The 65,928-nt window shown below is 40.1% G+C and overlaps 1 protein-coding gene across 3 annotated transcripts; it reads left to right on the plus strand.

Annotated features, from left to right (window-relative positions):
- The first annotated feature begins 23,164 nt into the window (after nucleotides 1–23,164).
- Nucleotides 23,165–45,842, plus strand: RNF103 (ring finger protein 103). 3 transcript variants are annotated; one of them, XM_040224284.1, is made up of 5 exons: nucleotides 23,165–24,385; nucleotides 26,739–26,878; nucleotides 35,026–35,075; nucleotides 36,595–36,710; nucleotides 43,824–45,842. In XM_040224284.1, exons 1-3 carry the CDS (start codon nucleotides 24,160–24,162, stop codon nucleotides 35,071–35,073), a joined length of 414 nt encoding a protein of 137 aa, XP_040080218.1. In that variant the 5' UTR covers nucleotides 23,165–24,159; the 3' UTR covers nucleotides 35,074–35,075; nucleotides 36,595–36,710; nucleotides 43,824–45,842. The 3 variants fall into 3 exon arrangements, with proteins under 3 accessions (XP_040080218.1, XP_040080216.1, XP_040080217.1); XM_040224282.1 differs by lacking the exon at nucleotides 35,026–35,075; XM_040224283.1 differs by lacking the exon at nucleotides 35,026–35,075 and having other exon boundaries at nucleotides 23,954–24,385; nucleotides 26,739–26,753.
- The last annotated feature ends 20,086 nt before the right edge of the window (nucleotides 45,843–65,928 follow it).

A 65,928-nucleotide genomic window follows, 5' to 3' on the forward strand; every position in this document is an offset into this window, starting at 1 on the left:
TTATCTGGGTCGTGAAGATGTTTTTTGTATAGTTCTTCTGTGTATTCTTGCCACCTCTTCTTAATATCTTCTGCTTCTGTTAGGTCCATACCATTTCTGTCCTTTATCGAGCCCATCTTTGCATGAAATGTTCCCTTGGTATCTCTAATTTTCTTGAAGAGATCTCTAGTCTTTCCCATTCTGTTTTCCTCTATTTCTTTGCATTGGTTGCTGAGGAAGGCTTTCTTATCTCTTCTTGCTATTCTTTGGAACTCTGTATTCAGATGCTTATATCTTTTCTTTTCTCCTTTGCTTTTTGCCTTTCTCCTTTTCACAGCTATTTGTAAGGCCTCCCCAGACAGCCATTTTGCTTTTTTGCATTTCTTTTCCATGGGGATGGTCTTGATCCCTGTCTCCTGTACAATGTCACGAACTTCATTCCATAGTTCATCAGGCACTCTATCTATCAGATCTAGGCCCTTAAATCTATTTTTTCACTTTCACTGTATAATCATAAGGGATTTGATTTAGGTCATACCTGAATGGTCTAGCGGTTTTCCCTACTTTCTTCAATTTAAGTCTGAATTTGGTAATAAGGAGTTCATGGTCTGAGCCACAGTCAGCTCCTGGTCTTGTTTTTGTTGACTGTATAGAGCTTCTCCATCTTTGGCTGCAAAGAGTATAATCAAGAACGTGGTCCACAGGAGAAGGGAATGGCAAGCCACTTCAGTATTCTTGCCTTGAGAACCCCATGAACAGTATGAAAAGGCAAAATGATAGGATACCAAAAGAGGAACTCCCCAGGTCATTAGGTGCCCAATATGCCACTGGAGGTCAGTGGAGAAGTAACTCCAGAAAGAATGAAGGGATGGAGCCAAAACAAAAACAATATCCAGTTGTGCATGTGACTGGTGATAGAAGCAAGATCCGATGCTGTAAAAAGCAATATTGCATAGGAACCTGGAATGTCAGGTCCATGAATCAAGGCAAATTGGAAATGGTCAAACAAGAGATGGCAAGGGTGAACATCGACATTCTAGGAATCAGTGAACTAAAATGGACTGGAATGGGTGAATTTAACTCAGATGACCATTATATCTACTACTGCTGGCAGGAATCCCTCAGAAGAAATGGAATAGCCATCATGGTCAACAAAAGAGTCTGAAATGCAGTACTTGGATGCAATCTAAAAAATGACAGAATGATCTCTATTTGTCTCCAAGGAAAACCATTCAATATCACAGTAATCCAAGTCTATGCCCCAACCAGTAATGCTGAAGAAGCTGAAGTTGAACAGTTTTATGAAGACCTACAAGACCTTTTAAAACTAACACCCCAAAAAGATGTCCTTTTCATTATAGGGGACTGGAATGCAAAAGTAGGAAGTCAAGAAACACCTGGAGTAACAGGCAAATTTGGCCTTGGAATGCGGAATGAAGCAGGGCAAAGACTAATAGAGTTTTGCCAAAAAAACGCACTGGTCATAGCAAACACCCTCTTCCAACAACACAAGAGAAAACTCTACACATGGACATCACCAGATGGTCAACACCGAAATCAAATCCATATATGACCACTGGAAAAACCATAGCTTTGACTAGATGGACCTTTGTTGGCAAAGTAATGTCTTGCTTTTCAATATGCTCTCTAGGTTGCTCGTAACTTTTCTTCCAAGGAGCAAGAATCTTTTAATTTCATGGCTGCAGTCACCATCTGCAGTGATTATGGAGCCCCCCCTCCCCCCACAGAAAAGTCTGTCACTCTTTCCACTGTTTCCCCATCTATTTGCCATGAAGTGATGGGACTGGATGCCATGATCTTAGTTTTCTGAATGTTGAGTTTTAAGCCAATTTTTCACTCTCCTCTTTCACATTCATCAAGAGGTTCTTTAGTTCTTCTTCACTTTCTGCCATAACAGTCATGTCATTTGCATATCTGAGGTTATTGATGTTTCTCCCAGCAATCTTGATTCCAGCTTGTGCTTCATCCAGCCCAGCATTTTGCATGATTTACTCTACATATAAGTTAAATAAACAGGGGGACAATATACAGCCTTGACATACTCCTTTCCCGATTTGGAATCTGTCTGTTGTTCCATGTCCAGTTCTAATTGTTGTTTCTTGACCTGCATACCTCCTAAGGCCCACTGGACTTTGAATTCCAGGTTGTCTGGCTCTAGGTGAGTGATGATCACACCATCATGGTTATCTGGGTTATGAAGATTTTTTTGTACAGTTCTCCTGTGTATTCTTGTCGTCTCTTCTTAGTATCTTCTGCTTCTGTTAGGTCCATACCATTTCTGTCCTTTATTGAACTCATCTTTGCATGAAATGTTCCCTTGGTCTCTCTAATTTTCTTGAAGTGATCTCTAGTCTTTCCCATTCCATTATTTTCCTCTATTTCTTTGCACTGATCACTGAGGAAGGCTTTCTTATCTCTCCTTGCTATTCTTTGGAACTCTGCATTCAAATGGCTATACCTTTCCTTTTCTCCTTTTCCTTTCACTTCTCTTCTTTTCACAGCTATCCGTAAGGCCTCCTCAGACAATCATTTTGCCTTTTTGCATTTCTTTTTCTTGAGGATGGTCTTAATCACTGCCTCCTAAACAATGTCCATAGTTCTTCAGGAACTCTGTCTATCAGATTTAATCCCTTGAAACTATTTGTCACTTCCACTGTATAACCGTAAGGGATTTGATTTAGGTCATATCTGAATGGTCTAGTGGTTTTCCCTACTTTCTTCAATTTAAGTCTGAATTTGGCAATAAAGAGTTCATGACCTGAGCCACAGTCAGCTCCTGGTCTTGTTTTTGCTGACTGTATAGAGCTTCTCCATCTTTGGCTGCAAAAAATATAATGAATCTGATTTTGGTGTTGACCATCTGGTGATGTCCATGTGTAGAGCCTTCTCTTGTGTTGTTGGATGAGAGTGTTTGCTATGACCAGTGCATTCTCTTGGCAAAACTCTGTTAGCCCTTGCCTTGCTTCATTTTGTACTCCAAGGCCAATTTTGCCTGTTACTCTAGGTATTTCTTGACTTTCTACTTTTGCATTCCAGTTCCCTATAATGAAGAGGACATCTTTTTTGGGTGTTAGTTCTAGAAGGTTTTGTAGGTCTTCATTTGATTTCAGCTTCTTCAGCGTTACTGGTCAGGGCATAGACTTGGATTACTGTGATATTGAATGGTTTGCCTTGGAAACAAACAGAGATCATTCTGTCATTTTTGAGATTGCATCCATGTACTGAATTTCAGACTCTTTTGTTGACTATGATGGCTACTCCATTTCTTCTATGGGATTCTTGCCCACGTTAGTAGATATAATGGTCATCTGAGTTAAATTCACCCATTTCAGTCCATTTTAGTTCACTGATTCCTAAAATGTCAATATTCACTCTTGCCACCTCCTGTTTGACCACTTTCAATTTGCCTTGATTCATGGACCTAGCATTCCAGGTTCCTATGCGATATTGCTCTTTATAGCATCAGACTTTACTTCCATCACCAGTCACATCCACAACTGGGCATTGTTCTTGCTTTAGCTCTGTCTCTTCATTCTTTCTGGAGTTATTTCTCCACTCTTGTCCAGTAGCATATTGGGAACCTACCAATCTGGGGAGTTCATCTTTCAGTGTCCTATCTTTTTGCCTTTTCATACTGTTCATGGGATTCTAAAGGCTAGAATACTGAAGTGGTTTGCCATTCCCTTATCCAGTGGACCATGTTTTGTCAGAACTCTCTGCCATGACCTGTCATCTTGGGTGGCCCTATACGGCATGGCTCATAATTTCATTGAGCTAGACAGGCTGTGGTTTGCTTTAAATGGTTTTAATTTTAAAATAGCTTTAATTTTTGGCAGGAGCATTGGCTTTGAACTAGGCTAGATCTTGGTTTGAATCCCAGCTCCATGGTTTATTAGTTTTGTGGCTCCAGTAAGTTATTTTTCTAATCATAAAATAAAAGCAGATCTTATTCTAAAAACTGAAAACATCCCTAGGCTTTGTTGGCCGTCAAAATTCTTACAAATGCACAGATTATGCTCGATTATGCTTGGTTCATAGGACTTGGCTCTGCTAAACACCAGGAAGTTTCTGGAATAAATAATGCAGAATCTTTACTCTCTTACATTTGTTCAACAAGGGTCTGATCCAAGCATCATTCTAGGTGTTGGAGATGGAGCAATGAACACGTCAGGCAGTAATCCTGCCCTTAAGGGGTTTGCATTCTAGCTGTGAAATGTCAGAAAACACATAAGTAAATGAGTTAAAGATGATGACAAGCTTTATGACTAAGATCCCTCAAGCCATGTGACACAGCCAATAATAATAATAATAAGTAACAATCATAAATAAGCTCTAGGGGAGAAAGAAAATAGGTCACCATATTAGAAAGTGACTTTGGGAAGAGAAGAGTAGGAAGAAAGTTATTTTAGCCTGGCTAGTTATAAAAGGCTTCTCTGAGGAGGTGATACGTGAGCTAAGCTGTGATCAATAAGACTGAGCCAGCTATGTGTATTAGTTACCTGTGGCTGCATAACAAATTACCTCAAAACTCAGCAACTTAAAGTAATAAACATTTCTTACCTCATGGTTTTCTGTGGGTCAGTGATCCAGGCATGGCTTGGCTGGGTATCTGACTCAGGGTCTCCCAAAGGTTAAAATCCAGGTGTTATCTGGATCTGCAGTCAATTCAAAGTTTACTGGGGGAGGATCAGCTTACAATGTCACTCACATGGCTGTTGGAAGATCTCTTTGCTGCCTGTTGGCCTGAGACATCAGTTCCTCACCATGAGGGTTTTCCATGGGGTTTCCTAGGTGGTGCTCATGGTAAAGAACCTGCCTGCTAATTCAGGAGACATAAAAGGTCCAGGTTCAATCCCTAGGTTGGGAAGATCCCCTGGAGGAGAGCATGGCAACCCACTCCAGTATTCTTGCCCATGGAGAATCCCATGGATGCAGGAGCCTGGTGGGCTATAGTCTATGGGGTCATAAGAGTCAGATACAACTGAAGCGACTTGGCACTTACCACATAGTAGGCAGCGGACTTCCTCAGAATGAGCCAGAGAACCAGAGAGACTGTACCCCACATAAGAACCTCCTTCCTTTTATAATCCATCACCTGTATTCCATTCTGCTTGCTAAAAGCAAGTCACTAAATTTGAACCATATTCTAGGGGAGGGGATAATACAAAGTTGTGAACACCAGGAGATAGGGATGATTGGAATACCTTAGAGGCTGCCTGCTATACCATGCAAAGATCTGGGAAAGTGTTCAGGACAGAAGAAAGAAAATACAAAGGTCCTGAGTGGGAGAAACCCTAGTTATGGTTCAAGAAGTGAGAGGAAGCTGATGGAGGTAGAATGTACTGAATAAAGTTGAAAAACGATGGTAGGAGATGAGGGAGTCCAAAGGCAGCCTCTGCAAGGTCTGAAAAACTTTTATTTTTTAAAAAATAATTTTCTTTCTTTGTTTGTTTTTGGCTGTGCTGGTTCTTTGTTGCTGCAGAGGCTTCTCTCTAGTTGTGGTGAGTGGGGGCTACTCTTCATCACAGTGGGCAGACCTCTCATTCCAGTGGCTTCCCTTCATCATAGTGGGCAGGCCTCTCATTTCAGTGGCTTCTCTTGTTGCAGTGCATGGGCTTGAGGGCACACTAGCTCCAGTAGCTGTGGGACACAGGCTTAGTTGTTGTGGCTCCTGGGCTCCAGAGCACAGGCTCAATAGTTTTGGCACACAGGCTTAGTTGCTCCATGTCATGTGGGATCTTTCCAGACCAGGGACCAAAATGGTGTCTCCTGCATTGGCAGGCAGATTCTTTACCACTGAGCCACCAGGAAAACCCAGGAAGTTTTGATTTTACTCTAAGTGCAACAGGGATCCACTGAAGGGTCAGTGATGTAATCCAACCACTTGACATTTTCCAGAGCTCTGTGGTGGATGGAGTCCCACTAAGACTTTACGGAGCAAATGTCGGGGGTGAATAAAGTAACTTTGGGGCTCAAAAAATCTTGATGGCACCCAAATGCCTCTTCAGTAAGTATAAAGACCTCAGAATCCTATAGAACATTCCGCTTATCTCCCACCACTCCCCTAAACTTCAGTCAAGGGAAAGTTTCCCAAGCATGTACTGTGTTTTCCTGTTGCTGAGCTTATCCTATTTCTTCTACCTGAAGGACCGTCCCACCATCTCCACCTGTCAAACTTGAACACTTTTCCAGTCTCTTCTTAAGTCCCACCTCTAATGTGAAGCTTTTCTCAATTCTTCCCTTCCTTGAACCCCTCTTTTCTCTTGTTTATCCACCTTTTGATTTTACCATGTATTTCCTGGTATCAGTAGTTCATATCTAGATTGCAAGTTCCTTGAGATTAGGCACTCGACTTTCCTTTGGCCACTGGATATGAAGTGCTGACCCATTGGAAAAGATCCTGATGCTGGGAAAGATTAAAGGCAGGAGGAGAAGGGGGCGAGAGGATGAGATGGTTGGATGGCATCACCAACTCTGCGGACGTGAGTTTGAGCAAACTCTGGGAGATGGTGAAGGACAGGGAAGCCTGGCATACTGCAGTCCATGGGGTCACAGAGTCAGACATGACTGAGCAATTGAACAACAATGTCAACAATTTTGTGGATTAAGCATATATAATCAATATTCAACAAATATTTGTAAACTTGAAATAAACTGGGAACTAAATGATTACAGCACCTTTGGTTGACTCTGAGGGTTTCCTGAAAGACAATAATTTCCCTTTGGTTGATACTAAACTGTAGTTGTCCTACCATGATTCACAAGCTATGCTTAGTATGTTCTTTGACCATAATAGAATTAAATCAGATATTAATAACAGAATACTCTTTACAAAATCTCCAAATATTTGGAAACTAAAAAACACACTTCTGAAGAAGACATGAGTGAAAGAAGAAATTAAAAGGATAGTTAAAAATTACTTTGAACTAATAAAAATAAATTAGAATTTGTAGGATACTCCAAAGGCAATTTTGAGGGAGAAATTTATAGAATTAGACATCTAGATTAGAATAAACGAAAGACTGCAAATCGATAATCTTAAGTCATTAGAAAAATAAAAGCAAATTCAGCCCAGAAGAAGCAGAAGAAAATAAAAAAGATCAAAGTGTAAATCAATAAAATAGAAAACAGAAAAACAATAGAGAAATCAATGAAATCAAAAGCTGCCTCTTTGAGACAATTGATAAGTTGATAAAATTCTTACCAGACTTATTGGGAAAAATAGAATGCATAAATGACAAATATTAAGAATGAGAGAGGTGCTATCTCTTCAGATTCTATGCATATTAAAGGGACAGTTAGGCATTATTAAGCGACAAATTTATGCTAATAAATATGAAAAGTAGATGAAATAGACAATTTCCTTTAAAAACAAAAATTGCCAAAGCTCACTCAAGAAGCAATAAATAATCTTAATAGCCCTTTAGGAAAAGCTGTATAATTCAAAACTCGCCTCAAAGAAACTCTGGGCTGAGATGACTTCATGGGTGAATTTCAGCACACATTTAAAGAAGAAATATTACCAATTCTACACAAACTTTTCCAAAAATATCAAAGAAGAGAATAGCTCTCAGCTCATCCTAGGAAGCCAGGATTACCTTTTAAATGAAGCAAGACAAAAAGGCATTACAAGAAAAGAAGACTATAGAACAAAAACTCTATACAAAGTGTTAGCAAATTGAATTCAATAATATATTAAAAGTATAAAATATCATATGATCAAATGAAGTTTAACTTGGAACCGTGACTTAGAAGGTCTGTTTAACATTTAAAAGTCAATCAATATACCTCAACATACAAATTAAAAATAAAAACCATATGCTTATGAAGACAAAACTCACCATCCATTTCTTTTTTAAAACTACTTCTTATTTTTATTTATTTGGCTGATTCAGGTCTTAGTCGTGGCACGTGTGATCTTTCTTTGAGGTGCACGGACTCCTAGTCGTGGCATGCAGGCTCAGTTATAGCTTGCTGGCTTATTTGCTCCGCAGCAGGTGGGATCTCAGTTCCCTGACCAGGTATTGAACCCTTCTCACTTGCATTGCAAAGTAGACTCTTAACCACTAGACCACCAGGAAAGTCCCTCAACATCCATTTCTAAGAAATACTCTTAGTAAGCTAAAATTAGAAAGGAGCTTCCTCAACCTCATAAAGGTCATCTAAAGAATACTACAGCTACCATTATTCTTAATGGTGAAAATCTGAATACTTTCCTCATAAGATCGGGAAACAGGTAAGAATGTCTGCTCTTATCACTTCAATTCAAAACTTGCGGTGGTTCAGCGCATTCAGGCAAGGAAAAATAAATAAATAGATAAAAGACATCCAGGTTGAAAAAGAAAATACAAACCATTTTTATTTGCAGATGACATAATGATCTATGAAGAAAATATGATGGAATCTTTTCTTAAAGCTATTAGAACTAATAATTGAGACCAGTAAGGTTATAGGCTACAAGATCAATGCACAAAAATCAAGTATATTTTTCTGTAGTAGCAACAAATAATTAGAAATTTGAATATAAAAATATTACCATGAACAATAACAGAAAAAATAGTGATATACTTAACAAAAGAAGTAAAAGACTGTACACTAAAACTACAAAGTATTGCTGAAAGAAATTAAAGAAGACCTAATTAAATGGAAAGACAAGATGTTCATGGACCTGAAGACTCAATGTCATGGATGTCCAAGTGTCCTCAAATTAATCTATAGACTCAATGCAATTAAAATCAAACTCCCAACAAGATTTTTTATAGAGATAGACAAGCTGATTCTACTATTTTTAAGGAAATGCAAAGAATCTAGAATAGCCCAACCATTCTGAAAAAAAGCATACAAATTTCAAGGTATAACACTGCCTGACTTCAAGGATTATTATAAAGCCACACTAATGAAGACAGTATGGTATTAACATAAAGATAGAAAAATAAATCAGTGGAATAAAATAGGAAGTTCAGAAATAAGCTCATACATATATCTGGACAACTGGTTTTTGACAAAGGCACAACTTGGTGAAGAAAGTATAGTTTTTTTTAATAAACTGTGCTGGAACAATCGTATATAGATATGAAAAAAAAGAACTTAGATTCAAAACTCAGTTTCATTCCGTTCAGTCGCTCAGTCATGTCCGACTCTTTGTGACCCCATGAACTGCAGCACGCCAGGCTTCCCTGTCCATCAACAACTTCTGGAGTCCACCCAAATCCATGTCCATTGACTTGGTGATGCCATCCAACCGTCTTATCCTCTGTCGTCCCCTTCTCCTCCTGCCCTCAATCTTTCCCAGCATCAGGGTCTTTTCAAATGAGTCAGTTCTTCGCATCAGATGGCCAAAGTATTGGAGTTTCAGCTTCAACATCAGTCCTTCCAATGAACACCCAGGACTGATCTCCTTTAGGATGGACTGGATGGATCTCCTTGCAGTCCAAGGGACTCTCAAGAGTCTTCTCCAACACCACAGTTCAAAAGCATCAATTCTTCAGCACTCAGCTTTCTTCACAGTCCAACTCTCACATCCATACATGACTACTGGAAAAACCATAGCCTTGACTAGACGGACCTTTGTTGACAAGGTAATGTCTCTGCTTTTTAATACGCTGTCTAGGTTGGTCATAATTTTCCTTCCAAGGAGTAGGAGTCTTTTAATTTCATGGCTGCAGTCACCATCTGCAGTGATTATGGAGCCCAAAAAAATAAAGTCTGACACCATTTCCACTGTTTCCCCATCTATTTCCCATGAAGTGATGGAATTGGATGCTATGATCTTCGTTTTCTGAATGTTGAGCTTTAAGCCAACTTTTTCACTCTCCACTTTCACTTTCATCAAGAGGCTCTTTAATTCTTCTTCACTTCATGCCATAAGGGTGGTGTCATCTGCATATCTGAGGTTATTGATATTTCTCCTGGCAATCTGGATTCCAGCTTATGCTTCATCCAGCCCAGCGTTTTTCATGATGTACTCTGCATATAAGTTAAATAAGCAGGGTAACAATATACAGGTTTGACATACTCCTTTTCCTATTTGGAACCAGTCTGTTGTTCTGTGTGGAGAAGGAAATGGCAACCCACTCCAGTACTCTTGCCTAGAGAATTCCGTGGACAGAGGAGCCTGGTGGGCTGCTGTCCGTGGGATCGCACAGGGTCAGGCATGACTGAAGCGACTTAGTATGCACGCATGCATGTTGTTCCATGTCCAGTTCTAACTGTTGCTTCCTCACCTGCATACAGATTTCTCAAGAGGCAAGTCAGGTGGTCTGGTATTCCCATCTCTTTCAGAATTTTCCACAGTTTATTGTGATCCACTCAGTCAAAGGCTTTGGCATAGTCAATAAACCAGAAATAGATGTTTTTCTGGAACTCTCTCACTTTTTCTATGATCCAGTGGATGTTGGCAATTTGATCTATGGTTCCTCTGCCTTTTCAAAAACCAGCTTGAACATCTGGAAGTTCACGGTTCACGTATTGCTGAAGCCTGGCTTGGAGAATTTTGAGCATTAGTTTACCAGTGTGTGAGATGAGTGCAACTGTGTGGTAGTTTCAGCATTCTTTTGGCAGTGCCTTTCTTTGGGATTGGAATGAAAACTGACCTTTTCCACTCCGTGGCCACTGATGAGTTTTCCAAATTTGCTGGCATATTGAGTGCAGCACTTTCACAGCATCACCTTTTAAGATTCGAAAGAGTTCAACCGGAATTCCATCACATCTACTAGTTTTGTTCATACTGATGCCTCCTAAGGCCCACTTGACTTCACATTCTAAGATGTCTCTAGGTGAGTGATCACACCATTGTGATTATCTGGGTTGTGAAGATCTTTTTTGTACAGTTCTTCTGTGTATTCTTGCCACCTCTTCTTAATATCTTCTGCCTCTGTTAAGTCCATACCATTTCTGTCCTTTATCAGGCCCATCTTTGCATGAAATGTTCCCTTGGTCTCTCTAATTTTCTTGAAGAGATCTCTAGTCTTTCCCATTCTATTATTTTCCTCTATTTCTTTGCATTGATCATTGAGGAAGGCTTTCTTGTCTCTCCTTGCTATTCTTTGGAACTGTGCATTCAAATGGGTATATCTTTCCTTTTCACTTCTCTTCTTTTCACAGCTATTTGTAAGGCTTCCTTGGACAGCCATTTTGCTTTTTTGCATTTCTTTTTCTTGGGGATGGTCTCAATCCCTGTCTCCTGAACAATGTCACAAACCTCAGTCCATAGTTCATCAGGCATTCTATCAGATCTAGTCCTTTAAATCTATTTCTCACTTCCACTGTACAAGTGTAAGAGATTTAAGTCATATCATAATGGTCTTGTGGTTTTCCCTACTTACTTCAATTTAAGTCTTAATTTGGCAATAAGGAGTTTATGACCTGAGCCACAGTCAGCTCCCGATCTTGTTTTTGCTGACCGTATAGAGCCTCTCCATCTTTGGCTGCAAAGAATATAATCAATCTGATTTCGGTGTTGACCATCTGATGATGTCCATGTGTAGAGTCTTCTCTTGTGTTGTTGGAAGAGGGTGTTTGCTATGACCAATGCCTTCTCCTGGCAAAACTCTATTAGCCTTTGCCCTGCTTCATTCTGTACTCTAAGGCCAATTTTGCCTGTTACTCCCAGTGTTTCTTGACTTCCTACTTTTGCATTTCAGTCCTCTATAATGAAAAGCACATCTTTTTTGGGTGTTAGTTCTAAAAGGTCCTGTAGGTCTTCATAGAACCGTTCAACTTCAGCTTCTTCAGCATTACTGGTCGGGCACAAACTTGGATTACCATGGTATTGAATGGTTTGCTTTGGCAACAAACAGAGATCATGCTGTCATTTTTGAGATTGCATCCAAATACTGAATTTCAGACTCAGGGATCAGTAGAGTTAGCAGCTCTTATTCAGAAATCCTGCAAGGTACAGTTATTCTGCTTACAGTGGTGAAGAACACACATATTAAGTTAAATTAGCCATGTGACCCAGAACTTTTCCTACTAATTTTGAAATTAGTTCTTCCTAGAATCTAGGAAAATATGAACAACCATTTGGTCTAGCTTCTGTTTCCTAGCCAGTTAAATTTAATGTAAATCATAGAAGAGAGATGGAGGGTCAAAGATTCCATAACGATAATTTCCTTCTCCTGCATTTATTTTTTTTATCCTCAAGAAATTGTTTCTCATATCCAACTAAAATTTTTGTTTATTTTCCTTTTGTCCTGTTCTTTTCAGTTACTTTGATGAATTGGTCAAAAGAATTGGTCAAATATTAAAGCAAAAACTCTATATCATAGGAAAAGGTTAGCACCTTAATGTTACAAGAAACATTTTCGAGACTTCCTGGTGGTCCAGTGATTAACCGGGTCGAGGGTTTCCCAGATGGTGCTAGTGATAAAAAATCTTCCTACCAATGCAGGAGACATAAGAGACACCAGTTTGATCCCTGAGTTGGAAAGATCCCCTGGAGTGGGGCATGGCAAACCACTCCAGCATTCTTGCCTGGAGAATCCCAAGGATGGAGGAGCCTGGTGGGCTATCGTCCATGGGGTCACAGAGTGGACACGACTGAAGCAACTTAGCACACAGGCACCAGTGGCACAAGTTCCATCCCTGGTTGGGGAACTAAGATCCCACATGCCATGCAGCAAAGCCAAAAAACATTTGCATATCAGTATGTAAAAAAGGTAAACATTTTACCTTTTTTTTTTAGCAACATGGCAGATTGTATTAATACAGATCCGACCTCAAGCCCAGCAGGATGTCTTTCTGAAAAACACAGAGACGTGCTGTGTCTGCTGTATTATTTTCTGTATTTTAAAAATGCATTTTTAAATATTTGTAATTGTTTAAAACAAAAACATCTTAGTTAAAATGGTCTAAGGACACAGGCAATTCAAAGTAAAAATATACATGAACAATAAACTCACAAGATGAGGAAAGAAGTAATTTATTATTCAAATACATAATTTAAATCAAAACAGCAATGAGATGTCATTTAAGATATAAAATTGGCAAATACTTTTAAAAATGAAAATGCTAATCAAGGAAATCAAACATGTGCTTCAGTTCAGTTCAGTCGCTCAGTTGTCCGACTCTTTGTGACCACTCAGACTCACGTCCATCGAGTCAGTGATGCCATCCAGCCATCTCATCCTCGGTCGTCCCCTTCTCCTCCTGCCCCCAATCCCTCCCAGCATCAGAGTCTTTTCCAATGAGTCAACTCTTCGCATGAGGTGGCCAAAGTACTGGAGTTTCAGCTTTAGCATCATTCCTTCCAAAGAACATCCAGGGCTGATCTCCTTCAGAATGGACTGGTTGGATCTCCTTGCAGTCCAAGGGACTCTCAAGAGTCTTCTCCAACACCACAGTTCAAAAGTATCAATTCTTCAGTGCTCAGCTTTCTTCACAGTCCAGCTCTCGCATCTATACATGACCACTGGAAAAACCATAGCCTTGACTAGACGGACCTTTGTTGGCAAAGTAATGTCTCTGCTTTTCAATATGCTTTCTAGGTTGGTCATAACTTTCCTTCCAAGGAGTAAGCGTCTTTTAATTTCATGGCTGCAATCACCATCTGCAGTGATTTTGGAGCCCCAGAATAAAGTCTGACACTGTTTCCACTGTTTCCCCATCTATTTCCCATGAAGTGATGGGACCGGATGCCATGATCTTCGTTTTCTGAATGTTGAGCTTTAAGCCAAATTTTTCACTCTCCACTTTCACTTTCATCAAGAGGCTTTTTAGTTCCTCTTTACTTTCTGCCATAAGGGTGGTGTCATCTGCATATCTGAGGTTATTGATATTTCTCCTGGCAATCTGGATTCCAGCTTATGCTTCTTCCAGCCCAGCGTTTCTCATGATGTACTCTGCATAGAAGTTAAATAAGCAGGGTGACAATATACAGGTTTGACATACTCCTTTTCCTATTTGGAAGCAGTCTGTTGTTCCATGTCCAGTTCTAACTGTTGCTTCCTGACCTGCATACAGGTTTCTCAAGAGGCATGTCAGGTGGTCTGGTATTCTCATCTCTTTCAGAATTTTCTGCAGTTTATTGTGATCCATACAGTCAAAGGCTTTGGCATAGTCAATAAAGCAGAAATAGATGTTTTTCTGGAACTCTCTTGCTTTTTCTATGATCCAGCGGATGTTGGCAATTTGATCTCTGGTTCCTCTGACTTTTCAAAAACCAGCTTGAACATCTGGAAGTTCACGGTTCACGTATTGCTGAAGCCTGGCTTGGAGAATTTTGAGCATTACTTTACTAGCATGTGAGATGAGTACAATTGTGCGGTAGTTTGAGCATTCTTTGGCATTGCCTTTCTTTGGGATTGGAATGAAAACTGACCTTTTCCAGTCCTATGGCCACTGCTGAGTTTTCCAAATTTGCTGGCATATTGAGTGTAGCACTTTCACAGCATCATCTTTCAGGATTTGAAATAGCTCAACTGGAATTCCATCACCTCCACTAGCTTTGTTCATAGTGATGCTAAGGCCCACTTGACTTCACATTCCAGGATGTCTAGCTCTAGGTGAGTGATCACACCATTGTAATTATCTTGTGCTTACAGTAGGATTATCAGTACATTCAATATCACGGTAATCCAAGTCTACACCCTGACCAGTAACGCTGAAGAAGCTGAAGTTGAACGGTTCTATGAAGACCTACAGGACCTTTTAGAACTAACACCCGAAAAAGATGGCCTTTTCATTATAAGGGACTGGAATGCAAAAGTAGGAAGTCAAGAAACACCTGGAGTAACAGGCAAATTTGGCCTTGGAATGCGGAATGAAGCAGAAAGACTAAAGACTAATAGAGTTTTGCCAAGAAAACGCACTGGTCATAGCAAACACCCTCTTCCAACAACACAAGAGAAGACTCTACACATGAACATTAACAGATGGTCAACACCGAAATCAGATTGATTATATTCTTTGCAGCCAAAGATGGAGAAGCTCTATACAGTCAACAAAAACAAGACCAGGAGCGGACTGTGGCTCAGATCATGAACTCCTTTTTACCAAATTAAGACTTACATTGAAGAAAGTAGGGAAAACCACTAGAACATTCAGGACTTCATTCATTTTCTTTATGTCCTTAATTCAGCTATGATTAGTTTTTAAATTATCCTATCAAAGCAGGTTTGAATTTTTTATAAGCACTTTTATACTTTCTTCTTTAAATAATCAAGTCATATTTGCCTTGCACTGCATTTAAAAGCATTCATTCGCCACACTGACATTTTAAAAATTTCCTAGTATCTATGTTCTTTGTCCAGAAAAACAGATTTATTAAGTACCTTCTATGTATCCCTGGTGGCTCAGATGGTCAAGAATCAGTTTGCAGTACAGGAGACCAGGTTCAATGCTTGGATCAGGAAGATCCCCTGGAGAAGGGAATGGATACCTTCTCCAGTGTTCCTACCTGGAGAATTCCGTGGACAGTGGAGCCTGGTGAGCTACAGTCCTTGAGGTCGCGAAGAGTTGAACACGAGTGAGTGACTAACGCCTTTTCACACTTTTCATGTACTCTGGTACCACCCCTGTGTGTCATGCAATGCTGTATGTGTATCACGTATGTGGGCAAATACACATATGTACGTTAATGCCCACTTGTTAAGAACACGAGCCACTAACTAAGCTTAGTGCCTTATCAGCTTCATTAAGTCCTCACAACAATCTTATAAGATCATTGTTTTATTTCTGTTTTACAGATAAGGCTTTGAGAGGATCTGTAATATGCCAGAGAATGGCTGAAAAGGGGAGGAGCTAAGCCTTGCAGACGGCATCCAGGAAGGGTTATGTGAAAAAATAAAACCATCTACAGCAGTTTATGACATACCACAAATGTGATAAAAAAATAAAGGATTTTCTGGACCTTCACTGATTTCAATAAGTCCATCCCACACACTGGCTTCATGGGTATGTGACAAAGCAGAGGCTCGAGACCCCAGGTTCAGAGGGACTCTGTGGGTGCTTGGAGTTTAATTGTTGCCGTCTTGAAATTCTAAATAATTTTTTCTTTGGATTTGTGTTTTATAAGTGAGATCTGATTAACACTGGAGCATGTGCCAAGGCCTTGGAGCCTTTTGCTCACACGAGGTTTGCCTGCTGTCAGCTCCCCATTTCCTGGCATCTGGCCCGCCATCATCTGGTATCCAGGGCCCCTGCCCAACCTCATGCTCTCTACGACTGCCCTTCCCCACTGGGGCACTTCCATATTCTGCTTCCCAGGTGGTTCAGTGGTAATGAATGTGCCTGCAGTGCAGGAGATGCAGGGTTCAATCCCTGAGTCAGGAAGATCTCCTAGAGGAGGGCATGGCCACCCACTCCAGTATTCTTGCCTGGGAAATCTCATGGACAGAGGGGCCTGGCGGGCTTCAGTCTATGGGGTCCAACAAAGAGTCAGACACAACTGAAGCAAGTTAGCATACACTCACGTCCTCTGCCAAATTTAAAAACATCTTAACAGGTCCAGAGAACAGAAGGGAAGGAAAAGCTTTATATAGTAGCACTGCAATGGCACTTTTTTCCTGCTTTTTTGAACAAGGGGCTTGCATTTTTATTTTGTCCTGGGTGGGAAAACTCTGTAGCAATGCCAGCTGTCTCATGGTCAGACTATGTGTCATTGTAGCTTCAGGCGATCAGGGGAGGGAATAGTTTACTCCAGGAGGAAAGGTCACTTATTGTTTGCTTACTTCCCTTATTTACCTTTGTCTTCAAAGTGTTTGTACAGGGTCCTCCTGCTTGCTTTTCCTGGTGTTGGAAGATGAGAGGACCGGTGACTCCTGGCCGGCTGACTGGCCAGGGGAGAAGGGCTGTGTATTAAATGCACAGCAACGTGCCAAGAGAGCTGCCTTACAGGGTGCCTACCTCTCAGCTCTGTTGAAAGCCACATTTTGCAGCTATGTCTCTCCTGAAAAAGAGGTTCCTCCTTTTGAAGATTCCAGCTTATGTGCCAAATAGGTCTTCCAATGCCACACTGCCTATTCCTGCAGATAATGGACTGTGTGTGTTCTGTCACTAAGTCCTGTCTGACTCTTTGCGACCCCAGGCTCCACTTTGTAGCCTGCCAGGCTCCTCTGTCCATGGGATTTCCCAGGCAAGAATACTGAAGTGGGTTGCCATTTCCTTCTCCAGAGAATCTTCCCGACTTAGGATCAAACCCGTGTCTCCTTCATTGGCAGGTGGATTCTTTATTGCTGAGCCACCAGATAAACCCAGATAATGGCCTAGTGCACTGGAAAGCACAGCACAATACCAATGCTGTGATCAACAAGGTCATTCTACAGCCAAAGACTGGATGGGCAGTTCTCACAATCACAGCAGGACATGTTTCTGGAGAAGGCACCCAGGAAAGCCTGATTTTCTTATGGAGAAAAACAGTAATTAGGTAGTCAAAGAAATTACAGGGAAAAAACTGAAGCTATTAAGGAAAGGTTTAAGGAAAAAAATAGTATGTGTACGCGTGCTCAGTTGTGTCTGACTCTTTGTGACCCTCTGGACTGTAGCCCACCAGGCTCCTCTGTCCACGGTATTTCCCAGGCAAGAATATTGGAGTGGGTTGCCATTTCCTCCTGTAGGGAATCTGCCCAACTCAGGGACTGAACCCACTTCTCCTGCATCTCCAGCACTAGCAGGTGGATTCTTTACCACTGAGCCACCTGGAAAGCCCTAAAAAAGCAATATGCTTTTACTCAAGATAGAGAAAAGACATGATAAAGCAACTACAGCAAAAATGTTAGCAATCGGTGAATTGGTGAAGGGTATTAAGGAGATTTTTGTCTTCCAAGTCTTTGTTTCGGGAAAAAAGAGTAAGAATAGAATAAAGGAATTTTTAGGTGTGTAAGGGCTCCACGGTGACACCACTCTTATGGCAGAAAGTGAAGAGGAACTAAAAAGCCTCTTGATGAAAGTGAAAGAGGAGAGTGAAAATGTTGGCTTAAAGCTCAACATTCAGAAAATGAAGATCATGGCATCTAGTCCCATCGCTTCATGGGAAGTAGATGGGGAAACAGTGGAAACAGTGTCAGACTTTATTTTGGGGGGCTCCAAAATCACTGCAGATGGTGACTGCAGCCATGAAATTAAAAGACGCTTACTCCTTAGAAGAAAAGTTATGACCAACCTGGATAGCATATTGAAAAGCAGAGACATTACTTTGCCAACAAAGGGTCCGTCTAGTCAAGGTTATTGTTTTTCCAGTGGTCATGTATAGATACGAGAGTTGGACTGTGAAGAAAGCTGAGTGCTGAAGAATTGATGCTTTTGAACTGTGGTGTTGGAGAAGACTCTTGAGAGTCCCTTGGACTGCAAGGAAGTCCAACCAGTCCATCCTAAAGGAGATCAGCCCTGGGTGTCCTTTGGAAGGAATGATGCTAAAGCTGAAGCTCCAGTACTTTGGCCACCTCATGCGAAGAACTGACTCATTGGAAAAGACTCTGATGCTGGGAGGGATTGGGGGCAGGAGGAGAAGGGGACGACCGAGGATGAGATGGCTGGATGGCATCACTGACTCGATGGACATGAGTCTGAGTGAACTCTGGGAGTTGGTGATGGACAGGGATTCCTGGCGTGCTGTGATTCATGGGGTCGCAAAGAGTCGGACACGACTGAGTGACTGAACTGAACTGAACTGAAGGGCTCCAAAGTTCACTTTCTTACTAAATCACTGTAGCTGTTGTGTTCCATGCAAACAAGGAAGTAAAAAAACAAAGTGTAATCATGGGATCAAAAAATAAACAGAGTCTAACATAGAAAAGAAGTGAAGGGTAGTCCTGGGATGACAGCTATACAATTGGTCTGGAGGGTAACCAGTCTACCAAGAGCAGGAAGACCAAGGACAGAAGGTTTACTTTAAATGAAACATGGTATTGATAAATTAGACATTTGAGTGGTTTGATAGTTCATACAGAGAGTTTGGGAATGAATAAGTGGACAGGGCCCTAGAAAATAGAACAAACCAAAATTTGAGTTAATTATTAACTACAGGGAAAATGAACAATTGCACCAGAAGGGAAATATAAATGATGTGGTTCAGTTATGAACAGATTTATATGAATGCATTAATATAAAAATGAATATATAATATAATCACATTGGGAATGAGGGGCAGGAAATGGTGTGTGAATGGAGGGTATAAAAGAGATCATTCTTCATCTTCCATGGTAAGAAATCAATAGATAATGTATAAAAATGGAAAAATCAAGAAAAGCAACAGAAGCTTATTATTTGGAAATAGAAAGGTAAACATGAGAAAAATGCTTATTAGAATTGAAAGCTATTACTTCTGAGGAACGGGAATCAGAGTGAGAAGGGACAAGCAGAGAATCTGGATTTGCCTAGGGTAGTCCCAGTTTGTCCTTGATTGTTTGGCATAATTTTGTTACCATTGCCCCTTTCACTCTCAAAATTGTCCCAATTTTGAAGTCTTGAAGTGTTCTTTGATATGGATAATATTTTGACTTTTTTTTTTTTTTAAGAGATTCCTTGGTAGCTCAGATGGTAAAGAATCTGCCTGCAATTCAGGAGACCTGGGTTCAGTCCCTGGGTGGGGAAGATCCCCTGGAGAAGGAAATGGCAACCCACTCCAGTATTCTAACCTGGAGAATTCTATGGACAGAGGAACCTGATGGGCTACAGTCCCTGAGTTTGTAGAGTTGGACACAAAGAACAACTAACACTTTGATAAAAATAAAATTTAAAGAGGCTCTTTGGACCCTAAATTAAATAATCTCATCTCATCGAGCTCAACCAGAGACACTGACTTTCCTTTTCTCTAAAAGTAATTCTTTATTTTAAATTAAATACAAGCGGTATGTCTGTTTCAAAGCAATTTTACATTCACTACCTTATTTAATCTTTACAGTAAATGGCTCCATGGGGTAAGCAGCCTATCCCATTTTATAGGTGAGAAAAAGGAGGTTTAGAGCCATCTTGTGACTTCTTAACAAGGTGACACAGTAGTAGATATAGTCTATCTGGGACCAAGCCCTCTAATTCTGGTTCCCATGCTTTTGCCACAATACCAAATGACAAGGCATTTCAGCTATCCCATGAGTGAACAGAATCTGAGATGTAAAATCAAGAACCCAGACTAGCAGGCTAGCTGTTAGAAAAACCAGATTAGGAAAAACAATAAATAATCCAAACATCCTTTTGTCATCTTGGTCTTTGAACAGAAATTCTACTTAATCTGCCCAGCTGGGCAGAGTGGACACTGAAATCATCCTCCTGGGATCCCACATGCCACAACTAAGTGTTTGCGTGTTGCAACTAAAGATTCCACTTGCCGCTGTGAAGACCCCACATGCTGCAACTAAGACCCTGTGCGACCACATAAAGAAATACATTTTTTGAAAGCAAGGGAGTAAAAAGCCTTTTGATGAAAGTGAAAGAGGAGAGTGAAAAAGTTGGTTTAAAACTCAACATTCAGAAAACTAAGACCATGGCATCCGGTCCCATCACTTCATGGCAAATAGATGGGGAAACAGTGGAAACAGTGACAGACTTTATTTTAGGGGGCTCCAAAATCACTGCAGATGGTGACTGCAGCCATGAAATTAGAAGACACTTGCTCCTTGGAAGGAAAGTTATAACCAACCTAGACAGCATATTAAAAAGCAGAGACATTACTTTGCCAACAAAGGTCCATCTAGTCAAAGCTATGGTTTTTCCAGTAGTCATGTATGGATGTCAAAGCTGGACTATAAAGAAATTTGAGTGCCGAAGAATTGATGCTTTTGAACTATGGTGTTGGAGAAGACTCTTGAGAGTCCCTTGGACTGCAAGGAGATCCAACCAGTCCATCCTAAAGGAAATCAGTCCTGAATGCTCATTGGAAGGACTGATGCTGAAACTCCAATACTTTGGGCACCTAGTTTGAAGAACTGACTCTTTGGAAAAGACCCTGATGCTGGGAAAGATTGAAGGTGGGAGAAGAAGGGGAAGACAGAGGATAAGATGGTTGGATGGCATCAGTGACTGGATGGATGTGAGTTTGAGTAAGCTCTGGGAGTGGGTGAGGGACAAGGATGACTGGCGTGCTACAGTCCATGGGGTTGCAAAGAGTCAGACACAACTGAGCTACTGAACTGAACGGAACTAAACCTTGAGGGAACAAGGCCACAACTGCTGGGATGGGATGCAGTTAAACACAAAATGTCAAAAGTGTTCTTTAATAACTCCTTTCCAGTCCTCAGCTCAATTTTCCCCACCTGCCCCTCTAAGAACCCACCTGCCAATACAGGAGACAGAAGAGATGCAGGTTCGATCCCTGGTGGAGAAGATTCCATGGGGGAGGAAATGGCAACCTACTCCAGTATATTTGCCTGGAGAAGCCCATGGACAGAGGAACCTGGCGGGTTACAGTCCATAGGGTTGCAAAGAGTCAGGACTGAAGCTACTTAGCACACACACACCCCTCGTTTATAACTGTATTTGAGTTTTCGGTCAGTCTTTCCCCACCAGTGAGTACAATTTGAGGTGAAGAATCTCATTTTATATGTCAGGGTTTGGACAGCAATATTATCCAGTAACAACATCACTGTAACATGCCCAAGGATTCTGAAATTTCAGAACCAAGCATTTTAGAACGTCTAATATAGTCTCCCACATTTATCTGCCAGCCCCAGAAACAAAGCCACACTGAGGCTAGTTAAGACACAGAAGCAGAGGCCAAGAGGTAATTGTACATTTCTATACTCCTCTGATTCTTTCTCCCTGCCCTGTGTCGGTCCTTACTAAATCCTCTTCCAGCAGCTGGACATTGAGATGCCCTTGCTTCCTTTATTTTAAAAGGTTACCACTCTGAGGCTACATTCTCATGGACTACTCTTTGCCTTCCATTCCTAATTGGCTCCAAGACTGAGGATCAAACCCCCATTCTTCCTACAACTTTCACCCCTAGTTCAAGACATTCAATAGCTTTGCACAATAGCTAACATTTCTCTTGTAATTTCTGGGTCTTTTTTTTCCTCATAAGGGGGCTGGTAGTAGCCAGCCTTACTGATTATATGTATGCAACCCCCTTCTCCCTCAAGACTAACACAGAGATTGACATGAAGAGTAGGTTCTATTGGGGTTAAACACAGAACCGCCTACTGTGTGCTCAACCACATTACTCATTTCATACAAGTTCCTCTTGCTAGCAGTGCCTTACTCAGGGAGGGTAAGGAAAGAAAACAGTGAGGAAACTTTGCACTGGTACATATCCACAGGCAACAACCCTTTGTCCTGGGAACTCAGTGCTTCAATACCTGGCTTTTTATCACTCCTGAGACTGAAAAGGCAAGGAGTGAGGAGGGCCTTGAAATGGACAGGGACTGGTGGGCCTAATTCTGGTTCTCTTTTTGGCCAAACTTCTTCCAACACATAAACGTACAAGCTACTACATCCTCACCTAAAGATGGCAAATCATTGTTTTCCAGGTTTCACCTTCTACCACCTCAAACCAACTGTGCCAAGATTTCCCCAGTTAACCAGGACTCGGCAAAAACGTACCTTTTGGTTTTTACCTATTTTAAGAGGTCACTCTTTGCGTGTCTGACTCTTTGCGACCCCCTGGACTGCAGCACACCAGGCTTCCCTGTCCTTCACTATCTCAGGGAGCTTGCTTAAAGTCAAGTCCATTGAATCAGTGATGACATCCAACCATCTCGTTCTGCGTCGTCCCCTTCTCCTGCCCTCAAATTTCCCAGCACCAGGGTCTTTTCTAATGAGTAGATTCTTCGCATCAAATAGCCAAAGTATTTGGAGCTTCAGCATCAGGACTTTCAACGAATATTCAGGGTTGATTTCCTTTAGGACTGACTAGTTTGAATTAACTGCCCCATTTTCACCGAAAAATACACAAAGCGACACAGTCCTAAGTCCAACCCTCAGACAAGATCAATCACTAAAACATGTGCAAGGCAAAAGAAAGGAGAGAGAAAAAGACACTGGAGAGGCAGCTTCGGGAGAGGTCTAGAGCACGCACCGTGTCTGCAGATCGGCTCTGCTTGCTTGCCCCTAGGCTGGGGCGCCCAGTTCCTTCCCCGCACCCACCCCTCCTCAACGCCGCCCGCGGGCGCTCCCCTCTTGGCCCCGCCCTCTCCCCGCCCTCCCTCTTAGCCCCGCCCTTCCCCCGCCCCGCAGCCGACGTCAGTTGTTATGTCTCGGCTCCGGCCGCGGCCGCGGCTGATCCTCTACTCTGGAGGCGACGGTCGCGGCCTCGTGAGGTGGCGGGGACGTCGGGGACGGCGGCCGGGACCCGCGCGGCTCATCCGAGCCGGGCGGGAGCTTCGTGACCGGGAGGCCGCCCGATAGCCGTCCCGGGAAGCCGTCTGGGGCCTATTTCTGCTTTTTTTTTCCCCCTCCCGGACCGTCGTCTCGCGCGCCCCCATTTCGTTCTGCAGAGACTGCGACGCCCCCTCACGGGCCGGGCCGCGTCGCGGTGCCCGCCCGCCTGAAAGGCGCAGCCTGCCTGCCTGAGCGAACCTGGAGCCGCGGCCGTCGCCGTGTCCTTCGCGCTTCTCGCGGAGCCTGGGCTGCCGGCGGGGCCTGGAGCCTGGGCGCCGGGCGCGGCGCTGCAGCGGCCGCTCCTCCCCGCGCTGGGCCCCGGGCCTGGCCCGGCCGAGCGCCGCGCCCTCCTGACCGCGGTCGCTGGAGCCCGGCCTTGGCCCGGCCGGCCCCAACCGCCTCCTGGGCCTGCCGTCGTCCGGCCCCGGCCTGCAGCCCGACCCCCGCTTCCTTTGTGGACCTGAATGATTTTTTTTTTTTTTTCTTTTGGCCTCCCCCTTCGCTAAGATCACGGTGCTGGAAGGCCGACCCCGCCACCTCGATCAGTGCCTCCCCGCCCGGGGAAACGTCCCTCCTCTTGTTTTTCCCCTCGGGCTCTTCCCGCGCTGCCCTCCTATCGGGGTTTAATTGATGGAGTTTTTTTAGTGCCCCCGCCGGGGTGGTTTCTGGCGTCTTGACGGGAAGGCCCCGCGCGAGTCCCTGCGTCTCTGCCCCTGGTCATCTGTTCCTCACCCCGACACATAACCACCCCCCACCCACCCCGGTCCACCTGCCTCCCGCCGGGGATGGCCCCGCGGTGACGGCAGCCAGGACCCCACGGCGAGCTGGTGCCCTCGCCCACGCACCCCCCGAGTCTATCCTCCTCCTCTCCGTATTCTGAGCTCTCTGAAAAGAGAGGAGACGCAGGGGAAGATGTGGCTGAAGCTTTTTTTCTTGCTCCTCTATTTTCTGGTCCTTTTCGTCCTGGCCAGGTTTTTTGAGGCCATTGTGTGGTATGAAACTGGCATCTTTGCCACCCAGCTGGTGGATCCGGTGGCTCTGAGCTTCAAGAAGCTGAAGACCATCCTGGAGTGTCGGGGGCTGGGGTATTCGGGGTTGCCCGAGAAGAAGGATGTCCGGGAACTGGTGGAAAAGTCAGGCAAGTATCTGCTCCCCCAGGGTCCCCTCTACTCGTGGGCGAGAGAGGTGGTCTCCCAGGATGAGTCGATACCTCGAAGGGTTAAGTAGATTACTTCCAGAGCCGCCTAGATTTTCTTTGTCCAGTTTTTCTACCTCCCCACCCAAAAAAAAGAAAAAAGGAGTAAACCCCAGTTTTCAGACGGGGCCTGGAATTATTTGTAGGGGTGTTGACTTGTCTTCCTAAGATGATTTTAAAATAACAGTTTCAAGTGCCGCTTCTTAGCGTTGTTTACGGAGTGGTTTTCCCAAAATTCGGAAATGTCAACCAGTCACAAACTGGAAAGCGTGATTTGTCAGTTGAAATTCATAAGGCCATAAGAAAAGAAGAACCCCCATAACGTTGTCTATGGATCGAAGCATCTGTCACCGTAGTAATAGCAAGTTACCCGGAGGGAAAAACGTTCCTGAAGTATTTAATATCAAAGAAGCATTTAGGCCTAGGATTTCAATTTTATTTTATTTTTTTCTTCCAATTTTATTGAGATATAATTGACGTGCAGCACTGTACAAGTTTAAGGTGTGTAGCATGATGATTTACATACGTCATGAAATGGTAATCACAGTAAGTTTAGTGAACATCTGATGCCAAATTAAATGGGAGAACATTTTTTTTAAGATTTAAATTTGAAATAATGAGTCTAAATTTAGAGAAAGTGTACATGATGCAGTATTAGCTTTTCATACTTTAAATTTGGTGAAAATAAGGTGATTTTTTTTTTTTTTTGTGGAATGCCTACCTTGTTTGTTTTGAAAGAGTTTATTTCTATTTCTGTAATGATTTTTTTAAATTGTACCTTGGATGAAAACTGTTTTTTCCCTTCTGTACCACAAGCACTGCTGTATCAACTTAAATGGGTTGAGAAATAGAACTGAGCCAAGAGACGTTTAACATGTTAATGCATGCAGTTGCAATAACTTAGTTTTGGGGTAGGATTTGAGTGAGAAATATGCGTAATTTTTTTTCACCCCTGGACAAACTATATCTTTGTTTAGACACACTTCCTGGAAGAGGGGTGGTACTGTAATTTGAGAAAGGCATTTTGGGTTGCTGTAGGAAGCAGTTGAAACTGATAGTTAACTTTTTTGTTGTTGTTTCAGGTATATCTGTCAGCTGTGTGTCTTTTATAAGACAGTTTTTTTCCTCATTTAGTATCATACAGCCATGCAGTGTGGTAGACAAGAATACTAACTTCAGAGGACTTTAGCACCCACATGTTTGTTGGTTACAGTTAGGATCATTACTGGGACAGAAGAGTAAACATTCTCTGTAAAAGTGATATTTTTTCTTTAAAGAAAACATAAAATTGTGTGTTATTTGCATAAAATTGTGCCTCTTGTTTACTGACTGGTTTTTGATTACTTTTATTTCTCCCATGGCTGGGGTGTAGTATAGAGGGAATAGAGTAAGGTAAAAGATCTCTAATAAATAAACTCTCTAGGTTTAGAAATAAAAAGTGCCTTAACTGCCCAAGCCAAATCATTTTTCATGATTGATTTGATAACACATCTTTTTTCTTTTGATTTTGATTTTATTTAGCATTGCCTTCCTTTGGGCCTAAAAATGCTTGTAACTTTGAGCATACAAACAGTGCACATAATATTTAAAGAATACGCACAGCCCACAAAAATATGGCTCAGATCCCATGTTTTATAGCACATCCAGCAATTTATAAAGCAGTTTAACTTTATAGTTTAAGTATTTGCTGTGAATGGTTTTGCTGCTATCATCATGATATGGCGCTTGTTTTGCCTTGTGAACAATTGACAAAAGTTAATTTGATGGTAGTATTTTCTTTATTATTTCATGATACAAACTATAAATTTGCACTGTAAGTGTGTATGAATATGAAATTTGTTCTTATAGATAATCTTTTGTATCTGACCTTCAAGTCACATAAGCCTTGTTGCTATTTCATGCAGGTGATGATGGTCAATTTTGTAAACCCTTTTCTAATTTTTGTAAGTCAGAAGTATATGAATCATACTATTTAAAAGTTTAAATAGTGTATTTAAATCCAGTATTTAAATAAAATACCTGGACACAAGCTAAATAATACTGTGATGGCTTTGGGGGCTGATATAAATTCAATAATTTCCTAATGAATTATGTGATAACCCCAAGACTGTTTTGTTCATTTTTGCCTGACACATAGAAGGTTCTTACATAATGAATGTGTGAATATTAAACAGATGTATTCATGTTCTACTCTTCTGTAGAATGCAATGCAAGAACAATGACATCATATAAAATAGAATTAATTATTGAAACATGAGATTTTTGAAATCTTATTAATGTTTTTTCTTTTCTTCAGGTGACCTGATGGAAGGTGAGCTTTATTCTGCACTCAAAGAAGAAGAAGCATCTGAATCTGTTTCTAGTACCAATTTCAGTGGTGAAATGCACTTCTATGAGCTTGTAGAAGACACAAAAGATGGCATCTGGCTGGTTCAGGTATTAGAAACAGTGATAGAAGTGAAATAATTGTTACCAAAATAGTAGTCACCAGCTGGTGACCCTTCTGTGTACTTGTGTCATCTTTCTTAGACATAATCAGTTCTCATGGGGAGGCTTCAGTGTCCGCTTAAAGAGGTTTTGCAGACCAAGGAAAACGAACATTAATTAATTAAAGAGTGGGGAAAGGGAAGTGGTGGGGAAAGAAAATTGGACTATTTAGAATCAGGAGAGGCAAATCCATTTTTGTTGTCAGAGCTTCATTAAGAAACACATGTATTCCTTTTATTTAGTGATTTGTGCTTTTTCTCCCAGTTTTTATTCAGTGATCCAAATCATTTTTGTTTTTAAAGAAAAAACCCTAAAGTAAAAGTAAAGGAGTCCTTTTGTTAGGGTAATAGCCAACTGGGTGCCTATAGAAGAAGCAGTGTTGTGGGAAATGGTAGGGGGCTTACGACTTTGCTCATGAAATTGATGAGATTATAATTTTAGACCCTGGCTCTTAGGCTGTCAAAACTGTGAGATTTAGTTAGCAATTAGAATTTTAGAGCTATGAAGGGCCTTAAAAAAAAATCATCTTTAATGCTTCTGAAAGTGTGGTTTATGTATCACTCATGGTAAATGAGTGGACATGCCTTATCATTTGGGTATTTTTATGTAAAGTAGAAAAATCAGTATTATATTGAACATGTAATTTCATAACATTGCTGAGAGAAAGCCTAAAGTTATCTAAATTTTTAAAAAGTAACTTCACTTAAAGTAACATCTTAAATAAATTAGCAACATTAATACAGCTAAAATTATAATTATTGAACCAGGATCAAGTCCCAGGTCCCCTGATTTCTTGTCCAGTGTTCTTGCCATTTCACATTAGGGTTGGCAAAGTTTTTGAGAACAATGACTGCAAAATAAGGTAGAAAAGCTGAGAGTTAGTAGCGAATCTAATCCTGTCACTGATTTGCAGTATGATTGTGGAGAGATTCTGTTGCACATGGCCTCAAATAAATACATTTACACCTGAAGAAGATAGAATAGTAGTCCCTTAGCCTAACTGTTGACGTTTGGAAATTCTTTAGGTGATTGCATTGGATATCACATGACCTTTCCTTTACTTGCAATCTTCCTATAGTATTTGGCCATTTATCCTCCAATTAATCTATTAATAATTTGACATTTTTAAAATTCAGCAAGCAGAAAAACTGGGAGGAGCATATGGGTACTATCTATACATTATCCATCAAATTCTAGTCTATTTCTGTGTTACATTACTGGTATTGAAAAAATAAACTGTAGCATCTTTAAAGCCTTAATTTATAAATAGTTATTCTGTTTCTTTTCCCACACATTTAGTTCTGATAGTCTGATTGAGGAAGATTTGTGGGTTTGGTTTTGGCAATTTCAATTGTATTACTGAGATTGAACTGATCAGCCAGTCCCGCTGTCCTGTGTGCCATGTTTGCCATTGAACAGTCCCACAGAGATGAGTGATAAAGAGGCTGAACACCTTCCAAAACTGGAAAACCCATGGCAAAAGTCTGGAAATTCTTTTGGTGTACACAGTGTTGCCTATAAACAACAAACACATTCTGCTTCCCTAATTAACAATATAGTCTTAGCTTCTAAATGATCTATTATTTTTTGATATCATATTAAAGATAAGTATGGATTAAACTCCCTTAATACATTACAAAATTCATCCAGTTTATTCATCAGTTAATTGTACACAAGGCCAGAGATACACGAGAACATACACCAGCCTAACTCCTTGCTCTCTGAGGCAACTCACATTCCAGTTGGGAGAGGGAGGCACTAACTAAATAAATATTTAATATAATACCAGTTAATGGTAAGTGCTAAGACAAATAAGCAGAGTAAGGAGACAAGAGAGTGGCAAAGAATTCTTTAATAAGGTGACATTCGCATGAAGTGAAGAACAAGTAATGAATGGTAGTGAGTGTTAATGTTATAAGTTCTTATCACTGAGTTATTTTTCCCTGCGAATGTTTTTTTAAACTTCATAAGTGTTAACAGTTAATGGTGCAGTAGTGCACTGTTTTTCCAGTGACCTTCAAGATTTGCACTGATCACCACTGTCTGGCTTGTGTTCCCCTGGGCCCAGTGGCTTGCATCTGTCAAATGGCTGCTTGGGTTGAAAGAACAGTCTCTGGCAGGACAACTGAGAAGACTGAGATAGAAACCTCAGTTACAGTGTCCTCAGCACTGGACGCACCAGCTAAGCGAATCAGCACAGACACTTTGACTCTTAAAAGAAAGCTGTGTTGTTGTTGTTTTTAATTGAAAATACCTTCTCAAAACAGAAAAATATTCTCTCAATTGCTTGTCATTCTTTCAGTTCAGGTTATATTTCTTTGATCTTTTGTGAAGGACAGCATATTCAGGGTTTCAGTTTTTAACTATTTGAATTATCAATCTTTTCTGTTTGTTTTGAAAGAAATCCACTCATTTCAGTTTGCTCTGTCATTGCTTCTGTTGCTGTTTTAATCTATGAGGGGGTATAGAACCCAACCAATTCAGTGTTCTTCATATTGCATTTATTTTAGGTAGCTTGTGTAAGAAATATTTAAGAATATCAAAATTCTTTTTATTTTTCCTCCCAGGTTTCTAATATCATTTTCTTACTCAGATGAATTATACTCCCCTTCTGTGTTTATTGAATAAAAATGTAATTAGGTAGCAAATAATTGATAATTAGCACTTTATATTTCATATATTATGTTATTGAAGGGATGTCTCGGTATACTGATTAAGGGGGGAAAGTCGCTTTAATAAGTGGATATTGTTGCTGTTTAGTTGCCACATTATGTCTAACTCTGCGACCCCATGGACTGTATGTAGTCCTCCAGGCTCCTTTGTCTGTGGGATTTCCCAGGCAAGAATACTGGTGGTTTTTGTTCGGACAACAGAATACTGTTGCTAAGTCATGTCCAACTCTTTGTGATCCCATGAATCCCTGTCCTTCACTATCTCCACTGTGATATAATAGTGGATAGAATACTGGAGTGGGTTGCCATTTGCTTCTCCAGGGGATCTTCCTGACCTAGGCATCAAACCCACATCTCCTGCGTTACAGGCAGATTCTTTACTGCTGAGCCACTGGGGAAGCCCAACATAAATGGGTGTATGACTTAGCTATTCCATTACTTAGTTCATTCTTTTTCTGGAATGGATTGATAATCTAGATTGACTGATTACCTTTTTAGGTGACACTGCATGTGAAATGACACTACAAAAGAGAAAATTAGTTTCTGTAATTTGATTAACTCATTCTATATCCATTATGAGGAAGGAAATAGCAGCCCACTCCAGTATTCTTGCCTGGAAAATCCCGTGGACAGAGGAGCCTGGTGGACTATAGTCCGTGGAGTCGAAAAGAGTCGAACACAGTTGAGTGACTAAGTACACACTACGATTTCTGTCTTCTCAGTAACTCATGAGTTTATTTTCTGAATCATACATGTTGACGATCTTCATATCTTTCTGTTAATTGTTTTAAGATGTATTAGCGCTCATGACGGAGAAGGCAATGGCACCCCACTCCAGTACTCTTGCCTGGAAAATCCCATGGACGGAGGAGCCTGGTGGACTGCAGTCCATGGGATCGCTGAGAGTCGGACATGACTGAGCGACTTCACTTTCACTTTTCCCTTTCATGCATTGGAGAAGGAAATGGCAACCCACTCCAGTGTTCTTGCCTGGAGAATCCCAGGGACGGGGGAGCCTGGTGGGCTGCCGTCTATGGGGTTGCACAGAGTCGGACACGACTAAAACGACATAGCAGCAGCAGCAGCAGCAGCGCTCATGAATTAGCCTTACATTAGAATATTAGCATGCTTCTTTTTAAAAAAATATTTATTTATTTTACAGCATGCAGGATCTTTAGTTGTGGCATGCAAACTCTTAGTTGCTGCTTGTAGGATCAAACCTTTGCCCCCTGCACTGGGAGCACAGAGTCTTAGCCACTGGACCATCAGGGAAGTCCCTATATTTCTTTTCATGTGAAGTTTTCCATAGTTCTTTTATATTCTCTGTAATATGAGGTAGAAAGATATGGGACATATTTACCAATAATAGATGATGTAATCTATGAAAGAACCAAGTCATCTTTTTTCAGTCAGCTCTTTCTAAGTTTTCCTGCTCTGTTCCTAATGTAACCTTATATCTTTAATTAGTTATTTATTTCCAGTTGTGTAGATTCTCTGATGCTACTGCCAACCAATCTTTTTAGCATCACAAATAGAAGTTTCTTTTCTTTCAAAAGATTCTTGCTCAGTGAGGCAGATGGAATAGTACATAGGCTTCTGAAATTAAGAAGTTAGCATACATTATGGGTTTTATGGATTTATCCTGTTCTTAACATTTCTATTTCTGTATTTTGACTTTTGTTCAAAGAAGTTCAGAGATGGACTGTGCTATCTGTTCTCTACTGGCTCTGTCACATCATAAGGAATTTAACATCACCATAGTTGAGGTAGCAATGAAAAGCATATTCTTTAAAGTAAAGCTTTAGGTCAATATTTATTGAAGTTATTATGTTAATACAGTTCCTGATTGGCTGAAGAGTTACTAGCTGTTTTAAAACTATTTTTTTACTCCTAGATAGTAGTTTTGTTCAAGGAAATTCTAACTTATTTATTGCTCTTGTTACACAATGTAAAGGTGAAATACTTGGTAAGTCTTCCTTTATTTTGTATTAGTGAAAAGCCTTTATTTGTGTTTACTCATAATGAAAGCTAGTGAGGCTACCAAAGAATTAAATGCTATTGAGTTTTGGTTTTATCGGTTAATCATCTTCACTTAATGATCTTATACAATTTGCATATATATATTTAGATTGTCTATGATTTTTTTAAAGTAGAAAACTCTTTGTTATAATGCAATATTGAGAGGTGCAGAAAATACCATAGTTCCACACTCCTTTTTGTAGAGAGTTATTTAATTTAGCCTCCATGTTGTATAAGGATTGACAGTAATAAAAGGTATATAACAAGTGTTCTGATTAGTAATAAAACCCACCTCTGAAAAATAGGCAAAAATGTGTAGGTTTTTTCTTATACAAATGTAATACATGTGGAAGGGACCCAGCAATAACCCAAGACCCGGTTTCTCTTGGGAAGCTTAACTGAACTATACAAGTTTAACATCAGAAAATATGGGAATTTAGTGTTTCACACTGTCCAACTGAGTTCCTTCCAGTGTGTGCTGAACCTAGTGTCATGAAAGGCAATTGTTAACATCTCTTCCCAACTCCACATTTAGAAATATCACTTTAGTAACTTGAAATCAGCTGTGTGGGAGGAAGTCCATAAATGATAGAAATCAGGACTTCCATTTTCTTCTAGAGAGCTCATAGTTAAACATTTACCAGCCAACCACTGGTTTCATCCATTCATCCAACCATCTAACAAATATTTATTGAAATATAACGTGTGCCAGCTGAACCTTGTGAGGAGGGCAAAGAAGATGAGTAACCTACAGTCTGTGCCATAAAACAGCTTACTGTTTGATTTACTAAAATGTGTGGGCCAATAAAAAATGTTGGCATAGATCATCTTTCCCAGCTAATAAATTAGGTGGTCTGTAATGGTGCTTCCATCTTGAGAGATCCTAAAGAACTATTAGACAATGAAGTGGAATCTAGGAAAATTAGTACTAGGAAAAATTTAGTAGTTTTTCTCCTGGAAAAAAAGTATATTTTTAAATACACTAAATTGGAAGTTTTCATGTGTAACTGGACTCAAGAACATTGATGTGCAATAGCATAACCAGGTACTAGTTATGCTAATGTTTGTCAGAAAACATCCCAGGTGACATGTTGCTGGGGAAGGGATTTTCATTCTAACAGAAGTCAGCTTGGAGCCTTTAGATAACCTATATAATCTGAAGTAAAATGATGAGTTCAGTCGCTCAGTCTTGTCTGACTCTTTGGGACCCCATGAACTGCAACATGCCAGGCCACCCTGTACATCACCAACTCCCGGAGTCTACCCAAACTCATGTCCATTGAGTCGGTGATGCCATCCAACTATCTCATCATCTGTTGCCCTCTTCTCTTCCTGCCCTCAATCTTTTCCAGATCATGGTCTTTTCTAATGAGTCGGCTCTTCGCATCAGGTGACCAGAGTATTGGAGCTTCAGCTTCAGCATCAGTCCCTCCATTGAATATTCAGGACTGATTCCGTTTAGGATGGAGTGGTTTGATCTCCTTGCAGTCCAAGGGACTCTCAAGAGTCTTCTCTGGCACCACAGTTCAAAAGCATCAATTCTGTGGCACTCAGTTTTCTTTATGGTCCAACTGTCACATCCATACATGACTACTGGAAAAACCGTAACTTTGACTATACCTATAGAGTCAAATAAAATTTTTTTTTTTTTGCAACACCTAAGGGATTTTTCATTTTTATGTGGTTCTGTTAGTCAGGAATTATTAAACTCTTAAAAGCAGATATTAGAATAGCTTGCATAAATAAGGCTCTGGGGTTAAACACTGCCTCGTACCTGCTTCAGGGATGTTCCCATTTCTCTTCACACTCTTTTGTTGCCTGTGCTATAACCAGGGCTGCTTATATCAGTTATAGTGACCTAAATTGATTAACCCTGTGATATAGTGTCATTGTAAATACAGACCTGAAGTGTTTGGGTTATTTGCAGCTTTGCTCAGGAAATAAGAGTGAAAGGGGAGTTACTAAAAACAACACAGGGACTATGACAATATGATTTTACAGAGTTTTTTTTAAACCTGAGTAATCCTGAAAAAGAAGTCAAGATTTCTTTGATTACTTAATGGATAAAAGAGCTACCATTTAGACTCTTCAGTGGTAGGAAAATAAGTGAAGAGAAGAGAAGAGAAAAACCTGTCTTCTTGGATCTCCCTTATTCTTCAGATAAAATTTATAAAGTACTTTTAGACAATAGAAAACTGTGGAGGCTAGGAACTTACTGGGTAGTATACCTGTGTGAACCTCCTTAGAAAGCACTTTTACCTACTAAGACCATGGTCCTCAAATTGCCCTCCTGGCTACCTCCACCATCTGAGCATTTTGATAATACATATCTCCCTCCATGAGACCTTTTATTTTCACTTAAGAGTACTGTCAGAGCCATTAGTTTCTTGCCTTAAGTTGTGTATTTGTGTATGTATTTATTAAGCATCAAAGTTACATTACAAAATGTTACATACCTATGTATGTGTGTGTAGGTATGAGAATGATAGTGTCAGTGATATATGGCAAGGGTTATTGGACAGTAACGTGTTGGCACATACTGTGGACTGTTTTATTATTTATTTACTTTTGGCCGCACTGGGTCCTGGTTTCTGTGAGTGGGCTTTCTCTAGTTGCAGGGAGCAGGGGCTAGGCCAGTTTCGTGGTGTGCAGACTTCTCTTGTTGTGAAGCATGGGCTCTAGGGCTTCAGTGGTAGTGCAGTGGGTTCAGTTGTTCCTCAGCATGTGGAATCTTCCCAGACCAGGGATCAAACCCCTGTCCCTTGCATTGGCAGGCAGATTCTTAACCACTTAGCCACCAGAGAAGTCCTAAAGTGAACTTTAAGTCACTCTTCACCATCATGCAGGTTCTCTTCTCCTGGTGCCCTTGAAATTTGTTAGAGTTCCCAGCGGAGAGCCCAGAGATGAGGCATTTGCACTGTCTCTTGCCTCACCCAGGCACTCATTGCATACACTCACTCCCCTGGGATTTCACTTCCTGGAGGCTTTGTGAACATGGAAATGGCCCGCCCTTCTAGATAGCTTAGTGGCCCCCAGAGTATTGTCCTATAATGTTGAATTAAATAGTATCAGTACTGTAACATTCATGAAAAGTAACTTGGCCTATATACCCAGGGCTTAAAATACATCAAACATATGGATTCATGAGGACATAGGACATTTTTGGCTTTCCTTTAAGTTCTCATTTAGTTATTTCTGGTTTTAATTTTTGTTTTTAATATATAATTTTTGTTTTTCTGATATCTCTATTGAAATTCTCTTAAAGTAGGAAGATAGAGAATAAAGGGAAAAGGTATTAAGAGTTAGAAAGGCTGAGAAAGAAGTCATTACATATTTTGAAGGTTAACCTATAGTTTTCTTTTTTAAAAAAATCTTTTTCTTCTTCCAGTCCTAATTGTTTGAAAGCTATTTGCAAATTTGAAATTAGAAGTTCAAGACTGTAGAATTTATTAATGGTAATTTTTTTTATATGTTAGAATCTTTGTGATTGTTAAGAAAACTCCGATAGAAGTAGTAGTATTGATTCAGTCAGTTCAGTTCAGTCACTCAGTCGTGTCCAACTCTTTGCGACCTCATGAACAGCAGCATGCCAGGCCTCCCTGTCCATCACCAACTCCCGGAGTCCATCCAAACCCATGTCCATTGAGTTGGTGATGCCGTCCAACCATTTCATCCTCTGTTGTCGCCTTCTCCTCCTGCCCTCAATCTTTCCCAGCATCAGGGTCTTTTCTATTTTTTTTTTCACTTAAAAAAATTATTTATTTTAATTGGAGGCTAATTACTTTATAATATTGTATGGTTTTGCCATACATCAACATGAATCCACCACAGGTGTACACGTGTTCCCCATCCTGAACCCCCCTCCCACCTCCCTCCCCGTACCATCCCTCTGGGTCATCCCAGTGCACCAGCCCCAAGCATCCTTTTCAAATGAGTCAGCTCTTTGCATCAGGTGGCCAAAGTATTGGAGTTTCAGCTTCAACATCAGTCCTTCCAGTGAACACCCGGGACTGATCTCCTTGAGGATGGACTGGTTTGGATCTCTTTGTAGTCCAAGGGACTCTTCAAGAGTCTTCTCCAACACCACAGTTCAAAAGCATCAATTCTTCAGTGCTCAGCCTTCTTTATAGTCCAACTCTTGCATCCATACATGACCACTGGAAAAACCATAGCTTTGACTAGACAGACCTTTGTTGACAAAGTAATGTCTCTGCTTTTTAATATGCTGTCTAGGTTGGTCATAACTTTCCTTCCAAAGAGTAGGCATCTTTTAATTTCATGGCTGCAATCACCATCTGCAGTGATTTTGGAGCCCAGAAAAATAAAGTCAGCCACTGTTTCGACTGTTTCCCCATCTATTTGCCATGAAGTGATGGGACCAGATGCCATGATCTTAGTTTTCTGAATGTTGAGCTTTAAGCCAACTTTTTCACTCTCCTCTTTCACTTTCATCAAGAGGCTCTTTAGTTCTTCTTCACTTTCTGCCATAAGGGTAGTGTTATCTGCATTCAGTCAAGCATAGTTTAATAGAAAACGTGTTTGACTCTTGGCTCCATAATTATACTTCAGAAAAAAAGTGAAATTTGAACTTGTTGAACCTACACATGGTCATTTTTAGTAAGCTCATTTGGGTTATTTAAATTTTTCAGAGCAGAGAAATGACTCCAAGGTCCATTTTCTTCACAAGTTAATTCTAGAGAATAGGCTACATGGAGGAGAATATGGCTCACTTTTTAATTTGGTTTTGACCCCCTCGTGTATAACTGCCACAGAGTATGAGAATTTCCACAATGTTTTAGATCTTTTCCAGTAGAACGGTTGCTTTTCCTTACATGAAGTGCAGTGATAATATGATTATCCACTTAACAAGACCTAGGGATAGAATATGTTTTTCAGAAAAAGTAAATAGATGTAAATGGTTGGTTTGACGCCATTTTAGGTGATTAAAGTTTCTGTTTTCCTTCTTGGGAATAGGTCATCGCAAATGACAGAAGTCCTTTGGTGGGTAAAATCCACTGGGAGAAAATGGTGAAAAAAGTGTCAAGATTTGGAATACGTACAGGCACGTTTAACTGCTCCAGTGACCCCAGGTAAGTTGATGGCAGTTCTTAGAATTTGAGTTCTGACCAGAAGTTTTTAATGTAATAAAGACAGTGGTATTAGAAGCCTGTTTAAACTGAAAATTAATTAGCATGCTTAGCACAGTGTTAGTTACACGGGTGCTTGATTAATAGTTTTTGATAACTGGGGGTTATTTGCTTTCTTTCAGATCTCTTTTTATCTGGTTCTTCTGTGCTGTTTCTAACAGGGTGACTCTTTAGAGATGTCTTTGGTCTTTTTTGTTTCAATTTTATTTCCCAAAGAGACTTCAGTACATTTATGGCTTTAGGTGACACCTTTGTGCTGATCTAAATCTTCCTTAATTCGAACTTCTAGTGTGCATTTTGACACTCGTTTCCATCTGCCCAACGAGTAACCCAGATGGAATATGTTCCCTAAGCCTAGTGTTAAAATTCATGTTCATCTTTTTCTTTAGTAAATCATGTCCTTTTTGCCTTTTTTTGTCCTTTACTGTTTCTTTTTTTCATTTTCTCAGACAGGAATCTTTGTAGGAATTTTTCTCTTTGTCATCATTGCCAGTATTTAGTCTGTCACATTATTTTGTTTTACTATCCCATTGTTCTTCACAATGCGTTTTATTTGAGTTTCTAGTGCTTCCAAGTTATAACTTGATTTTATTTAATTATCCATTCAATAAATATTTAATGAAGGATTAGCATGTACAGCATGTTCTGTTTAGTGCTGAGGACAGGGCATAGCATATGTACATAGACACCCCCATGTTAGATAGTTTCTAATGTAGGTAGACACGCCTGACTTACCTATGTCCCTTTTATGTGGTCACAGTGGGAGACCCATTGGCTGAAGAAAACCTGCCTCCACTACTGCTTAATCTCAGGTTCTCCCACCCTTCTCCTTTAGGCTCATGTTTGCTTTGATTTTCCTCACTGTCCTTGTTTTGCTCACTTGTAACATAGGCTGAGACCTGTGGGAGGAGAACCCCTTAAAAGTTGAGGATAAAAAGGGATGTTGTTGTGTCTCCTCACTCACATGTAATCTCATTTACCCACAAAGCTCCTCTTCTCACCTTTACCACAGAATCTTGATTGTGTTGTGATGCCTTTGGTTTAAATGTCCATGATAGCCTAAGTGTTCATGTTCTTATGAAAAGGAAATCATTCTTATTTCTAGCTTTTGTTTACCAAAGACAATTGCACTTGATCTTATTCCATCATTCCCAAATAGAGTATAGGTGAAAGATCTCCCCTCAACCCCACTGGTGATTGCAATACCAGAATGAATGATAGTTCTAATATATTGATTTTTTTTGAGATAACACCAAAAGTCAGTACTTAACATAGCTAATTTATTGAAGAGTATTCAGAATTTATTTTTTTAAATCAATAAACTAAATAGTACATTTAAATACTATAACTTTTAAATACATTAGAAAATATCAAGTAAAAACAAATATACAAAAATATAAAGTTTAAACATTTCAGTCTAATATAAATTCTTAGATAACATTAATAGAGAACTCAAAATGAAACTAAGCAGGGTATAAAGTGAAAATAATCTGTTAAGCATGAAAACCTGAAGGAAATAGTATATTGATTTTTAATATAATCTTGTAAAGGAAAATGTGTCAGAAGTGTCATGCTGCTAAGTCGCTTCAGTCATGTCTCTGTGTGACCGCATAGACGGCAGCCCACCAGGCTCCTCCAACCCTGGGATTCTCCAGGCAGGAACACTAGAGTGGGTTGCCATTTCCTTCTCCAATGCCTGAAAGTGAAGTCGCTCAGTCGTGTCCGACTCTTAGCAGCCCCATGGACTGTAGCCTACCAGGCCCCTCGTCCATGGGATTCTCCAGGCAAGAATACTGAAGTGGGTTGCAATTTCCTTCTCCACAGAAGTGTCATAATTGAGTCCAAATTTAGTACAAATTTTTCTAGCTTTTCTTTTGAAAATCCCTATTTGATTTTATACCAGCTAAGGAATGGTAAAGAGAAACATATAAGCTATCTTTAAGTTTCTGTTGAATCCTTCATCTTGATCTTCAGATAATCCCACCTCTTATTTATCATGGAGGGCTACAGTCCATAGGGTTGCAAAGAGTCAGACATGACTGACTATCTGTCCATGGGATTCTCCAGGCAAGAGTGCTGGAGTGGGTAGCCATGCCCTCCTCCAGGGGATCTTCCTGACCAAACCCTTGGTCTTGTGGCTCCTGCATTGCAGGCAGATTCTTTACTGCTGAGCCACCAAGGAAGCCCATTTATGATGGAAGAGACCCTTTTTGAGCAACTTTTTCTTTTTTGCTAACTGCAGCTATCATTTTTTGTTATTAAAGAGACATTTTTACATCATCTTCTCTAGTCTTATCACAGAGATAAAGATCTTGATGCAGAGTTATTTATATCTGTTTCAATATTGTCATGTTCATTTCCATTTATTTGGAAAGTCTGTTCTTGCCATAGATGGTGTGCTTAGTCAGGGTCATTTTTTTCTTTCTTTTTTTTTTTTTTTTGAGGACTATAGAGATACAGAAGAACAAAATAGGGAGATAATAGAAAGTGTTCAGAATGTCAGTGCAAGGTGTAGCTGGGCAGGGAATAGTGTTATTCAGCAAGCATTTTAATATGTTGAATAGTTTCATCATCCTGATCTCAGATTTTTAAAATCAGCAAAACTCTATCCCCTACTGTCTGTGTTGCTTTCTTTGACTGTAGTTCTTTCTCTGGGGCGGCCTCAGGCACAGCCTCCTCTGACACGCTGGGGCCACTGTAGAGTAGTACTGTCCTGACCTGATTGGCTCCCTTAAGAACATTCAGAACCACCACTCTGTACAGCATCTGACTCTATCCATGGCCAGCAGTTTTCATTTCTTTCCCACACAGCCATCTTACCTGGCCTCAGTTCCTCTCATTCCCCAACCTAGTGATCTGTCTCAGGGAGCTTTTCCCTGCCAGGTCTATTCTCTACTCTTTTATTCCCCCATCTTTGGAGAAAGTAGAAAGTGAGGTGGGATATTTATCTTTAAGAGGTCGGAGAGGCAGGGCAGGGATAGTAGAGAGTGGATGGAGGACCCTGGAATTACAGGAGTTGAGTGATAAACTGGCCAGGAGGGCTTATGGTGAAAAAATCATGGGTGGGGACCCATGGAATAAGCAGGGAAGGGAAAGGAAGGAGGAGACTGGTGAGTGGGACAGGAAGGCCAGGGAAGACAGTGACCTTGTCTGAAGAAACAACAGCTTATAAACAATACCAAAGGTTCTTTTTATTTTTTTTCAGTGTTCCTTTTTAAAATATAATGTGCCATACCAGAATGGCACACTAAATACCAAAACTCAGTAGCCATTTTTTAAATCCTTTTTAGTCTTCAAATTGTCTAAGAGATCTCAAAAAGTTTAAGAACGGGAGGATATTTTTGTGATGTTGTCACTTTAAAAAGTTTTTTTGAATCAGTAAGAAGTTTTTATATGGATATATGGCAATATAACATTATTAAAAAATAATATGAGTATTAGTCTTATTTTCTGTTTAACAGTTGGGTTTTAAGATTGATATGATATACTTTGTATGTTGGATTTCAAGTCTAGAAAACATGATTTAATCTGAAAGACACATGATGACAAACAAAATCTTATTGTCCTAGGTACTCTTAAATTCTTCTGCAGTGATAAACCTTAAAACTATCAATGTCACTTATCTCTGAACTGAAAAGAAAGTACATAGTGCGTTTGTTTTCTTCCATGAAGAAGTATATGAACTAAGACTTTGCCTGTTTTATGGGGTAAAATTTTCTGTCAGAAAGACTATAATTTAACTTACGACACAAATCAGAAAAGCCAAATATTCTCTAAGGTGGTTATAGAAAGATGAAAAGAATGACTAAGAGTAGAAATGTGTCATCTCAAGTATCCCATACAATTAAAAACGTAAAGCAAGTTAGATAATTAAGATGTAAATAAGACAACTATCTATATGGAGTTCACTTGTGGTTTTGGTGGGGGTGGGGATGGAAGAAAAACTAGCATTCATGTCAGTGAATTATTATTTTTCACTGAACAAAGACACAGAGTAGAAGGTATTTTATTCTGTAGGCATATATAATTTTCAAACCATTTCAATTAAAGTTGTATTGATATTAATGGTATCTGTGTTATTAAGGAAGTAAATCTACTAAACAACAAGCTGAGTTGTGGTTTCTAATCCTGAGTCATGAGGATAGTTTCCCAAAGTCATTACTAATCTTGTCTTTGTGACATGTTGTCTTCACTTATCTTAAGTTGTACCATGAAACCTGAGGTAAAATTGATATCGTCATCATAAAACCATGTGCCATGTATATCAAGACTTCTTTCTCTCTTAATCTGATCATATAAATGTGTAATATGCTTATGTAATTTAATTAAATGTAGGCAGTGGCAACCCACTCCAGTACTCTTGCCTGGAAAATCCCATGGACGGAGAAGCCTGGTAGGCTGCAGTCCATGGGGTTGCTAAGAGTCAGGCACGACTGAGCGACTTCATTTTCACTTTTCCCTTTCATGCATTGGAGAAGGAAATGGCAACCCACTCCAGTGTTCTTGCCTGGAGAATCCCAGGGACGGTGGAGCCTGGTGGGCTGCCGTCTATGGGGTCATACAGAGTTGGACACGACTGAAGCAACTTAGCAGTAGCAGCAGCAACAATCTATGCTTACTAAGTAAAGCATAATATTTATGATTTTCACATTAGTATTCTGAATAGCACAATAAAAAAGTAAATACTTTTTACCATTCATTTACAAATCTGTAGTGAACAAAATGTATCCACCTAGTAGATTTTGTTTTTTCCAACTTTACTGAGGTAAATTCATATGTCATAAAACTCCACATGGTAGGTTTTTAGGAAAGACTTTTTTTTAAAAAAGAAGGAAACTGTTTCACTGATTATCTCTCCACTGCAATACAGCAGCTGTTTTCATTTTCTGGTATCTCCTTTCATTCATCTTTTAGTTTTTTTTTTTTTAGAAGGAGAGGTTTGTCACAAATATTATAGCAAGAACATGTCCATTTCCAAGAGGATTAGAGTCATGACCCCATTGGATAAAGCTAAACAAATGATTTAATTTTAAATTCTTCTATATTTACTCTGTTCTAAAATGGGAGTCATCCTTGAACTGAATCTCTGTTTTTTTTAAGCAATTTTATATTTACAGAAGAGTGGTAAAGATAGTATAGAGTTGCCATATATAATCTTTCACCAAGTTTAGTTAGTATTTACATAACCATGGTATAATGGTCTAAAGAAATTAACACTGGTACAATACCATTGTAGCAAAATTAAAAGACGCTTACTCCTTGGAAGAAAAGTTACGACCAACCTAGATAGTATATTAAAAAGCAGAGACATTACTTTGCCGACTAAGGTCCGTCTAGTCAAGGCTATGGTTTTTCCAGTGGTCATGTATGGATGTGAGAGTTGGACTGTGAAGAAGGCTGAGTGCCGAAGAATTGATGCTTTTGAATTGTGGTATTGGAGAAGACTCTTGAGAGTTCATTGGACTGCAAGGAGATTCAACCAGTCCATTCTGAAGGAGATCAACCCTGGGATCTCTTTGGAAGGAATGATGCTAAAGCTGAAGCTCCAGTACTTTGGCCACCTCATGCAAAGAGTTGACTTATTGGAAAAGACTCTGATGCTGGGAGGGGTTGGGGGCAGGAGGAGAAGGGGATGACAGAGGATGAGATGGCTGGATGGCATCACGGACTCGAGGGATGTGAGTCTGAATGAACTCCGGGAGATGGTGATGGACAGGGAGGCCTGGCGTGCTGCGATTCATGGGGTCGCAAAGAGTCGGACACGACTGAGCGACTGAACTGAACTGAACTGAACTGACATTACAGATTTTATTCCAGTTTCACCAGTTTTCCAATAATATCCTTTTTTCCTGAATCTGTTCTTAATCTGAAAACTTACTATCTTTGTTTCCTCTATGTTAAATACTCTTCTTCATGGTCCCCATTAAAGAGATGAGCGAGTATAAAAAACATAGGACTTGCTCTTTACTTGTTGAGCTTTTGTGCAGATTTCTCTGTGATAGTGTTTGTGTGCATCAGGCATGTGGTGGCTGCTTGGGTTAATAAATGTGTGCAGCGTGGCTCCTACCCTCAGGAACTTACATTCAAGTCAGGGACTCAGCATACAAGATAATCCATTTCCTTCTCTCTTCTTTGCCCACCTGAATCTAACCATTCTTCAAGACCTAGTTCAGTTCCCAAACCTTTCATGAAATCTTCACCAACTCAAACTCCCAATGAAAGTCCCTTTGTTTGAACTTCATTTACATTATTTAGTGGTAGGGTATATAGTTTTATTCTTTTGTCTCCTTAATAGGATTTTAAATTCTTTGTGAACAGGAGTCATTTTCCTGTTATATTTTGGATCTTCCCAACACATAATGCATTGTTGTTGGTTAGTCTCTAAGTCATATCTGACTCTTTGCGACTCCACGGACTGCAGCACTCCAGGCTTCCCTGTCCTTCACTCTCTCCTGAAGTTTGCTCAAACTCATGTCCATTGATTCGGTGATGCCATCCAGCCATCTCATCCTCTGTTGCACCCATCTCCTTCTCCCCTCAATCTTTCCCAACATTAGGGTCTTTTCCAATGAGTTGGCTTCTCACATCAGGTGGCCAAAGTACTGGGGCTTCAGCTTCAGCATCAGTCCTTCCAAAGAAAATTCAGGGTTAATTTCCTTTAGGATTGACTGATTTAATTTCCTTGTCCAAGGGACTCTCAAGAGTCTTCTCCAACATTGCATTCGTAGGTTCATAATAGATGCTGGAAGTATGTATCAGTTCCCTTGACTCTAAGGCTTTTTAAGCTCTAAGGTTTTTGTTTGGAAAAAAAAAAAAAGAGAGAAAGGGAGAAACAGAGACAAAAACAAAAAGATAAAAAGCTTTGCTTTTCCTCTTATACAGCTGCCAGGTATTGGTACTACTTTTGATTGTTTACAGGTTATTTGTTTTGGGGGAGAGGGTATCTTTCAAGGGCTATGCAAATTATCAGGGAAAGACAAACTGTACAACAGGGAAGATAAGCAATCTAGCTCATCTAGCAGCCTTGCTGTTTACTTACAGTTCCCTCTCTTACAGATACTGCAGGAGAAGAGGCTGGGTTCGATCCACACTCATTATGTCTGTTCCACAAACAAGTACTTCCAAAGGGAAAGTCATGCTTAAGGAGTACAGTGGGCGCAAGATAGAAGTAGAGCACATTTTTAAGTGGATAACTGCTCACGCAGCTTCTCGGATCAAAACCATTTACAATGCTGAACGCTTGAAAGAAGAATGGAATAAAAGTGATCAATATTGGGTAAAAATATACCTATTTGCAAACCTGGACCAACCGCCAGCTTTTTTCTCTGCACTAAGCATAAAGTTTACTGGAAGAGTTGAGTTTATTTTTGTAAATGTGGAAAAGTGGGACAACAAGAGTTATATGACAGATATCGGTGTCTATAACATGCCATCATACATACTTAGAACTCCCGAAGGAATTTACAGATACGGAAACCGCACAGGCGAGTATATATCTCTTCAGGCCATGGATTCATTTTTGCGCTCCTTACAACCTGAAGTAAATGATTTGTTCGTTTTGAGCTTGGTTCTCGTTAACCTTATGGCTTGGATGGACTTATTTATCACACAAGGAGCTACCATTAAGCGATTTGTGGTTCTCATAAGCACTTTAGGGACCTATAATTCTCTATTAATTATCTCCTGGCTACCTGTGTTGGGCTTTTTACAGCTCCCTTACTTAGATAGCTTTTATGAATATAGCTTAAAATTGTTGAGATATTCTAATACCACCACATTGGCTTCATGGGTAAGGGCAGACTGGATGTTTTATTCCTCACACCCAGCCTTGTTTCTTAGTACGTACCTTGGACATGGTTTACTAATCGATTACTTTGAGAAGAAGAGACGGCGCAACATCAACAATGACGAAGTCAATGCCAATAACTTAGAATGGTTATCAAGTCTATGGGACTGGTACACCAGCTACCTCTTCCACCCGATTGCTTCTTTCCAGAACTTTCCTGTAGAATCTGATTGGGACGAAGACCCTGACTTGTTCTTGGAGCGATTAGCTTTCCCTGATCTTTGGCTTCACCCCCTGATACCGACTGATTATATAAAAAACTTGCCGATGTGGCGATTTAAATGTCTTGGAGTCCAGTCTGAAGAAGAAATGTCAGAGGGTTCTCAAGATCTTGAGAATGACTCAGACAGTGAGAGCACAGATACTTTGAGCAGTGAGAAGGAAGTATTTGAAGATAAACTGAGCATCATTCACAGTTCTCCAGGAAGAGCAAGTCACTGTGATGCTGAGGCTTGTTCCTGTGCCAATAAATATTGTCAGACCAGCCCTTATGAAAGGAAGGGGCGGTCTTATGGATCATATAGTGCTAATGAAGATATGGAACCTGATTGGTTAACTTGGCCTGCTGATATGCTGCACTGTACTGAATGTGTTGTATGCCTAGAGAATTTTGAAAATGGATGTTTGCTAATGGGGTTGCCTTGTGGTCATGTGTTCCATCAGAATTGCATTGTGATGTGGTTAGCTGGGGGCCGACACTGTTGCCCTGTCTGCCGGTGGCCTTCTTATAAAAAAAAGCAGCCATATGCACAACACCAGCCCTTGTCAAATGACTTCCCATCTTAACCATGTGCAATTTGTCCTTATAAGCTTTGCGTATCTTACAGCCTGCCTTTTTAATGTTAGTCACAATGTTTTTGTGGTTTGACGTTTAGTTTAATGTTAGTGCAGTGACAGGAAATACACATTATGCTAATGTTGATGACAATTATTTGGTTGCCTTGTGTGTCAATTTGAATGCATACTTAATTGTAAAAATTTTTATTTACAACATTGAAAATTCAGAAGTTAATGTTCTTTTGTAAGCACAAAGGAAGTATGATAGAAATTTATCCTCGCAAGACTTTACAAGGTAGGATCAAATTCTAATGGAATTGAGGCAGTTTCTTATCCTAAATGTTTCCTTCCTTTTTACAATTTCTGTCCAGCACCTCTTGGTTAAATAATGTATGCTCTGAGACATGAAATTAAAACAGACCTATGAAATAAATTATTTTAAAACCAGAAGATTACAGCTTTTCTAATGTTAAATTATTTTTGATAAGGTGGCTGAGTGCTGTAAGTATTTTGCTTGTTTGCTAATTTCACAGTTGAGTCAGATAGGGTTCTTGATTCATGTGGTGGAGGTGGGTGGTGGAGGAGACAGATTATGTTGCTGACACTGGCCAGAGGTGGTATTAGTCTTCCTTGGTTAGCTTTGATGGGAAGAAATTTCATGGTGGGTGTTTTTAAAAGTATTAAATCATTTACGAGTATATTCAAGTAAACAAAATCAGCTATAGCATACTAGCCACACATAGATTACTTGATATATTTTTCCTTTTAACTGTAGAGAAATTGGAAACATAGTACAGTGGACATTCATTTGTCTCATTCACCAGGTGTTTACATCTTGTTACATTTTCTTTATCTCCTCTGTCTATAATCTTTTTTTCTTTATTCCTTTGAGAATAAATTTCAGTCATCATGATGCTTCCATACCATTAAATGTATCATCATGTGTCTCCTAAGTACAAGGACATTTTTTACACATCCACTACACCATCATCACACCCAGGAAATGTAATGTTGATTTAATAATATCTGGTACACAATTCATACCCCCAGTTGCTCCCAAAATATTCTGTATCTTTATATGTTTCTGTTTTGTTTTCATTGGGAACTCAGACAGGGTTTATGCATTGGGTTTAGTCTCTTCTTTCATTCATTTCTCTAGAGCAGTCACCCTACCCTACTCCCTACCCCTTCCCCACCCCCCACACACACTTTTTAAGTCTTTTCTGACATTTTTGCAGAGTACAGGCTAGTTGTCTTATGGAGTGTTCCACATTTCTGGATTTGTCTTGAGTGTTTCTTCATAATTAGATGAAAGAACTTTGCCTAGGTGGTTTCTATTTCTCATTTGTATAACATCAGGAGTGCATGATGTCAGTTCATTCCATTGTTGGTGATGCTGAATTTGCTCAGGTAATATCTGCTTTATCTTTGCAATGTAAGGTATTTTCCCCTTGATAATTAAGAAGGAATCTGTGAGGCCGTGTGAGTATCCTGTTCTTCATCAACCTTTAACCTAATGGTTTTAACATCTGTTGACGATTACTGGCCTGAATCTGTTACTAAATAGGAGTTGTGACATGGAGATTTTTAAATTCTGGCCTTCATTCTGCATTTAATAGTGGCATTTTTGTGTGTGTGTATAGAGGAGCTTTCTATTTTTTTCATCTCATACTTTGAAATGTCACTGTAGATCAAGATTCTTTTTATATTCAGTGTGTTAAAATTCATTATTCTTTTTGATGCACAAATCATTCCAAATTTGGTAAGCGGGAGCCCCTCTAAGCTCGTTCTTATGTCCTGTTGACATCCCTTTCAATCTTGAAACACTTCGTTGCTTTTGGACACAAGATATTCCAGACTCAGTTTGTAGTTTCCCTGGCCCAACCCTGTAATACGTCATTTCTTCAAAACATCCAAATTTCATGGGGGACTTTTTAATATCCTTTACCTTCTGTCCCTCAAAATGGTAAGAAAATTAAATTTTCTCTTTCTGAATCGCTGCTGGTCATTAGCAGAAACATTTTTTTTCCTTCATGGTACACTGAGCCTCATTTTCATACAGGAATGGGAATAGTAAGGAATAGCAGTTACTAATTTTGTATTAATATTCGGAAGCTTTTTAAAATTTTAAGTAAGATTATAAGCACTGCTCCTTGTGCTCTTATTTTCCTTTTGGAAAAGAAAATAATGTTACTGTAAAAGTTTCTTAGAGTTCTGCCATTGGTCCAGTGTCCTTTTCTCTCTGGTGTTTTCAGCAGATGTCCCAAATCACCATGTTCAGGCAAAGACCCCTCACCAGATCTTCAGTTTCATGTATAGCTCTCTGCTGAACAGCTCCTTCTGAGTGCTCTTAAGTAATTCAATACAGTTCAGTCGCTCAGTCGTGTCTTGACTCTTTGTGACCCCATGAATCACAGCACACCAGGCCTCCCTGTCCATCACCAACTCCTGGGGTTTACCCAAACTCATGTCCATAGAGTTGGTGATGCCATCCAGCCATCTCATCCTCTGTCATCCCCTTCTCCTCCTGCCCCCAATCCCTCCCAGTATCAGAGTCTTTTCCAATGAGTCAACTCTTCACATGAGGTGGCCAAAGTATTGGAGTTTCAGCTTTAGCATCAGTCCTTCCAATGAACACCCAGGACTGATCTCCTTTAGGATGGACTGGATGGATCTCCTTGCAGTCCAAGGGACTCTCAAGAGTCTTCTCCAACACCACAGTTCAAACACATCAATTCTTCGGTGCTCAGTTTTCTTCACAGTCCAACTCTCACATCCATACATGACCACTGGAAAAACCATAGCCTTGACTAGACCAACCTTTGTTGGCAAAGTAATGTCTCTGCTTTTTAATATGCTGTCTAGGTTGGTCATAATTTTCCTTCCAAGGAGTAAGTGTCTTTTAACTTCATGGCTGCAGTCACCATCTGCAGTGATTTTGGAGCCCAAAAAGATAAAGTCTGACACTGTTTCCACTGTTTCCCCATCTATTCACCATGAAGTGATGGGACCAGATGCCATGATCTTAGTTTTCTGAATGTTGAGCTTTAAGCCAACCTTTTCACTCTCTTCTTTCACTTTCATCAAGAGGCATTTTAGTTCCTCTTCACTTTCTGCCATAAGGGTGGTGTCATCTGCATATCTGAGGTTATTGATATTTCTCCCAGCAATCTTGATTCCAGCTTTTGCTTCTTCCAGCCCAGCCTTTCTCATGATGTACTCTGCATATAAGTTAAATAAGCAGGGTGACAATATACAGCCTTGACGTACTCCTTGTCCTATTTGGAACCAGTCTGTAATTAGTGAGTCTCAAAGCAGCTCTTCCTTCTCTCTCTGTATCCCCTAGTCTTCCTCTTATGGTCCTGATTTCAATTCATACATATAATATTGTCCATTATGAAATGTATTTTATGGAAAAGGAAATGGCAACCCATTCCAGTATTCTTGCCTGGAAAACCTCATGGATAAGGGAACCTGGTGGGCTACAGTCCATGGGGTCACAAGTTGGATACAACTTGGCAACTAAATCACCACCACTACCATAGATATTTTAAAAGATAATTGAAATTTCTCCTCCAGCATCCCAGGACACACCACACTTTTGGAGACCACAGGCACACCTTGGAAATATTGCAAGTTTGGTACCAGTTCACTGCAATAAAGCAAGTATGGCAGTAAAGCCAGTCATAGGAATTACTTGGTTTCCCAGTGCATATAAAAGTTATGTTTTAAAAGAAGTTACATTTATGCTACTGAAGTCTATTAAATATGCAATAGCAAGTCTAAGAAACAATGTACATACCTTGTTTTAAAAAGTACTTTATTGCTTAAAAAATACTATCACCTAAACCTCCAGCAAGTTGTAATCTTTGCAATATATTGAATAGTATTAGCCTAGAAGATAAACCAGTCTCCTTACCACTGGCTTACAAGGCCCTGGCCTAACTTACACACATTGTGATTGTACTGCCTGCCTCTTCAGGGTCATGCTCTACTTGTTCTCAGCTTGGTGCTCATCTGTCCCCTCTGCCTCATGTTCTCACCCCTCTTCTAGGCTTTATCTGGCTAGATTCCACTTTCTCCAGAAATGCTACATCTCCTATCCATCTTTTCTTTCCCCTCCAGGCGTATGAAGAGACACAGATATCTTTACAGTGAAAGCTCTGGTGGCAGTCACCCTACTCAAGTGATCAAACTTACCATTGCAAATAATGGAGCAACCCCATTTCTCCTTGCCCCTTCCTCATATGTGCCCTTTTTTTTTTTTTAAGGCCTCACCATTTGGCATATGGGATGTTTGTTCTCCGACCAGGGATTGAACTCACACCTCCTGCATTGGGAATGCAGAGTCTTAACCACTGGACCACTAGGGAAATACTGCCCTTCTTATATCCCAGAGATAGCTGGTATATGCCTGTCCTAGTTAGTTGCATTGTATTAAAACTACACACATGTCTTTTTCAGGCGAACTCCCTTTAAGGCAGGAACTTGCTCTATTCATTAAATATATCAACATGCTTGGCATAAAATGGAGGTAATACCTTTGAATGCTAGACATGCTATAAAAGTATTACAGTAAGGTCAAGGAGTAAATAGTTGATAGAGGTTCAGGTCTTCAGGGAAGGTTGCATATGTACATGCTAAGTCGCTTCAGTCATGTCCTGCTCTGCAACCCTATCGACTGTAGCCCACCAGGCTCCTCTGTCTATGGGATTTCTCAGGCAAGAATACTGGGGTGGGTTACCATTTCCTTCTCCAGGGGATCTTCCCGACCCAGGGGTCAAACCCAGGTCTCCTATGTCTCCTGCATTAGCAGGCGGGTTCTTTACCTCTGAGCCACCAAGGGAGCTGAGTCCACGGAAGCTTGACTCATCCTTTAATTGTGAAGCATAGCAAACAATGCTTTTGTTTTCCTGGAGGTAGAGAATTGAAGGAGATATTCAAGATTGACAGACTGAACTGTAACTGTTTTATGTTTTTAAGTTTGAATTCTTAGAGCGACCTAGTGAATTTAATTAAAAATTCCAAGTATGTAGTCTTTCTAATTACTGTACTCTGGTTAAGTGTAATAGTGGGATGCACAATTGTGTTCTGCTCAAGAGTTTTTTCTTCTATCTTCTCTATTTCTTGTGTAAGTATTTTCTTTCTTTAAAAATGATAAGCTTCCTGAAGGCAGAAGTAATGCTATAATCTACTGTTATATCCCTAACATGTTAGACCCAGAGTAGATATTCAGTAAAGAATATTTGCTTGAATTTTATAAATCTTCTCTAATTTTGCCCTTTACCAAACTTTTCACCACCTGTCTAGTATGTTTAGTCAGTGTTGCTACTCTTAGTAAAATTCTACAAACTTTTTTTCATTTGGGAATGGACTTTGAGAACATCATCTATTTGTTGATAAAGGGTATGGTGACATGTTTCCGCCTGGGTAACAATCTGGAGTTTGAGGAGGTCTTTTCACAAAGACAGAGTAGTAGAGTTTCAGACATGGCAAAAGGGAAGTTAGAACTCTGATATTTTCAGGACCACTTTTGTTATATTGTTTAAATGCTCTCCATTTAGTTTTACTAATTTCCTGAGCCAAGTGGCTAAAAACAATAGGTTTCTGGAACAAAATGCCTCAAGCTGACTCCCAGCTTTGTTGCCAGAGGCTTGGATAGGAAGCATCCCTTAAAATGCCAAACAGGAATATCTTAGGCTTTTAAAACAGTATTATTCAAATTATTTGTTAGTATTGAGCATGGTGGACTGTAACCAATCTTAATATATGATGTTTGCTTTAATAGCACTTAGTGGAGTTTTTTAATGAGAAAAAAGAGCATTCTTACAGTTTTATTGTTGAAAATAATAGAATCTGAGTGGCAGAAACAAATGTGAAGGCCCCTTTGTCCAATCTGATGTCTCGATTTAGATTGTTGATGTCTCTCTTATGAATGAACTGACACACTCATCATTTAACAAAAGATTTGCTACATTTGCAAGAATCTTCAAACAGTTCTCCTGCCAGGATCCACAGAAGAACATGCAGTTAACTGGCAGCAGAGCAACAGCAGGTGCTAGAGACCCAGATCTGGACAGGTGGCAGGACGCTTCCCATGCCACCATCTTTGGGAAGGAAGATGAGTCAGCAGTTCATCTATTGACAAGAACTAGTTCTGATATAACCAACTTGCTCTGAAATATGTTATGCTTCTTACATTTATTCATCAAAATGGCATTTATTTAACCAGAATTTTTATTCAGCGAGAAACCTGTGAACTATTAAAGACCATCCTCAAGAGTTTAACACCAAACTCATTCCATCATCCCCTAGTATCTCCAAAACAGCAATCAGGAGACATGAGAGCATCTTTCTCCTGCTTTAGCCAAACATACTTTCTGCTGTATGGAGTGACAGAGGACAGACTTACAGACCCTGCTGTATTTTCAGGGCTGTGGAAAGGATGAGAAATAATATCACCACAGCAGAAGACAGTTAATGGTATACTATGCACCAGACTGGGCTATACAGAAATCAGACAAAGGATCTTTTACAATTTCAAATTTTCTAAGGGCTAAAATAAGACTATAATCATTCATTCATTTGGATTCCTTCATGGGGTTGCAAAGAGTCGGACACTACTGAGCAACTGAACTGAACTGAACTGAAGGAGGAATGTATCTAACCCATTTTGGAACAACATATGTGTTTTATTTAGAATCTGGTAATCAGAGACCTTGAGTTTGTTCAAACAGCTTAGAGTTTTTAGGAGAATGTGGTGTTAATTATAACTTGCTTATTTATCTGAAAATTATGCCATAGCCTGAGTGCAATACTAGTGTTTCCTGAAATAATATTTTTATAGGGTGAACCACAGGTGAGAAATGGAAAAGGCTTGTAACACGTATTAATCAGCTTAAAAAAAAAGTAGAGGAGTAGGACAGGGGAGGTAGGGCTTCCCAGCTGGCTCAGTGGTAAGGAATTTGCCTGCAAATGCAGGAGATGCAAGAGACGCAGGCTCAATATCTGGGTCAGGAAGAAGCCCTGGAGTAGGAACTGGCAACGCACTCCAGTATTCTTGCTTGGGAAATATCATAGACAGAGGAGCCTGGTGGGTTACAGTCCATAGGGTCGCAAAGAGTTGGACATGACGAAGCAACGGATCACACCCATACAGGACAAGAAAAGGATGGAACAAATGAACAGTACCTTCTTTAACCATTTTCAGAAGGGAAAGGCTACCCACTCCAGTATTGCCTGGAGAATTACATGGACTGTGTAGTCCATGGGGTCACAGAGTTAGACACGACTGAGCGACTTTCACAGGGAAAATATGTTCTTTTTTTCCCCTTTTGTTAAAGTTTTTACTGAAGGGCAACGTATCTCCACGCATGCATGCATGATCAGTCGTGTATGACTCTTTGGAACCCCATGAACTGTAGCCCCCCAGGCTCCTCTATCCATGGATTGCTTAGGCAAGAATACTGGAGTGTGTTGCCATTTCCTTCTTCAGGAGATCTTCCCTACCCAGGGATTGAACTCATGTCTCTTGCATTGGCAGACAGATTCTTTTAACACTGAGACACCTGGGAAGCCCGAATATAACTCCATCAGTTCAGTTCAGTCACTCAGTCGTGTCCGACTCTTTGCAACCCCATGAATTGTAGCATGCCAGGCCTCCCTGTCCATCACCAACTCCCGGAGTTCACTCAGACTCACATCCATCGAGTCGGTGATGCCATCCAGCCATCTCATCCTCTGTCGTCCCCTTCTGCTCCTGCCCCAATCCCTCCCAGCATCAGAGTCTTTTCCAATGAGTCAACTCTTTGCATGAGGTGGCCAAAGTACTGGAGTTTCACCTTTAGCATCATTCCTTCCAAAGAACACCCAGGACTGATCTCCTTTAGAATGGACTGGTTGGATCTCTTTGCAGTCCAAGGGACTCTCAAGAGTCTTCTCCAACACCACAGTTCAAAAGCATCAATTCTTCGGTGCTCAGCTTTCTTCACAGTCCAACTCTCACATCCATACATGACTACTGGAAAAACCATAGCCTTGACTAGATGGATAAATATTAAATGTGAAGATTATTAATTTATTACAAACTCAACACACTCATGTAACCCATCAGCCAGATTAAGAAACTGAGCAATTGCCACATCCCAGAAACCTCCCCTCCTTCCTTCTTAGTCATTACTTCCACCACCCTCCCTAAAATTAATCTCTGTGATAACTTCCAAAACCACAGATTAGTTTTGCTTCTATACCACACACCACATAGTGCGTGGTATTTTGTTTGGTTAGGGTTAGATCTCCCATTTATATGTTCATGAGGTTCATCTCTATTGTATGGAGCAGTCGTTGGTTCATCGTTATTACTGCATAGTATTAATGAACATGCAACAACTTATCCATTCTATTATGGTGGACATTTAGCTTATTTCCAGTCTTTTACAAGTACAAATAGTGCTGCTATGAACATCCTTTTATGTGACTTGGGTCACATTGCTGTTGAGGGTGAAATTTCTGGGTTATTGAGTATGCCTCAGTTCAGTTTTGATAAACACTGACAGTTTTCTAAAGTGGTTCTACCAGTTTATACCCTCCCCAGCAGTGTATGAGACTTACAGTTGTTCCACACTCTTGTTAAAATTTGATGTTACAATTTTTTTCATTCTTATAATTAGTGGATTTTGTTTGCATTTCTCCAATGACAGCTGACACTTGAGACCTTGTCACATGTTTATTGGTCATTTGAGTTACCTCTTTTGTGAAGTCCTTCTTCAAATCTTTTCCCCATTTTTCTACTGAGTTACTGTCTTATTGAATTATAGGAGTTCTTTATATATTCTGTATGTAAGTCCTTTGTCAAATATACATATTACATATTTTCTCCCTGTCTGTAGCTGTCTCTTTAGGGGGCAGGATGGATTTTTTTAAAAAAACATTTTTTCCCTTGGAAATTTTTAGCTATACACAAAAGTAAAGAGATTAATATAATAAAATCCCATGTACCCAATCTCAATAATCATCAACTTATAGCCAATCATTTTTCAGCTATATGCCTACTAAAAATCATACTTTCTACTGCTTTAACCTGTCCTTTTATTTCCATTATTAATGCTTTAGGCCTTTATTACCTCCTTCAGTGTTCATTTGTTTATCCTTCATATATTTATTGAAGTTGAACTAATAATAAAACCCAGTGAATGCATTTCTGTACTTGCATTACCTGAGTTCTGTGCATATGGTGGCTCTGTTGATCACTCCCTTTTTTTTTGCTTAGCCTTCTCTGGTCCTCCTCTACCTGGTTTTCCTTCCACTTCTCTGATCCTTTGTAATTTCCTTCCTGGGACCTCCTTCCATCTTACCTCCTTCAGAGTTATTCTCCCAAGGTTCTTTTCTAGTTCTCAATTCATTTGGGTGATTGCATCGATACTCATGTCCTTGACTCCCACTCATACTGCTGACTTCTGTGTCTCTAGTCCAGAACACTATTCAATACCAGATCTCCATACAGAGCTATTTTATGAGCAGTTCACTTGGGGAACCCACAAGCATCCATGGCACACTTGTTGACTGTTGACCTCTTCACACCCTGTCACCAATCCATTCTCCCATTCTCCATTATACTAGAATTCTAGCTGAACAGATATCCAGCTATCAGTATCTCTCAGCTCCCACTGTAGGTAGGTGTGACCAATGCGAGCAATTTGTATCAATGCACTGTAAGCAAAAGCGATGCATGCCACTTCTGGATCTTGACTTAAAATATTGGGTATGTGTAGTATAACTAACTTTCTCCCCTACATCAGCTTGCCAGATATGGTGATGACTTGAAAATCAGGTATGACCAGTGCACAGAGCTACCTCACCAGCCTGGGTCCTTGCATGACCTCACAGAGCAGAGCTCCCTGACGATGGAGATTACTAGACCATTCCACACACAAGTACACTTAATATTTAGATCATTGCATTTTCAGGTCTTTCTGTTATAGTAGAGTGCTGCTGCTGGTGCTAAGCTGCTTCAGTCGTGTCCGACTCTGTGTGACCCCATAGACAGCAGCCTACCAGGCTCCCCTGTCCCTGGGATTCTCCAGGCAAGAACACTGGAGTGGGTTGCCATTTCCTTCTCATAGTAGACTAGCCTTTAACTATGACAGTATCTCAGTCATCTCATGTCATTTCAATTATAGCATCTCAATCATATCATATCAAAAATTTACTAATCTTCCTTCCACCTAAATATTCTGTGTCTTCGGTTCCAATATGAGTAAAGGCTCTTGCAATTACATATCATTTTCCTCTCTCCATCCCTTCATTGAGTTTTTCTAGGTGCAATTCATATTATTTCTTAATAATGACACAGGACTTCTAGCCATGATGGAGGAATTGGTAATAGACTGGTCTTGCTGTAACTGTAAAACCAGACCAAACTATATGAGCAATTGCTTTCAGGCAGTGGACAATAGGCAGCACAAGACTGAAGATCCCTAAGAGAAGGGCAACTAACAGTAAGCTCCACAATTACCTAGCTCACTGCACAGAACAATTTCCTGATTGTAATACAGAGAGCTTGATCTCAGCAGAACACAGTTGTCGCACCAAGGTTCAACCATGATGTTGCATGAGTCTGTAGTTCATTTTTTGTATTGCTGATTAGTATGCTATTGTATAAATATACCACAATTTACATATTTATTTGCTGATGGATATCTGTTCCCAGTTTTTGCTATTATGAATAAATAAGCTTTGAATATTGCTATACAGTCATTTGATGGACATAAACATGTATGTTGAGTATATAACAAGGGATGGAGTTGCTCTAACATAAAGTTTTTACATCTTTAGCTTTAGCTGATACTGCTAAAGAATTTTCCAAACTAGTTGTAACAATGTACACTCTAGTCAGCAGTAGATACGCATTCTCGTTGCGGGACTTCCCTGGCGATCCAGTGGTTAAGACGCCACACTTCCACCATGGGGGCATGGGTTTGATCCCTGGTTAGGGGACTAAGATCCCACATGCTGTGCTGCGCAGCCAAAAATTAGAAAAATTCTTGATTGCTCCATATAGTTTTCCCTCACTTGATACTGTCAGTGTTTTTAATATTAATCATTCTTTTTTCCCACTTTAATTGAGATATGAGTGATGTACAACACTGTGTAAGTTTAAGGTGTATAGCATAATGATTTAACATTTATACATCATTAAATGATTAACACAATAAATTTAGTGAACATCCCTCACTGCATAGATACAAAAATAAAAATGTCTTGTGATAAGAATTCTTAACATGTACTCTCAACTTTCATATATAACACATAGCAGTCTCAGTTATATTTATCATGTTGTATATTACATCCCTAGTTTTATTTTGACTGGAAGTTGGTACCTTTTGAGTACTTGCATACAGTTCCTCCTTCCTCCATATCCTGCCTCTGCAAACCACAAATATGATTTCTTTTTCTATGAGTTTGTTTGTTTGTTTGTTTTTGAAGTATAATTGATCTACAACACTATGATAATTCAGGGTGTACAACATGGTGATTTGATTTTTTTTTGCCAATTTTAAAAAGTCAAGGTATAGTTGATACACAATATCATACAAGTTACTGGTGTACAATACAGTGATTCACAATTTTATACTACATTAATATTACTATAAGGAGAAGGCACTGGCAACCCACTCTGGTACTCTTGCCTGGAAAATCCCATGGATGGAGAAGCCTGGTGGGCTGCAGTCCATGGGGTCGCTAAGAGTCAGACACAACTGAGTGACTTCACTTTCACTTTTCACTTTCATGCATTGGAGAAGGAAATGGCAACCCACTCCAGTGTTCTTGCCTGGAGAATCCCAGGGATGGGGGAGCCTGGTGGGCTGCCGTCTATGGGGTTGCACTGTCAGACATGACTGATGTGACTTACCAGCAATATTACTATAAAACATTGACTATATTCCCTGTATTGTGCAATATACCATTGTACCTTATTATATATATAAAACAGTTTGTATTTCTTAATCCCTGCTCTTTTAATGCCCCTCTCCCCTCCCTCTCCACCCTAATAACCACTAGTTTGTTCTCTATGTCTGTGAGTCTGGCTTCTTTTTTATTATATTCACTAATTCATTTGTGTTTTAGATTCCACATATAAGTGAGATCATACAATATTTATCTTTCTCTGTCTGGCTTATTTCACTTAGCATAATACCTTTCAAGTCCATCCATGTTTTTACAAATGGCAAAATTTTATTCTTTTTATGGTTGAGTGGTAGCCCATGTGTAATCTGCTGTTTAATTCATTCACTGAGGTTTATTCAGTGACTAAGGTTTTTATTTCTGTTGTTATATTTTCTTACGTCTAGAAATTCTTTCATTCTTTTTCATTTTTATGGTCTCTTGTTTCTTTAAGTCCCTCTTTCATTTCTTTGAACATTTTAAGTATAGTATTTTTATTTTACATTTGAGAATTCTAATATGTGATATGCTTTGGACTATAATTATGATTTCTTTTAAATTTACTCTTGGCCTCACATATTTGCATTTGGAAAATTTTGTTTATCTTATTATGTATGAGACACAGGTTTGATCCCTGGGTCAGGAAGATCCCTTGGAGTAGGAAATGGCAACCCACTCCAGTATTCTTGCCTGGAAAATTACAGGGACAGAGGAGCATGATGGGCAACAGTCCATGTGGATCACAGAGAGTTGGCCATAAGACTGAGTGACTAAGCACACAGCTGTAGGAATATTGCAGTGCCTGAATTTGGGGTATATTCCTTCAAAATGAGCTCAGAATGTTCTGACAGGTACTGATGATGCCGTCCACTAAAGAACAGTTTAATATCTAGGCTTGGGATTTCCAACACTGTGAGAATATAGTATGGCTTTAAATCCATATAAGGGCATATTTATAATGATGCTTTCTTAAGGAAGCCTTCTATTTTTATTTTTCCTTCAGAGCTGTGGCCTAAAACATTTCCTTCTTGGCTGCCTTTGCAAGCAGATAGACTTTTTTCCTAGCCTATGCTTTCACTGAGGATGAGGTCATCATGGATACCAGCTTCGGGGTGGGGGTGTCTCAATTTTGCTTCACCATTTTATCCTGCCAAAGGCCTTGCCTTCTGTTCCTCTATCCAATCATTAAAATCAAGCATACTATTTGATTCTGTTTACATAAAGTTCAAGAAGAGCTGAAACTAAATCTATAGAGATAGAAATTAGACTAATGGTTCTCTTTTGGGGATGTTGACTAGAAACAGGGATGATGGAGCCTTCTAAGATTTGGAAATATTTTAAATATTGATCTATGTAGTGATTCTGTAGGTTTACACATATGTACAAATGCACCAGGACATACACTTATTTGAACACTTTACTGTCATATTCTTTTTACAGCACACAAACAGGGTTCTTGGTTTCTGTTATTGGCAGATATTACTGATTTCCCTTACTTTTCTGAGAGACCAACCATGCACATAAAATAGTGTGGGTATATGTTATTAAAACTATGTGGTTTGCAGTGAGTTTTTCAGAATTTCCAGTCCCCCAAACATTGAATGTGTGAGCTGCACGCTCACACTTTCCGATTCTGATACTGTTTCTTGGAGATTTTAGTAAAGTATTGCTTAAAAATTCAGTTTGATTTTTCTTATGGTTTAAAATAGAACTTGTCCAGTTATACTTTTGATCTGCTTTTTTATTTTGGTTTTTAGTTTATTGGAGTATAGTTGATTTACAATGCTATTTTCTGCTATAAATAAAAGTGAATCAGTTATTCATATACATATCAGTTCAGTCGCTCAGTCATGTCCAACTCTTTGCGACCCCATGGACTGCAGTACGCCAGGCTTCCCTGTCCATCACCAACTCCTGGAACTTGCTCAAACTCATGTCCGTAGAGTTGGTGATGCTATCCAACCATCTCAACCTCTGTTATCCCCTTCTCCTGTCTTTAATCTTTCCCAGCATCAGGGTCTTTTCCAATGAGTCAGTTCTTTGCATCAGGTGGCCAAAGTATACATATATCCACTCTTTTTAAGATTCTTTTCTCATACAGGTTATTACAGAGTATAAGTACAGTATCCTGTCGTTCGATTTTTTTAAGTTCAGGCTTTGTCCCCACTATGCTGTGGAGAAATGAGAAAAGGCATGTAGTCTCCCATGAGAGGAGCTTTGGTGGTAGAAATGGAGCTCTAGAGGGCAATACAGGGTGGCTGCAGTGATTACTGTGATTTCCCAGGGACAGTACTCACTTCAAGCGAGAGCCAGTCATCAGATATGTACTTAGCCCTCCCAAATGGGAACTACCCCTACTTTGGGGCACGATGGAGGACAGAAGTTTGTTGTTGTTGTTTAAAGAATTCAGCTAACCGGTTTGCCCCCACCCTCTATCACCTTCTTTCAAGTGTAGGACCCATGTGTATACATGAAGATTGTTGGAGGTTGAATTGTGCCCCTTCAAAAGATGATGTTCTAAAACCCCCAGTACCTCAGAATGCGACCTTATTTGGAAATAAGGTCATTGCAGATATAGTTAAAATGAGGTCATGCTGAATTAGGGTGAACCCTTCATACATTAGGACTGCTGTGCTTACAGAGAGGAGAAAATCCCTGTGGACTGGCTTGTGTCCCCCCAAAATCCATTATCCATTGGAGCCCTAACCCCCTGTGTGATGGTATTTGGAGAAGGGTCCTTTGGGAAATGATTAGGTTTAGATGAGGCCTTGAGGTGGGGACCTCATGACAGATTAGTACTCTTTATAAGAGAAGGCAATAGTTATTAGTACTCTTATAAGAGAAGGCTATGTCTCTACCATGTGAGGTCCTAGAGAGAAGGCCAAGCCAGGAAGAGAGCTCTCCCCAGGCTGGCACTTATCTTGGACTTTCAGCCTCTAGAACTACTAGAAAATAAATTTCTATTGTTTGATCCACCCAGTCTTTGGTATTTTGTTTTGGCACCCCAAGCTTACTAATAGAAACACTACATAGTAACGGAGGCACAGATTGGAGTGATGCAGTGGCAAGCCAAGGAAAGCCAGTGATTGACGGCCATCACCAGAACCTGGAAAAGGGCAAGGAATGATCCTCCCCAGAGTCTCAGATGGAGCATGACCCTATTGAATGGCCCTACTGACATCTTGCTTTTGGATTTCTAGCTCCAGAACTGTGAAAGAATAAATTTATGTTGTTTTGAACCACCTGATTTGTCATACTTCATTAAAGTAGCCTTGTAGAATCTAATGAAAGTTGCTCAGTCGCGTCCAACTGTATGTGACCTATGGACTGTAGCCCACCAGGCTTCTCTGTCCATGGGATTCTCCAGGCAATACTAGAGTGGGTTACCATTTCCTACTTCAGGGGATCTTCTGAACCCAGGGATCGAACCCAGGTCCCCTGCATTGCAGGCAGATTCTTTACTGTCTGAGCTTGAGGGAAGCCCTAAAATAGGAGTCTTAATACCAGAGTCATTGTAAGGTTGGTGGAGGAAGGTGGGAAATGGGCAGGAGATGATTCAAAGTTTCTCTTTGCCTTATCTCAAGTCATAAACTGTGGTCAGGAGTCCCTCACACTGGAGGTTAGTCAGAAATTAAGAAATCCACTCCAAAATTATTATATAAGGTATGGGAGGGGATTCAGTTTCCCAAAGGTCAGTTTATAGCTAAAATTTTCAGAGTCCATTTGTCGTATAAAACAAGGTATATCTTGTTTTTATTAGGTCAACATTCCTCCTAGGAATTGGATTGTGACTTTCTTGCCCAAAGCATTTCATTAAACAGTCTACCTGGTGTATGAGGAACAGTTGTAAGCCAGGAAGCTCTCTAAGGTAGGAAATCTTACTGAAATAAGCAAGGACAAACTGGGGGAAGGAGGGAAAACAGTACTTTCTATTTGTCATTTCAAATTTAGGGAAATTTTAAAGCACTGGGAATTGAGACACTTTTCAGAACAAGGATGTGCATCTATTTATAGTATTTTTCAGGGATCAGGAGGAGAGTGCATATAAAACCTTAAAAATATGTGTGAATAAATTTCTGTGTGAACATATGGAAGGGAGTGCAATCCTGTTAAACACTTGCGGTGCTTGGCAGGAGCAAAGAGCCAGAATGCCTGCTCACTTAGTTCTTCCCACCCCCTCAGATGTGAGTCTCAGCAGGTGGGAGGATCTGGTGCAAGCTTCCTGAGGCCCATGTAGGAAGGATAAATTACAGCCACAGCCACAGCATTGTTCGAAGTGTTAGTCAGTCAATCATGTCCTACTCTTTGCAACTCCACAGTCTGTCCATAGAATTCTCCAGGTAAGAATACTGGAGGGGGTAGCCATTCCCTTCTCCAGGAAATCTTCCCGACCTAGGGATTAAACCCAGGTTTTCTGCATTGCAGGCAGATTCTTTACTATCTGAGCTAACAGGGTTGTCCAATGCCAAGGCACTATCAGGAGACGAATAGAAAGTAAATGTTGCTGTAAGAGTGGAGCCTGGAAAATGTGTGGAGGGTGCACAGTGCCCTTCCAGTCACTGAGTAGCAACCACATTGATGTATTTTTAAGGCTCTGTCAGTAGCTATGGGTGGCGTATTTCCATAGGATGCCACACGCCAAATCAAACCTCCTGCACACTCTGACCTCTCTGTCCTTGATGACCAACTTTATTTTTATTTACTTTTATTTCTTTGGCTCTGTTGGGTCTTGGTTGTGGCACGTGGAGTCTTTAGTTGCAGCACATGAACTCCTAGATGCAGCATATAGGATCTAGTTTCCTGAGCAGGGATCGAAACCAGGCCCCTTGCATTGGGAGCGGAGAGTCAATGACCAACTTTAGATAAGTGCATTTAGTAAGTGAAATGCTTGTATCACAAACCCCCATCCAGTAACTGGGAAGGCTCTAGGCACATGCTGTTTCTTTTGCACTGGAAACTCTTCATCTCTCTGCTTGCTCATCCTTCAGGGCTCAGCTTATACAGGCATACCTTGGAGTTTCTGTGAGTTGATTCCAGACCACCTCAATAAAGCGAATAACGCAAGAAAGCTTGTCACGTGAATTTTTTGGTTTCCCAGTGTATATAAAACTTATGTTTACACTACACTGTAGTCCATTAAGTGTGCAATGGCATTATGTCTAAAAAATGTACATATAAGAAATAGTTTATTGCTAAAAAAGGCTAACCATCATCTGAGGCTTCAATAAGTTGTATGACTTTTACAATGGTAACATCAAAGGTCACTGATCACAGATCACCATAGCAAATATAGTAATAGTGAAGAAGTTTGAAATGTTGCTAGAATTACCAAAATGTGACACAGAAACAATGTGAGCAAATGTCATTGAAAAAATGGTGCCAAGAGACTTGGTGATGCAAGGTTGCCACAAACTAACTGTTAAAAAAAAAAAAAAGCAGTATCTGTGAGGCACAATAAAGCAAAATAGGCTCAGAGAAGAGTCACTATTCACCATGTGCTTCCTATAGTCAGAATTTTACCCATTTGTGGAATTCACTTGATTTTATTTATCACCATTGTTTATAGTACTTGTCCTTCTCATCAGATTGTATGAGGTTCTTTTTGTTCATTGTTGTTTTCTTAGAGCCTATAGAGTGCTTAATATATAATAAGTATTTGATAAATATTATTGACTAACTGGAAGTCCAGCATCCCCCTGCCTGAAAAATTGCTGCTTTATAGTTCATGCTCAAAAAAAAAAAAAAAAAAAAAGGTGAAGGAGACTTCAAGACATTTCCACAGATCTCTTATCTTCAGAGAGCTCCATCATACTAAAAAAAATAACAACAACAACAAAAAAAAAAACCAAAGGAAGGGAGACAATTCAATGGAAAATGGGCAAAGGATACAAAAAGGCAATTCACAAAAAAGATTCAAATAGCCAAGAAGTATACAAAAAGATGCTCATCTAGACTTGTAATCAGAGAAATGAAAATTTAAAACAATATACCCTTGAATTGGCAAACATGTAAGTGATTAATAATATTCATTGTCAGCAAGCATTTAGGGAAAAGAGAACTCTAGTACACTGTTGGTAGTTCAAACTGTGCAACCTATACAGAGTATATAGTTAGCACTTTAAAACTTGTGCTTTAAACTGTGTCTGTTGTTAAAGGGGAAAATTGGAAACCACATTGTTATACAATAGGGAAATGGTTAAATAAATAATAGTACATTTCTGCTTTGGAATCCCTTAGCTATAGATATTAACATCAATGAAAATCTATGCAAAATTTTTTAAAAAGAAGATTGCAAAACAATATGTAGAATATGACCCCAAATAAGTAAAACTATATTAAAAATATATTCTCCAAAGTAAAAGCCACAAAGAATTCATACCAATTACTTAAATAACTATAAATAATTTGAGAACTTTTCCCCTGAGAAAGTGTGTTAAGTATTACTTTTTACAATGAACATGTACTGCTATTTTTTAGAACATTATTGAAGTATGTTGATGTAAAGTATACAAATTAAAGCATCTATTTTTATTGAAGTATAGTTGATTCACAGTGTGTGACTTTCAGGTGTACAGAAAGTGATTCAGTTATATATCTTTTTCAGATTCTTTTCCACTTTTGGTTATTACAATATATTGAATATAGTCCCGTGTGCTATATAGTAGGTCCTGTTGTTTTATATATAGCAGTGTGTATCTCTTGCCCCTCCTCCTTTCCATTTTGGGAACCATGAGTTTGTTTTCTATGTCTGAGTCTGTTTATTTTACAAACAAGTTCATTTGATTGTTTTTCAGATTCAGCACATAAGTGATATTGTATGATATTTGGCCTCCTCTGTCTGACTTACTTCATTTAGTATAATAATGCCTAGATCAATCCATGTTGCTACAAATGGCATTATTTCATTCTTTTTATGGCTCAGTAATACTCCATTGCATTATCCATATCTACAACATCTTCTTTATCCATTCATCTGTTAACGGACATTTAGGCTGCTTCCATGTTGAAGTGTCCAATTTTTGACAACAGCATGTATCTGTGATACCGTTGCCACAAGCAAGATGTCCATCTCCTCCCCAAATATTCTTTATGTCCCTTTGCAATCTCTCCTTCTTGCCTCTTTCAAAAACAACTCCTGTCCCCTAGCAACCACTGATCTACTATCACTAGAGTTTGCATTTTCTAGAATGTTACAGAAATGAAATCATACAGAATGTACTTTATTTCCTGGCTTCTTTCACTCAGCATAACTATTTTGAGATTCATCCATGTTGACGGAGGTATCAAGTTTGTTCTGTTTTTATTATCTACCACAACTGGTTTATCCATTTACTTGTTGATGGACCTTTGGATTATTTCCATTTCTCAGCAAATACAAAAAAGGATGCCAGTACAAGTCTTTGTAATCACACGTGCTTTTCCTCCTCTTGGATAAATAACTAGCAGTGGAAATGGCATGAGGCAGATATATGTTTATCATTTAAAGAACCTGCCAAAATATTTTCAGAATGGTTGTACCATTTTACAGTCCCATCAGAGATGGGAGTATGGGTTTGAGGTCATAAATAAGTGTATTCTTCACTATCATGAGACAAGGTAATGAGAACAACCAGCAGCTCACCAGTGTAGATTCAGAGACCGCCCAGCTAAAATGCAACTAATTCTTTCTAGTCACAGAGTCCTTTGAGAATTTTATTAAGGTTACGCTCTATGTGGGCTTCCCATGTAGTGCTAATGTTTAAGAATCTGCCTGCCAATGCGGGAGACCTAAGAGACCCAAATTTGATCCCTTAGTCAGGAAGATCCCCTGGAGGAGGGCATGGCAACCAACTCCAGTATTCTTGCCTGGAGAATTCCACTAACCTGGCAGGCTATGGTCCATAGGGTCGCAAAGGGTCAGTCATTACTTAAGTGACTTAGCACCCCCATGGTCTATGCAGACTGCAGGACCACACAAACACACGAACACACACAGGCACAAGGCAGGTAGGAATTATCCCCATTGGAAACTGCCATGGCCTGAACAAAAGTTGTGACATTGGAGATCAAAGGGGAGGGATGGAGTTCCTGAAAAAATTGAAAAGGTACAATTGCTAGGACTTGGAAGGACAGGGGAGAAAGAATGATGCCCGGGTTTTAGTGACTAGGCCATGGTGGAGACAACAGAGGGGAGGAGCAGCTCTGGAGGGAGGAAGCGGTCATCTCTGGCTCCCTGCATGTGAGGTGCTTATGATCTTAGGAAAGTGGTTAAAAAGTATCTTGTTTGGGCGGAGATACAGACTTCCGGACAGTAAGGAGATCAAACCAGTCAATCCTAAAGGAAATCAACCCTGAATATTCACCGGAAGGACTGAAGGTGAAGCTTCAATCCTTTCGCCACCTGATGTAAAGATCCGACCCTCTGGAAAAGACCCTGATGCTGGGAAAGACTGCGGGCAGGAGAAACGGATGACAGTGGATGAGATGGTTGGACGGCATCACCCGATTCAATAGACAAGACTTTGAGCAAAGTCCGGGAGATGGTGAAGGACAGGGAAGCCTGGCGTGCTGGAGTCCCTGGGGTCGCAAAGAGTCAGACACGACTGAGCGACCGAA

The sequence above is a fragment of the Oryx dammah genome, unplaced genomic scaffold (genome assembly GCF_014754425.2).
Source record: "Oryx dammah isolate SB20612 unplaced genomic scaffold, SCBI_Odam_1.1 HiC_scaffold_25, whole genome shotgun sequence".
NCBI classification, from domain to species: domain Eukaryota; kingdom Metazoa; phylum Chordata; class Mammalia; order Artiodactyla; family Bovidae; genus Oryx; species Oryx dammah.

Excerpts from the sequence above, each read along its gene's own strand:
- RNF103 (XM_040224282.1), top strand. The coding sequence starts at position 24,160 with ATGTGGCTGAAGCTTTTTTTCTTGCTCCTCTATTTTCTGGTCCTTTTC. Across the intron at positions 26,879-36,594 it reads ATGGCATCTGGCTGGTTCAG|GTCATCGCAAATGACAGAAG; the intron begins GTATTAGAAACA and ends TCTTGGGAATAG. Across the intron at positions 36,711-43,823 it reads AACTGCTCCAGTGACCCCAG|ATACTGCAGGAGAAGAGGCT; the intron begins GTAAGTTGATGG and ends CCTCTCTTACAG.